Here is a 72,089-nt window from a genome sequence, read left to right as displayed (position 1 = left end):
TTCCTCCAATACTCTGTATAAGATACGCAGAACCTCAACTCGAAAGCCGTAATGTGTTGATTTTATTCACACAGGCAACATCTTAATTCATATTTGGTTCAACGACGCCAACCGTAGGTCTCGCGGATTATTGGACCACCAAAAGCATTCGCGATGGTGTCGTTTGCGTCAGTTTAAGTGCCACACAAAACAATAGTGCAAAACATAACATACAATTGTGTCACAATTCACACATCTAAAAACACCTATTTGAAAATCAGTGACCTGAACTAATGCAATAAGCTTAAACAGAGGCACACACTTCAATTGTAGACAAAGCTTATACTTTAGGGCGGTATTCTTACATTTGCGGAATATTTTCATGGTAATTCAACTGTCAATCTGTAGACCAATCTATACTGTTGCTTCCCATTCGTTTACATTTCATTTTTAGTCTATGAAGCTTTATAATCACCTTTAATACAACCAGAAATTACAAATAGCGAAAAACTGATAAAGAAAAAATTGCAACGTCGTAGATCCCCAAAGTTGATCGAAAGAAAGTTATTCGTTTCTCGAATTTAAAACTGCATTCAAATACGGACAAAAGCGTATGTCCATTGTTTTACAGAAATGGAGATACCGTATAATATGATTTAGGGTGATATTAAAATTGTCCAGAAGAGATGATGATAATTTTAAGCAAAGCGCTGCAAGGAGATATTCTTTTCCTTAAATTTATCATCTAGTGAAATTCAAACGCGCCTTGATTTCATATTTATATCAGCACATTTACTTCATATCTTCGGCTTGTCCCTAAAACTGACTTACATTTCATTACTAGATCATGAATAAGGTGTCTTTCGCGCAAATATTTAGCTTAAAACCCTAAGGTTTGCCATAAAAACCCAAGATATCTTGTGCACATGCAATGCAGAAATCATGAAATCATCTCAAAGCGCTCAGCAGAGAAGTACTGAAATCTAACAGTCATTAACATGCCTGCTAAGATATATTATGAGTTGTTTAAGCGTGTAACTTTGTATATCTGCGACGATTTATTATGCTATATAATTATCGTTGCATAATTTGTGGGCTGAGTAATAGAAGAGTTTCATGATACACAACTGTTTCAGAGGACTCTCGCCGAACCCCTGAAACAGCTCCACCGAACCCCAGGGTTTCGACCGAACCCAGGGTAAGAAACACTGGTTTAAAAAGTGATTTATTATCTTAAAGAACAAGCTCAGCAGAAATATCTTACAATTTATGAAATGTCCTAGTTCAAATTTAGGACTCTGTAGCCAACCAAAATAAAAATTCCCTGTAGGATAGGATTTACATATTTATCCCGGGAAAATTCGACTTAATCGTATGGCGCACTACGGCCTCCCTCAGGGTTACTATTCCATATCGCGTATGGGATTAGTTAGCCAGTTATTTGTTTTTGAAAGCATGGATTTGATGGTGGAGGAAGCCGTTATCGACTAGCGGTTACGTGAACCACCCTACGGCAGCGAGGAGTCCAGCAATCCTCTCGCACATGACCATCCCCGCATGGGATTCGAATCTGCGAGCCCAAGTAGGGTAATTAAGGATGTTGTGGAGAGCGTAATTCTAACTCTTAGCACGATGCGCCACACCGCCTAAACAATAAGATTGTAGTGACGTGTATAATTATAATACTGCTGAATAATAAGTCTGCTGAGTATTACAGAAGCGTCATTAAATTAATCTCAAGTAAGTTTCAGTGTTTATTATGCCTGAATCATCTTGTGTTTGTAAGAAGTAAAAGATTGGTGCACTGTGGATGCAGTGTGGTACGAAAAAGTGCAAGACATCGTGGTGGCATGTGGAGTGTGCTGATTTACAAGGTATCACAGAATATTGTATCAAATAAATAAATACAGATGCCCGAGTTGTGTTGTAGAATCATTGGGATTGTTGACACCTGCAAAATCGAGCAAAAATTTAAGCGAAGCAGTGCAAGATGAAATAAAAAAAAAAGTTTTCCTGACATCATTAAGACTGTTGTAGGAGAGGTGTCATCAGCAACCACCAAACGTTTTGCCAACAACTATTGCGTCGACATAAACATATATATAACATCTAAATATGAGTTTTTTACGTATTAAAAATGTAGGATTGGCGGAGTTTACCAGATTCGGAGAAAGTGTTAAAAGGGTTTACCATTAAAAAAAGGTTGACGAGCACTGATTTAAAGTAACTAAACTGGTAGTATTTTGATCACCTATGGGGTTTCCTGACTGCGGCCCGCAAGGCATTTTGATCAACTATTGTTTACTTTCTAATCCCAAGCGATCAAAGTATCGGATTTGGAGAAAATTGTACAACAAACACTGAAGTTTGTGCAGTGATGTAACATACCTGGCTTGGGAACAGTGGCGTGCCTAGGGTGGGGCGAAGGGGGCAGTCGCCCCGGGCAGCACGTTGTGGGGGGCAGCAAAACGAAGCTGCAGAGATAACGTTATAACATGTGTTTTTCTTGATGTGTTTTTATTTAATTAAAATCATTAGGTTATAGTTTAGGCTGACATTAGGTTATAGTTTTGTGTAAGTTATTGTGGTGATGGTGAGTCAACAATGGATGTTTTCCCGACCCTTGACTCCAGAAAAATTCTCCACCTGATCTTTTGCCATGACGACAGTTTCGCGAGCGCGCATTACTGCATGCGAGGCTGAAAAGTTTATGTTTGATTTAATTTGCCGAACACGACGATTGGTTTTACTTATTCTTCGGTTTTCTTTTTATGTAATTTGATATCACCAAATTTGATCCACGGATGAAGCGAATACAACCAAGCGGGGCTCAATATCGTCGCAAGAAAAGACGCAGGGAAGCAGAAGTTAATGTCCTGAGAGGCTCTTTAGATGCGTGGGTGAAAAAGCTATACGTGGCGAAAAATCAATTGGGTGATGAAAATCATGAGTCCGTGACTGTCGTCCAAGATGATGTCAGTATTCCAGTTAACACACATCTTGACATTGTTCGTGGCAATCAGTCGCACAATTCGATTCCGGGTGACGCTGATGATTTTGATGAGGTGAGTGCTAATGCTGAGGCGAATGCTGTCATTTTGAACGATGACGCTGAAGGTAACAATTACGATGGAAATTTTATCGAATTATTTTGTGACCACGACCTTGGGCGTTTAAGGAAACCGATATCTACACATTTAGTGAAATTCTTAGTTCAGCAAGGACCAGAAAAATTTCAACACAACGAAGGTCCTTTTGCTAAAAGAGAAGGAAGATCTCTTTCTAAGCATTGGTTCGAAACTTTGTCAAGTAATGGAGAGTGTTTTCAGAGAAAATGGCTGATATATTCGCCATGCAAACAGGCAGCCTTTTGCTTTGTCTGTTTTTTATTTTCAAAATGTGAATCAAGTTTTTGTAACGAAAAAGGATTTCGCAGCTGGAGAAAATTGAATCCTCGAATTTATAAGCATGAAAAAAGTCCGGGTCACAGAAATGCAAAGCGTGAATATTTGGATTTTGAAGCACGACTTGAAAAATTACGTGTAATTGATTATGAACTCCAAAGGCATATTTCAAGTGAGAAAAAGAAATGGCGACTTATTGTTGAACGAATTGGCGATGTTGTTTACCTTCTGTCAAGACAGAATATTGCGTTTCGAAGTCACAGAAATGAAGGAGTTTCAAAGTTGGTCAACGAAAATGCTTACGAAAACAATTCTGGAAACTTTTTGGAAATAATCGAACTATTGGCAGATTATGACGTTGTTTTGTTTGAACATTTACAGAATGCGAGGAAAAAACCCAACAAAGTCGACTATCTTTCGAATAAAAGTCAAAATAAAATAATCAATCTTATTGCCGGTATAATTAAGAAGAAGATTAGTTCTAAAGTAAAGAAAGCCAAATACTACACTCTGATGTTAGATTCTACTCCAGATATATCACGTGAGAATCAAATTGCCGAGATCTTGAGATACGTTCACATCAGTGAGAATAAGGATGTCGAAATTAAAGAGGTTTTTCTTGGGTTTTTTCAAGTTTCTGAGAAAAACGCGGCAAGCTTAGTGGAAACGGGGATTGAGAAATTGAATGATGATGGAATTGACATAAATGATTGTCGAGGACAAGCATACGATAACGCTGCTGTTATGAGTGGTGTACGAACTGGAGTACGGAAACGAATTTTGGAAATCAATCCAGAGGCCCAGTTTGTCAATTGCGAAAACCACAGCTTAAATTTAGCATGTGTTCATGTAGCTGAAGTTCATCCAACAGTGGTTACATTTTTTGGTATTATGGACAAAATTTTCGTTTTTTTTTCATCTTCAACAACACGTTAGGAAGTTCTGAAGTCAAAGGTTGAGAAAACTGTCAAGAAGCATTGTGAGACGAGATGGAGTTCGTACTACAACGCAGTTGAAGTCATCCATGAAAATTTTCACGAAATTATATATTGTCTCGAGTATTTTGAAGATGACAAATTTTCAAGTGAGACCAAATCTGATGCTTGTTTACTTCGCCATTCGTTGCAGCAATTTACATTCGTTTCTCTCTTGAAATTTTGGTGCCCTGTTTTGTCATCCGTTCAGAGAGTGACAAAACGCTTACAAGATCCAAAGATCGATTTAATTCAGGCAAGTGATGATCTTGATGGGCTTAATAGAATTATTGATCTGAAATCTGAGGACATTATTAAGAATGCAGACAGATCGGCATCCGAATACTGCGAGGAGTGGAATGTACCATTGACAAGAGTCAGGCAAAGAAAAATGATGCCTGGAGAAAGTGTGAAAGACTGTGGCTTATCAGCAATTGAGGAAATGCAAAGAATTATGAATGAAATCGCAAACAGACTGAAAACCGAACTTTCAGAACGCTCAGGCCGCGTTAGTAGACTCGCTGAGAAGTTTTCCTTCTTATTAAAGTTGGACTCAATTGATGTTAAAAATATTGAACATTTGAAAACCTTGAAACGACAGTGCGAGATTTTTTCTAACTATTTTGAGACTGACGTAATTTCATCCTCCCTCTACGAAGAAATCGTTGATTGCATTACGCTTTTCCGAAGTGGAAACAGAAATTTTCCAAAAAATGCTAAAGATTTTCTTGCCTCATTGGTTGGGCTTGGCTGTGATGTTTTTCCAACTTTGTGCATTGGATATCGTTTATTACTCACAATTGGCTACTCAATTGCTAGTTGTGAACGATCTTTCTCAAAGTTGAAACAGAAAAAAACATATTTGAGGTCTTCAATGTCAAATCAGCGCCTGTCGAGTTTATGTTTGATAAGCATCGAAGAAATATTCCTGACAAGTGAGGTGAAAGAGGCTGTCGTTCAGACGTTTGTTGACAGCAAAGTAGCGATTGGACATAGAAATAAATAAGTGACTTGCTTTTATGTTATGTTTGTTGTTTAGCTTGACGATTTATTTAATAAAACAAACGTTTTTATCTTACTTGATCTTTATTTTATTTATTCTCATGTATAACGACATCTATAAGCTGTTTAACTCCCGAATTATTTATGAAGTTAGCTATAAGGGGCAGCATTTTATAAACTCGCCCCGGGCAGCAGAAGAGTTTGGCACGCCCCTGCTTGGGAATATTTATATTTCTCTGTCAAAATAAACATGGATGTTTGGCAAAGTTTTTTGAGAAAATATCAACACTTACGACTAAAAATTAGGCAAGCCGTAGATCCGAATTGTATGGTGTGAATAAATCATAAATTAAAGATGAAACATTTACTCAGGGTACAATTACATATTCAAATTAAATGGAAAAGGAAAAAATACAATGTTTAGTGGCGATATCATTAAGAATGCGCACGCAGAGCCGAGCTTATTGGCCGCGGTGGAATGTTTTGTATGCGTGTGTGCAGTTATCTGCATATTCAGTAATCATTTATTTTTGTGTATGACCTTATCACCAATCAGTCGATCGCGTGCTATTATAAGAATTTTAGTTTAATTTTTCGAGAATTGACGCTTTTTCAAAAATCTATGTGGCAGGCAATTTTTAGAAATAAAATTAAGATTCTTTGCACTAATCAACGGGCCAGAGACCTAATGTTATTCTCCTCTAACAATCAATTTGTAAGCGATATTTAAAATTGTAGGCATATACTTTAGCAAAAATCAAGTAATTATAACTTTGGAAAGCAATACTCGCTATAACTAAAATATATAACATTGGTGAAAACAGGCACAAGGGGCTAGAAATAGACATTGGGAGTTTCTGCGTAATATGAGTAAAGATAAGGGTATTGGATGGGTTTGCGAACGGGGATTTTAGGAAATGACAGCAAATGAGAACAGGTAGGGATGAGAGATAGTTTTCGACATTGGGATTTTTAGTAAGAATAAAAAATGGGTTTAGACATGGAGAGTTCAGAAGGATTTGTGGGTTCAGTTTAGACATGGCGTGGACAATGTAGTAGAGAGATTAGAAGCGTATCGGGCGCAGAGATGATTTGAGCTGAAAGCGTGATTTGAGTTGATAAATGTATAATCATTATGAATGAAGCGTATTGCAAACTTGTCCAAGAGCTATTGTTATAAAAAATTTAGACTGAGTTTGCCAAAGGTTGAGTAGAAATATAACTTTATATATATATGCCTATTTGCTTTTGTGAATATTAGTTATATTTTACGAGATCTTTGAGTTGGGGGACGGTGGGCCACGGTGAGACATAGAGCACAGTGGAACCAGCTCTCGCACTCGTACTATATTTGGAATCAGGGCAGCGTTTCGTGTTTTGATTCCGCCCTTCGATGAGTTACAACGCCCCCGCAAACGGACAACGGCCGTGCAGAGCGACGCAAGCTAAGAGATAAAATTGGTTTTGGCGGGTTTAAACTAGAATTTCACACTTTCATTTTTTCCCTTTTTTACTCCTTCTCAGCATGACAAATCCCCGTCTGACATTTTTTACCTTTAGTTCACTGTAAAATATTCATAACGTTGGCGAGTTGAAGTACCTTCCTAATCTCAACATGAAAAACAGACGGAAAAAAATTTTCTTCTAAGGGGAACAATGGACCGGGGTTCATTGAGACATGTTCCACTGGGTACAATTCGACAGTGTTTGATTCATTGAGTGCTCTAGAGACTTAGAAATGCGTTATTTTTTTGTATTTTTGGGATATTTTTGGCTCATGGCCCAATATGAAATATATTCTAAATTCAAAAATATTTTTTAGATTCATATTCAGAAAATAAATAACTTTTCTTAGGCGGGAATTAGACATTTTACTTGTTAATATGTAAATGTTGGTTTTGTTTTAATGGACGCAGTGAACAGTTTAGTGACTGAAAAAATTACACCGTCGTTTTTTGTTATAGTTGAACAGCACTCAAACTTCGTATTCGATGTTTAAGGCCTTTTTATCACTGCCGTCGACGAGAATGGAAATTTCAGAACTCATTTTAAATTGATTAAAATTAGACATAATTCAAAGTAAAACAATGTATTTCTTTCAATTTTATTAATAGAAATCTCAAGTATTCAACAAATAAGTCTACAATGCAGAACCTTCATATACAAATGGCTCCAAGGGAGTTTCATGTTGCCAATGCAGAAAATTTGTTTCGGAAATTTTTCGGGAAAACATCTGAAATATTTTGATTGAACATTGATTTCAAAAGCATTACATCTTCAAATTTAAATTTCCCTCCTTCTTTAGAAGATAATGCTAATCCTTTGAATATTTCAAAGGCAGAATTTTTAACAGAATGCCACATTTTACCCCAAGGACTGTACGAATGTGCCCCATTAGTGGGGTACAGTAGTACACTTGACAATCGTTTTTTGAAACATTTTGTTGGTAAGATGTGTGTTGCTAGAGAATTTTTTAGTTTCCGATTAAAAACTACATTTACTCCTTTCTGCTTTAGCCCCGCAAAGTGAAATAAATCTTCAGAATATACGGCTTAAAATGTAAAAAAGTGGCCCGACCACACAGTTTATCGTACATATATACACTTACATTGTATAAAAGCAGTAAGGCGTCAGAGAATAACGTCATCTAACTCTGATAACATGTCGCTCGCTAATTTGTTGATGTCTCGCGCGTCGCATTCGGCTGCGTTGAATTTAAATTTTAAGGGCTGGCACTTCTGCTTGACTCCTCGAGCTTTTGTTCAACTTTAAGTTAAGTTGTTTTTCTGAATTAATCCGTCGTTTTGTATGTCTGATTTTATTGTATTTAAGTCGTTCTGACTGGACAATATTTATACATAGACTGAGCAAGATTATTACTCGTTTTTTTCAGAGACTTTGCATACTTTTGAGAAAGCTCAGCGCTGGCTCGCACCATAGTCCTGAGAGAAAATCTAATACTCTTTGAAAGCTGCTTCCAATTGTTGTGGTGGAGTTTCCAGTAACGTGAACTTGGAAGGCGGTCAAAAAAACACGACCTTGTGACCCGAGGACGAATGATCCGCGTCCCTTCCTCACTGGTTCGCCAGTTGTAAATAAACATTTTGGCTTAAGATCAGTATATATGTTAATTCGCCCAAGAAAGGTAAGATATATGTTGTTACCTGATGCATGCACAGGTCTATATTGGTCAAAAACGAAAATGTAAGGCTCCCACACATTGTGATAACCAAAAAAATAAAATAAATTATTTACGGTCTCTCATAATGACAGTTAGACCACATGGCGAAGTGATGCCTATGGTGGGTTACAATGATGGAGGCTAAGTATTTATTGGACACGTAGTGGACATAACGATCGTTTCAATATTATGTTGTTCTTGTTCTTGTTGTTATTTGACACAGAATAACACACCTAGTGGAAATATTAAAAAACCGCTTTTCTCTTCGAATACTGGACCAATTGCTTTGAAATTTTCAGTGGTTGAAGATAAAATTTTTCCCCAGAAGGCTATTACTTTTATTCATTTTAAATAATATACCTGTTATCTCTGTGAGATTTGTTTTTGTTTGCTATGACGTCATTAAACGTTCTGCGGACATCGGACGCCATTTTGTGTCCTACTGTACTGCTTCGCTTGGTGTGAATATATTTGTAGACTGTGATCTGACGGTACGGAACACCGTACTGTACTGCGAACAGACGTGTCCATATATTTGGGCGTAGCTCTCTTGTTTTCAATGTAGTATGTTCTGTGTAAATATATTTGAGTGATTTAAATTAAGAGTTTCAAATTTAAACGAGAACAACGGCTGCAGGATCATTTTCATCATTATCCATTCCAAGACATGAATTTTTCAAGGTCATTACTGGAGATTCAAGTCCGTTGTCATACAAAACATCCGAGTTTAATTAAAATTGATCAGAAGTGATCTGAGAAGTTCTTGCATTTACATAACCAGTCCAACCTGCACAATAAATAAATCAATAATAAAATTTGATATTACGAGACTTAAGCAAACATCGAGCCTAGAAAAGTATAAAGCAAGGAAATAAACAGCGGCATTTCTTTCGAGTTGAAAGAGTGATTGGTGCAAGGAGCGAAGTTATGATATAAAAGAAATAGGACAAAATGCTATCTACCTGCGTTGGATTTCAATATCAAAATGAAGAAATTATCATAGTCGGTTAAAAAGAAAGTACCGTTTAAAGATAAATCTTCGGGATCTGCATATAAACAATTAATGACATGTTAGCGAAGAAGACCGATCATGAATTTAAAATGTTTATAAGATTACTTTTGCATGATTGCAGATATTACAAATTGTGGCGACCCTTGTTTTGCCTCTTAAATGACGTCATGTGATATCGTTTTAATATTTGGTATTCTATCAGTGAGGACACTGGGGGCGCTGTGACACTGTCAGCCTTTTTTTGCGGCATGGTCTGCACCGTGGGTTGACGAGGGGCAGTCGTCTGAGTGTTTCGGTTGGAATTTTCATGGAATTGCTTTGGAATTTTCAGTGGTTCAAGATTGATTTTTTTGCCAGAAGGCTATTACTTTCATTTATTCCTGAATTTTCTATGAATCTTATGAGATCTAATATTTCATCCAAAATTGCGCTGTATTAATTTTTAATTATGGGAACACGGTTTTTAATCCGCCAAGCGTGACGGCTGACTGTGAAAATTCTTGCGACTGAAAACCCGGAACTTTTCGAGGGTACGGTACCGGTAACGTCAAAGGTAAACCCTGCTTCGCTCTAGTCCACGTGTCCATATATTTGAGCCTTGCTCTCTTGTTGTTTGAGTACAGTGCCATTACAGTTCATTTACCGTAGTGTAGTATTTTCAGTTTTATCATGAAATTGGCTTTTATCAGTACTATTCAAATGTTGTGTACCTATAGAATTGTTCGTCGTCTTTTAAAAATGCCTGTTATGAGTTATTTTCGGCCTGTTCTGCAAATGGTAGTAGCTAGTTTATTGTACTAGATTCTAGGGGTCATTTAGTTTCTATTGAAAGTCTCTTCGATTTCAGGGTTTGTCAGTGTTTTTATGATGTATATGGTCTTTCTTGCCTTTTTACTGCCTGGTATCTGTTATTTTTATTTCATGCTTTTCGTTCCTTTGGAGTGTTTGGTTGTTTTGGATCGTTCACTGTTCGAGTTGTTAAATAAATGACATAAAACAGCGTAAAGACTTGGACTATTGAGAGGGAAACTAGAGGTCAGATCATATTAGAAGATATTCTGAACCTGAGTAGTTATTTCATACATTGCCGGTACGCTACAAAATTATACAATACAATGATAAAGATAGTACACAAACCTTGGCAAAACGTGCTTTGCTTTTTCTCCGAACCTACAAATATATTAAAAACCTCGGCTATGTCATTCTCTGCAAAATATAAGGAAACATTTTAATTTTTGTGTTAGAATAAATGCATTAAGAGAATCTGAATTCACCCACATGCAATAACTCTACAATATATTGACATATATTTCTAAATCAACCAATTGAATAATCAAACTTTTATTCATGAACACAAAATATTAATGAGATAATAAACGGTAATAATACTTTAATTTGTGTAGCAAGAGTCGCGAGACAACACGAAAGTTCTTTAAGCTGTGAGTTCTTGCATTGTATGGTTCACTGATATATTCAAAATAATTGAATGGATATAAGCTTTTTATCTGTGTACGTAGCCTAATGCTGGTGAACAAATTTTCTTGTACGAACATTGAGTACAACGTTCCAAAAACAGCAAAGACAAAACTTTTGTTATGAAAAATAGAAAAGACTTTTCGAATCTTTATTCGGAAAGGTGACATAAAATTATATATTGTGGGATAAAATGTCTTAAACACGGCGTATATACTAAGTCAAAATTAAAGCTTTCACTGCGAGATGGTCGGTTTACTTACGTTTAAAGTGGTAAGTTCCTTTTTTCCGACCTCGAATTATCTTTATCTGATGATTGAACTTTCAATGCTGCGCATAAAAAATAAGATTTTCTATATTTGCTTTTCTACTTTCCACAATTAAAGTAATTTTATTAATGTAATACCTGGAACCGACCAAGCGATCACTGGATTTCCCCAATATTTAAGACTTGATATTGAGTTGGTAATTGTTATCACAAATTCAATTGAAAATCCTGAAAAATTCCAGTGATGTTATCGAGTAGCAGAGTAACTTCAATATGCTTTTGAGAGACCTCGTAAGATGCGTTGCATTTTAATCAAGGTTCAACATTTAGGTCCAAGGTCCTATTTGATGTACGGAGTAATACAAAATAAAACGGAACCCGTAATTTAATAATTACTTCTGATGAAGTATATTGTTTAATATTTTATATTCGTGGACTTCCATGTGTTTATCACTCTGAAGTTTCAGAAATCTAGGACAAATTCCAAAGGGAACATGACTTTTGTACAAAACGTTCTAGGTTTCCTAAACCTGTGGGGTATAATCATACACAAACCTGAGTTAAAGTGCAAACAAAATTAAATATTTTTTTTCCAATTTCATAGAAGTAATTAGGAAATATATGTGATCCATTTTATTGAACTCCATATTTGGTGTTTATTTTTTATTTGCCTTCCGTAACTGAAGTTATCTGCGGTTATAACGACAATGTTCCCTCCATTTTTGAAATTATTGAACCTTCAACATCCAACAGGTTCCTGAGGGCGTGGAATGTCAAAAACATCATACCATGAAGCTTTCGATTGAACCTGGGACAAAAATTCACGAACAATATAAACACGAATACTACTACAGCATGATTGGTAAAATATACAACTCATCAAAATAGTTCATAATTTATTGCATACATATATATCCTATGCTGATTTTCAATGAAAAAGTATTAGAAATATAATAGGCCTCAAACAAGAATATACTCCAAAATGTTTAATATTGTAATAAAGGCAGTTCGTTTTTATCAAATAAGCAATTTAATAAAACTGATTTTCGGGAAAATAAAACTATGTACAGCAAATTTATAACCAATCGAACTATTATTGTCGTTGAACAACTGACAAGCCTTATAAAATTATAACATATATTAAAGTAAAAAAAAATAAGCATTGTCATTAAAATATTGTTAAACAATGAGCAGAATGGGAAACATAAGCATTGCTTCACTTTAAAGCATGTTTTAAAATAAGATTCACGGATAATCTGAATTCAGTATTCATTAAAAAGTATCTATAGTTTTCATCATTATCCAATTGTAGCAAAAAAATTACTATAAACATTAATAAGGAGGGTGTGTGTATATTTTCACGCAGAGAAAATTTGGGAATATATTTAGTTTAATCAAATAAATATTTATATACCAGAACGAGCGGACCAACATCTCGCCTCTGGTGCACGTGTCATAGAATGACCAGATATGTCAATACAGTTGTACATTTGCCACTATGAATAGTAATTATTGGTGGAGCAGGAAATAACGTATTAGAGTAGAAGTCGGATTTTATTTGTTTTTATGCTGAAAGCAGATATATTAGTGCTCAGTTTTGGATAGGAAGGGCCTCTTAATAATTGGGTTAGGTTTTGAGTGGGGGGAGGGGTAAAGTCTGTTGATAAATACTAATGGGCCGTCGTCATCGCGACTTGCATATCATTATTTTGTGGTACTCTGTACCCTGTTACTACTTGGATCAAAAGAACTCTGACCGCCATATTCATACAAGGTCTTAGGTTTGTGTACAATTTCATTTTAACTCATTTAACTTTTTATTCCACAGACGTTTTAAATGGATTTAGGGTTATGCCACGAAATTACAAAAATTACTTCTTGAAGTAGTTTTCATGAAGAAGACATGAAAGTTTGTTCGTTTGGCATTGATAATAAAAAATGGTGTTTTTTAAGCTGTTCACACTTTATTGATGAATTCGTTTAGCAGTTTCTTTCTAATGGACTCTCTCACGTAAATTAAGCAATGAGTAATTACACTGTGCAACAAATTTGAAGTGAAAAAAATAACAAGACATATAAAACCTGTATCGGTGTAAGAAAAGTATGCTGATTCCAAATCTGACATTTATTTCTCTGGATTAGGTACCATTTTGATGTACTTTATTATTCCTCATTTTAAAAAAAAACACCGAATTCACTAGTTTAAACAATATTTGTCCTCTTAACCCTCTTGTGTAGAGTGTCATCATCCTTTTTTCCGGCAGTAGTCTGCCAACATACCAGTATTCCATTTTCCTTTAAATCGTTTCTCTATTAATGAAATATCCTGATGGAATCTTTCGCCATGTTTATCACTCACATTGCCAAGATTCTCAGCAAAAAAATCCAAATGAGAGTGGAGCACATGAACTTTTAGAAACATGTTACATCCCATATATATCATGAAAATGACGCACTAGATCATTCACACAACTTGCACATAGTCTTCTGAACGATGTTTTCCCAGGAAGTTATCGCAAACTTTCTTGAATGACTTAAAGGCACATTTTTCTTTTCTCGTGAGATGTGTGTCAAAAGTTTCATCAAAAACAATTTTTTCGAATTTGGGGAGCTATGAAGATACCTTCTTTTATTTTAGCTTGGCTTAAAGAAGGAAACTTTTCTGCAATATATGCAAATGCAAAAGAATTCTTGTTCAGTGCTTTCACAAACTGTTTGAACAAACCGAGTATAATATGCAGAAATGGTTTGTGTTTAATGTTTTGTTTCCCTTGCTCAATTTCACCTCTAGTGGGCCAGTGCTTGCGTACATAGTGTTCAACTCTTGCTCTAGAGTCCCATAAGCACAAGAAGCAACAAAATTCAGTATAGCCTGACTGAAGGCCATTTATAGACGTTATAATGTATACTTGTTAAAAATTATTTTTAAATTTTCATATGATTCTTTCATAGTTGTGCTGTAAGCAGCTATAGGAACAGATGACAGGGTGTTACCATTGTGAAGCAAAACAGCTTTTATGCTTTCCTTGGATGCATCTAAAAAAAGTCGCCAGGTGGTGTTATCAGATGGTATTTCCAGTTGTTCAAAAAGTCCAACAATGTCATTGCAGAAGAATAAATCATCTTTCAGAGTGAACAAAACATGCAAGTTTGTGCACGTTTTCTGTACAATGTTATTTTCACCCCTTTTCTAAGAAGCTTTCGTTTTTTAAGCCTTGGTGCAAGAAGTTCAGCTTTGGTTCCAGCTTTGGTTTTCGGCGTCTCCCTTCACCCTGAAATTCGATTTTTTTTTATAATTTCTTTTAAACAGCATGGTGAAAAAATAAATTACTGATTACTGATTACTGTCTTTGGTTAAATAAAGATCTCTGCATAGGTCATTTAGAGCATCTTGAGAAAATAGTATTGGTTTATTATTGCTTTCTGAATCGGAAAATTCTACTTTTTCCTCACTGTAATGTTCATCCCCACTGCTTGAACTCCACATCTCCTGATCAGGGGGTTTTGGTACAGGTAATTCTTTTGAGTGCTCAACTGGGCGCATTGCTGAATGCAAATTTGTGTAAACAATCTGTTTCTTTTTTTGCTGTTGTACAGCCGGTATAGTCCTGCTGACAAAAATAGCAATCATTGGAATGATCTTTCTGCTCTCGTCAAATTATTGGCACACCAACATTCATGTGAACATTCTTTTTTGCATACTATGCGCTCAATATTTTTACACATGTAAGGCAACAGGCATGGAGAGCCCATGACTCGTCTTGGTCTCCTATATGACAATGAAAGTACGCTTTGTACAATTTCTTGATATGGCTGGTAATGCTGCGCCTTTCTTTAGCAAATGTTAATTCGCCACATATGTAGCAGAATTTGCTTGGATCCTTTTTTCACTGTCTTGAAGTCATCGACAAAGGCTATACTACGTCTAAAAACATTCATCAAATACAGATTTTGAGGTATGGGTTATATTGATGCGGGCTGCACAGAGAACTCATGTGGGGCAACTCGTGAGATTCCCGCCGCTGTTGCGAATCGCTGAGGTCTGCGTATCCGGCTGATATGTCTATGCATACACAAGCAAATATAGACGAATGGTTACCAAAACACCCATTGAAGGTGAATCTGCCTTATCTAACTTTCATATTGAAAAAAGAATGTTTGTAAGAAAACTAAACTTTTTGTTCCTACTTTTTCCACCTAATAGTTTTAAGTTTCTTTTTCCTTGATATTTTTTAGCCTTCATTAAAAAATATAATAAATATAATATGTGACCGCAAAGATGGCAGTAACCCATTTTTATCGTTTTTACTGAAATTCACGACTGTGGAAATTTTGCAAAAACTATACCTAATTCAACAAACAGAAAGTCAGAAATAAATTTTCTACGTTACTAAGTATACAAAAATTGCTGCAGATACCCTGTACTTTTTTCAGTGTTGCACAGTGTTATTATTTGTATATGGAACAATTGAAATAAAAAACATAAGTTGTCCTTCCACAGTTTATTTATAGAACATGCGCATATACCTGGAAAGAGCCGTGGCGGCATTGATTGCAGACATTAATATTTCATATTTTGCAGAACGGAACCATGCATCTCGTGGGACGCACAGATTAGAGTCTCGAATCTGTGTTACATTAATACTAGAGATGTACCGATGTATCGGTATCGGGTATCGGCAATATCGGCCATTTTTCCGGTATCGGCCATGTATCGGTATCGGTTAAATTAAGGCCGATATTTTCGATATATTTATCTTTTTGATATGGTCCAGAATGTTTTAAAAGATAAGTTGGAATACTACTTTTTAATTTATTTTTTGTCTGGAGAGATCGTGAGCTATGAGCCATACATACATGTTCCCACCCCCGCGAGAGAATAGGATTCACGTGTTTTTAGCTATTCATCAGCCAAACTAGCTCAACTAATTTGGCTATTTTTGCTGTCAAATTTTAATATTGACATTTTTAATATTACATAGTAATTATGAAGAAATATATCAACACAGAACATAACAAAAAGCAACTAGGCGCCCAGTTTCAAATCATACAGTGGAATTGGGGTCCTTATTAACGGCACATGGACTTTTGTCACGGGTATAAATTCTGACTGTTTGTCGTCAAGTACGAGTGTGATTTAGGCCGTCGACATCGATAAACTAAAGTCCGAAATTCAAAATATATGATAGCAATTGTAAAATATTTTATATTATAAAATATTAAAGTAAAAAAACATCCTCGACGGTTATAGGTAGGCCTTCTTTTTGTCGGTGCTGATTGATACTCTTTCATTTTGGCTTTGACTTATTGCGTCGACGATTACGATTAGCCACAAAATAAAATATTTGTAAAATGCTTTTAATTTGAACGTAGGACGGCGGCGCTAGAATGTGTGGGTGATATTCGATATTCTTTTAAACACGAATAACGATATTCGAAAGTCGCGATATTCATATTAAGTTCAAATTGGACATCGGGCTTATGAGTTTTCTAATTGAACACCGAGATTACTAGCGTTACTGTACAATGTATCTTAATCAGTTGAAGCAAACACCAAACATTAATTTCATGTAATGTGATATATATATATATATATCTTTTTTTTTGATCTGAAATAATGTGTACTATGAACAACGCTCAAAGACCATTGTTTTAACCCGTCTGCCCTACACAGCACACCTAATTAAGTAATAATTACATAGTATCGGTATCGGAATATCGGCATTTTTGTAGTATCGGCGTATCGGTATCGGTATTGGCGTTTTTAGCTGATATCGGATCGGTATCGGTATCGGCGACAAAAGTGGTATCGGTACATCTCTAATTAATACCCTACTGCTGTCAAGTACCATGTCCCGGTTCTCCTACAATTTGCCATGAAAACTCGTAACATTCAGTCCCCACTCACAGTCTTTAACTCCTAGGACCCCAACACGTATACAAAAAACTTCTGGGTTATGATCAGTAAATATATATATGTTAGAGTTATTTTAAATAAAATGTTTTGACTAAAGGTTGTTCTTCAACGTAGCGAATATTACTGATTACAAACTATATTGGGAGAGTCTGAATTCATCCACATGCAATAACTTTACAGGATTTGAGTAAAATAACTGAAGCAATTTGCTCATATTTATATATATTTTTAAATCAACCAATAGATTAAACAAACTTTCATTCGTGAACACAAAGTATAAATGATAAAATAACGAAAACAGGAATTAAATGCACTAATAATTTTATTTGTGTGACAAGAGTCGTGAGTCATCCCAAAATTGCTTCAAGGCTGTGACAACTGCAATTAACACATGGTATGGTTGACTGATATATATAATAATAATAATTGAATGAATATAAAGTTTTTATCTGTGTACAGCTAGCTTAATGCTAGTAAACAGCGAAGGCAAAATATTTGTTATGAAAAATCGAAAAGACAGCTCGTATTTTTATTCTGGAAAGTGACATAAAATTATATATCATAAAATAAAATATATCAAAACTTTCACCACGAGATGGACATTTTACTTACGTTTAAAGTGGTAAATTCCTCTTTCCCGACCTCGAATCATCCTCAATTGATGGATTGTATTCTCAACGCTGCAGATAAAAGGAGATGATTCTACTTTCCACAAGTAATTTTATAAATGTAAAACTTGGGCCCAAACACTGATCCTACCAAGCGATGACTGAAATCCCCTAATATTTATGACTTGATATGGAGTTGGTAATTGTTATTGCAAATTCAATTAAAAACCCTGAAAAATTTCAGTGATATTATCGAGTTGCAGAATACCTTCAATTTGCTTTTCTACGGTCTTTGCGTGATGCGTTGCGTGATAATCTAAGTCTAACATATATATCCTATTAGATGTACGGAGTAACACAAAATATAACGAAACCTTTAATTTATTAATTACTACTAATGGAGTAATTTATTCAATATTTTATACACTCGAATTTCTGTTTGTTCATGATTACACATCGAATTTCCAGAAATCTCAAACGTTTTGCGCAAAAGTATTAAACTCTTCCTCGGCACCATCAAGTGAGTGATAAACAATTTTGCGCAACGGATGCGAGCCTGTCTCTAATTCCAAAAACACAATTCAAACATATTGTAAGTAAAACATAAAATCGTCTTAAATTTCTAAAACGTCTGTGGTATATTCATACAAAAACAGAAGTTGAAGCGCAAACAAAATTAATATGTTTTTTTTTCATTTTTATAGAAGTAATTATGAAGTTTGTGAGTTTCGTTTCATTGAACCCTTTTCTTGATGTTTAATCTTTACTTGCCTCCCGTAACTGAAGTTTTCTGTGGTCATAACGACAACGTCTCCTTCATCCGTGAAATTATTAAACTTCCAACATCCAACAGGTTCCTGAGGGCGTGGAATGTCGATAACATCATACCATGGAGTTTTCGATTGAACCTGTGACAAACATTTATGAACTGTATAAACACTACAACACATGATTTGTAAAGTATACAACTCATAACAATAATTCATAATTGCCTATTTACATATATACAATATGCTGTATTTTAAATAAAAGGGTTAAAAATATCCTTGGCCACAAACAAGAATATACCCAAAATGTTTAATATTGTAAAAAAGACCATTCGTTTTTTTCAATTAAGCATTTTATGAAATACTAAGTTTCGAAAAAATTAAACAGTGTACAACAAAATTAGAACCAATCGAACTATTATTGTCGTTGAACATCTGACAAGCCTTAAAAAATTATGAGGTATACAGAAGGGATAAAATTAACATTGTCATTGAAATATTGTTAAGCAATAAGCAGTATTTAGAAAAATTAGCAATAGTATAATCTGAAATTTATTAAAAAAAAATTTTTGTAATGTTTTAATTACTGATAACCCTAATATAAACGCTATGTCAATTGAAAACAATGTGATACATTAACTAGTAGTTTTCATCTGAATTTCAAGTTTTACCTTTTTCCAGTCTATATCATGAATTCCAGAGGAAATAGAACGTGATGTACAACTTGCTTTTGTCAGGGCAACTGAACAAAGCAGACTCACAAGTGATAGTTGATTAATTTTTATTGGGCTTAACATTTTGACAATTACGCAACCAATGGTTTATTCTGCTATTTGCTATAGATTTAAGATCATTGAATTTAGTGAGCTTTAATCATATGCGCTAACAAAAATAATATCATGTTAGATAATATTTAATTTATTTTAAATAATCAAAGAAATGAAACAACGCTAATGTTCTTGTATCAATTAACTTCAAAAAATAGGCAAACCTTTGAAGTTGGCGGGGTAATTGTGTAGGAATTATGACTTCTCTCGGTATAACTGCACTATTGATCGTTGGTATTGCCTTTATTATTTGCGAGCATTCTCATTCAGCTGCCGTGGCTACATGGCTTGGAAGTCCGAAACTATCTCAAAATATGTTGGGCTAGGCATGGAATAAGCATAAGAAATAATATTCTCTTTTTACAAATCTATCATTTCCTAAATTAAACGAAGTTCCCAATTTCATCAAGAAATGTGATATTTATTCATCCCTGTGTACTCATTCCTTTTAAAACACGAACATTTTTAAGCAGATCTCACAACCTTGACAAGATGTTCTCTGTGACAATATATCGCTTATATGCAAGCCCGACCCTTACACGTGAAGAAAGGAGTGAGCATCCCATTGCTCATTGTAATATTTTGCAGAACGATATCGTGATCGTCTGGCATCGTAATTAAAAACAAACGCAAATCTTACAACAATTTCATAGATTATATGACTTCGGCCGAGGAGTAATCGTTTATGCTTCTGCATGGGGATCAATTTTACATTTGCCAAGCTTTAGAATGAAAAAAGATAAATTTACACTTTTATGTCAGCTACACACCTCATTATCTTAAATCCCAAATTTTACCAATGCAAAAGTTTGTTCACGCTCTTTTGAAAATTGCCCTGTTATGGCATTCACGGGTTAAGACGAACATACTATTCAATATGCAGAAAAAGTGTTCCGTTTGCAGGGGCGTGCCAAACTTTCCTGCTGCCCGGGGCGAGTTTCTGATGATGATGCATCTTATTCCAAATGCCTGAATGACAGTATCCTCCAACGCGATCGTCAGCAGCTCGTTCTATTCGATGTGATGCTGATCAAAGATAAATTTGACATCGAAGACCTCAAATATGTTTCAAATTTGAGAAAGATTATTCGCAACTAACAATTGAGTATCTAATTTTGAGTAATAAACAATATGCAGTGCAAAAGTGACAGATTTTTTGGCATGATTGTAAACATTACCTCGTTTACGAGCAGGCCTACTATTTGTTGGAATACTCAGCTCTAGAAGACTCTTTTTATCAGTCGTTCTGTCTGTCTGTTTAGAATAGATGTAGCGTCTAAACGGCTGTATGAAATATTTCCACTTGGATTGTCCTGTCACCCTAGTAATCAAAGAAAGTCCGGATTGAAATTTCGTTTCCATGGCATCAATTAAAAAACGCGGCGATCAATATAAAATTCCCAAATTTTCCCAGCTTGTTTCTGCTGCCCCCTACAACGGGCTGCCCGGGACGGCCGCCCCATTTGCCCCCATCTAGGCACGCTACTGTCCGTTTCAATTGAATTGTAAAGGGCCTAATCCTAATACGTCTAAGCGTTGATAAAAATCTGTTGAGACAACATTAGGTTTACTTTGCTGTATCCATCTTTCCCACAAAATGTCGAACTTACCCCAAATCATTTTAGATGAAAACCGCGCTCTACTTTCTATTCGTTGTCATAGCAACGAAGTGCAAATGTGGCAGGATAGCTGAGGTGTGAGTGCACAAATCACACGTAAAACGAATTCACCTGCGGTATTATGTCAAGAGTTATTCAAAATAACTTGTTAAGGTGTTCTCGACCTATATATACTATGATAATTTTCAAATTTACATTATTTGTCTTGGACGTGGAATTGTTTAGAAAAACAAATGAAGTCATGGTGCACCTCGTATAATTTTGCAGAACGGTATCATGCTCGCCTGACACCACGGTAGAGGTAAGATCGGGCCCAAAAATTTCAGCTTGGCCCAACCCAAGCCCGTGGATAATAAACCCGACCCAGCCCGAGCCCGACTAATTAACTGGATTTGAGGGCCCGTGCCCGAAGCAAACCCGAAATTTCATATTTTTTTAGGAGTTCTTTGATTTGTCATTGCAAGAGTTTAGTACAGTATGTGTCGTGTTGATGAGGCAACTCCTGTTTTTTTTTTTCCGCAGGCCACGGTCTCTGGTGACGAAAACACGGCCGAAACGCCTCAGCGCACTGTGATGGGAGGAAGAGAGAGAGAGCGCGCAAGCAAGCAGCGGGCACTACACTGCTGGATTATTTGAATTATGAGGTGACAATTTCGCTCACAGGCTATCGCCACGGTGACAGCCAACTGTGAACCATGCATAACACCATAATTATGTTGCAGGTGTTTACTTTTTGGTGAAGCCCATATCATAATCTTAATCAAGCAATATTAATAACGGCCAGAAAAAGAGAACGGACGGAACTGTAGTCCGTATGAGTGATTTTTGTTCTAAAGAGACTATTTTTAACATCCCTGATGATCTGATTCAATCACAGTGTTTCTGGCGCATCATGGGCCACGCTACTAGCTCTGACTCTGACAGGGCATCACGCACTCATATGCGAATTTTCTTGATTACGGGAGAAATGCTGCGGCCCACTAAGCATAAAATAGAATTTATTTTATAACAAGTATTACTTAGTTTATTATCCACACATACATAGTTTTAGTATATATTTTTTATAAACATATATTTATTTAAAAAAAGTCAGCGATAAAAAAGCCTGGCCCGACCCGACCCGAACGTAATAATCGACATTTCAGGCCCGACTCGGCCCGAATTTCGGTTCGGGTCGGGCTCGGTCTTCAGATCTTAGCTCTACACCACAGTTACAAACGTACATTATCCGACACGACATGGCAGTGAGCGCTACATTGCTTATGCTTCTGAAGATCAATCGTATAAAAAATACGGAAAAAAGCAACTAAAATAAAAACACAGAAGCCAGTCAAAGTCAAAGATGCATAACACAATTCTTGGTAAATTTCCACGGAATATAAAAGTATTAATTTACCAAGTTGTAATGGACTCTGACATTTGATGCAAGAAAGAATACTGGTTTTCCAGACACATCCCCACTTTCATCTTGGGCACAGACTAATTTTTTATTTTGAAAAATGAGAATTTGGCATGAGCAGCCTTCACTCTGATACATTTTCCATTTGGATATTGCAACTGCAACCTAAACTAAATTGTACTAACTGCCGAATGTCAATTTCAATTTTTCCAATTTTTCAAAATGTAAGCAGATACCTTAACTGACAAAGTTATTACAAAATGTGCAGCATGAAATTTTCGCTTGTTTTTCACCGAGAACTTCTATAATATTATGGACTTATGGATAAGATAACAATTGACATAAATGTTCGTGATACTATAATTTAAAATTTGAGATAATTCATCTTACGTTTCCAAATTTCTTCCTTTTGGAAAAGAGAACAATGACAATATTTATAGAGTTCCAGTCCAATGTATATCCATTGAAAATGTTTTTTATGTAATTTTGAAAATGTTACCTAAACGAAGCTCGGTGAAAAAAGTGTTTCAGGCTTCGTTAGTTTATCATATAGCTCACTCACTATTAAAAATTATAAATCATGCTATCTCGCAAAATATAACAATTTAGTCAGCCCTGGTTGGCATATCTTTAACTAAAAGATCATACTGACGATTGTCTGCAGTAAACAATGGTAGGATTAGCACGCTGACGAAAAATTGTGATCTATTCAAAATACATCAGAAAAGGGTCACATATTCAAATTTGGACGAACATTGAGAAGTTACAAAAGAGTTACAATACTTTATTCTAAGACAGATACAATAGAATTTTTTAGATTGAAGACATTTCTTAGGCGATGGAATTTTGTGTATTCGTGTGTGCAAATAGATATCTGCATATTCAGTACTAGTTCGTTTTTGTGTATGACTTTATTACCGCCGATCAATCGATCGTGAGCTATTTTGAAGATTTCAGTAAACCGCGGTTGAAAGCAGGTTGGCCACCCCTGTGCTAAGCAATTTAGTCGTGCTTGTATGATAATAATGGTATAAATATTGTACATGCTGAAAGGCTTTTTTGGAATTAATTTTTTTAAAATCATTACCGATTACCTTCCCGTCTGAATGAGGACGGATACGGATCTTCAATAATGAAGGTAAAAATTTGATGCCTCTGAGTGAATAAAGGTTTTCCAGCCATTATACTTGTACACTTTCAAGACTTCGTAATTGTATTATAGGAATCGCCATTCCACATGACATACTACACCTGTGCAATGCGATATAAGAAAATAAACTAACATTTTATGATTATAGATATTTTGAAATTATCAAACTCACTTTGTTTCGGCACAGCGTACACGATTTATCACACATTAGAGGTGGCTATAAGTAACGCCAAAAAAGTTAAGCCCAACGGGCAAACTGCGATGCTTATTGCTGAACTTTCAATATATTACTCAACAAACCTTTTAATATAATATTTATTGACTACTGAAATTACGCCGAATAATTGCTGAATAAAATTAAAAGTAGGGCTATGAAGGCGGCTTATGAACAATTTACCGGCATCGCAGACTTTATTTACCGACCGTATAAAACGTATTTACAAAGCATTTTGCCCAGTGTCTAAGGCGTCGTATTCCAATTTGTATAAACAATGTACATTGGTTGCATTGACCTGGTTAATGAAATACTATTTCATCGGATATACGAGTATTCTCGTACGCATTCTGAAAATGGTGGAACATTTCGGCGAACAATGTTAATCAATGCGCTTTTTGGTGTATAACATTTATATTAAATTCAGCTAATAAGGACAACAATGGGGATATGAAGTAGCTAGACATTGTCGCAGGACTCGTTGATAGTGTTATAATTTCCTATTGGCCGAATTATTGATCTACTGCTATTGGTTTTCATAGGTTAGGACTAAAATCCATTTTCTAGTATATTGTGGTAACAAGTATAGGTTTTGTTGTCGTTCATGAAATTAATCTTTTGGTTGATCATAGTGCAGGCAGTAATTTTAGATGATCACAGTTTATTATTTATGCATTTCCATATATATTCCAGTAATGACGGTGTTACCAAAATTATGAATATTTTGATTAGCCTAAACATGCCGTGAGTCATTGTACACATGCGTGATTTTAACAGTCTTTAAACAGTGTGTCGCAAGGAAAGTGTATGGTTTATTTGTGTCGAGGTTTTTACCTATTTTCATGTGGAATTGGAATTCGTGAGCAATGAGTGTATTGAATATACTGTCTGCTACGGATACCACCTGTCATACACATATGACGCTCGATAGCTGTACCGCACGTAATATTATTGTATGCTGCCGATAGCGTGAATATTGATCGAATATTAACCATTGAAAAGGTCATAAAAATTAACATCCTCATAAGAAAACGAATCATTGACACAGTAATACATATTCTTCAAATTATAATTCAGTTTTTATATTAGTTTAACTACTATGTACAGGTTGTATCTAGTTATCAAATTAGAAATGTCGAAGATACGTAAAGCACAACCGATGTATAGCAAAACGATTTAACTTGACGACGTTTCAAATTTCTATTCAGAAAAACTTCCTCGGGGCATGATATGAATAGTGCACTATTATATTAGAAGGTAAAAATTAACACGGCGTGAAAAATTGAAAAATGGGACAATATGATACTAGATCCGAGTGAATTAGCGCAAGCTCAAAATAATAGAACGCAAGTAGAAATGTGCCGCTTAGTTGTTATTGAGATAGATAGGTATTTTAGTTTAGTGTTTAGGCCAGTGTTTCCCAACCCGAGTCCGCGGTCTCAAATGAGTCCGCGGAGCGTTTGAATGAGTTCGCGACGAGCCAGAAATTCACTGCGGGTCGCAAACGTTTTAGCGAATCTTAACTATCGGCCAAGTGACGATTTATGTTAGAAATTACATAAAGGCAAGTTTATTCGCATAACATTAATCAAGAGTCAATAATTCTTGGTGGTTTCTCGCGAGTTTGAACAACGAGGAATAAATTTTTTCCTGGTAGATGTCAATGGTGGCCACTCTAATTTTTTCAATTGATAAAGTTGAAGCAACCCATTTCAAAAATGCGCATATCGGCCATGGATTGAATATTTTATACCACAGAAAAAAATCCTTGAAAAGTCGGCTCTTTTAACGAGTGACGTTTCAAGGCGAGTATGTATTTTTGATTTACTAATATACTTTATATATATTTTCAAGTAATAAATCAAGTTGTACTTTCTGGAAATTTATAGCAGATAGTAAGATTTTTAACGAACACGTAATTGCGGCGGAGTTGCAATTTTAAAAATTCGTTAAAATTCTGTTGTGTTTGGTTTTATTGCTTCTTCACACAGAGTCCGTTTGCAATAAACGCACCTTGAGTCCGCAAAGGTTTTCGCCAAGGAGAAAATAGTCCGCGACCAGAAAACGTTGGGAAACGCTGGTTTAGGCTGTTAGTATGTCTTGTATTAGTGCACTTTTAAGTTCGGCTCATGTCCACAATTTCGTCTAGGAAGTCGAAATAAAGTAAGCTGGATCGGTCATAAATCATACTTATAGATCTTCCAGTTTCAGAAGATTTAAGGTTTGGGCTCTGTTCTGGTTTGCATATTTATTACATATATTTTCATAAATTTACCAAGCATTTCATATATAAAAATTCTACAAAATTAAAATAAAGTTGTAGATAAGGTCGTCCGCTTTATATGAAACAAACTTGATAAATGCCTCTTATTAGATTTATTTTAAAATTTATGGTATGATATATGGAACATGCTGGAAACTTCTTGGTACGCCAATGCGAAGAGATGACAAGCATTGCTGAGTATTGAATCTGTATTTAGTAGGTTGTTTCGTTACTGCGAGTCATCAAATTTCAATTATTTAAATCTCGTTTGCGCCTAGAAGACTGTCAGTTACAAAAGAACACGATGCTGGTACATGATGCTTCCTTTTGATGGATTTAGAATATTTCTTGCATAGTATATTGGCCAGCAAGAAAAAAATATTGTTCCAGGATTGAGTTAGTGTTTTCAATGCTCAATATAGTTTAAATCGATACGTCGAAAAGATTTGTTGGGGCTGTAGAAATTATGCATAGTATTTCGATCCTAGACTTTGTAATACTTAACTTACTGTTGTTTGTCATTAACGTCAGGCTAGCGAAACGTAAACACCGAAATGGCAAAATTTTGAAAGAAATTTCAGATTTCATAGGATTCCTAGAAAATTCAGAAATGAACTAAGTAATAGATACAATCTTTCACCGCTGAAAATTCCAAAGCAATTGGGCCACTAGTAAATGAGATATTCATAACAACCTGAATAAAAATACTTTCAATATCAACAACAACTAAATGACAAAACGATACACAGGTCCACTTTGTGTCCAGAATTTGCACAGATGAAGGTCACTTGTACGGACTCAGAAGCAAGCAGACTCATATATGAGCAAACTATGGGCATCTGCTACTGAAATGTCAAGGGATACTGCATTTATGTAGATTTATAACGATGCGTTGCATGCCAGCAAACGGTAGTTGATTCAAGACTTAATGCAATTCAAGGCAATACGATCAGAAAAAATGCTATATGGTAATGAATTCCACGCAACTGAACTTCGTGAAAAATACGTTTAGGAGTGAAATTTCTTTGTCTGTAAGCCACAATAACAGTATACGAATAAGGGATCATATCTAAGTATGTGCTATTGATAAACTTTTTTGCAGGATCGAATACTGAAAATTCAGGAAAACTATGAGCCAATCTTATTTGATATTAATTTTTGATCTTTATACAACCAACGACCATTCTCACCACTAAATTTTTTTTTTTTGCAAAATTAATTTTTTTTTGCGTTCTACAGACATCAGATATATGATTCGGAATGTGTGAATAAACTTTTTGCCAGCGTCCCATTATTTTAATTAATTTGTGCTAAAGTTATATAAAGTTACATGCTTTTCTTCCGAAGAAGTCCTTTTGAATTCGTCATATCCCACTCATATATCAATATTGTTTTTATTTTTATATGTCGTTAGGCATAGGCGAGACGGCAGGATATGAGCTTGACAATATACTTAATTACTTAAACGTCATGAAAGGTTGCACCTATTTTGTCACGGTTAATCCGGTCGTTTGAAAGTCTCAGAATTGCGGGAATTTTCAATGATGATTGATTGGTACAGTGCGGTTGCTGTCGAGTTTGCAGGATCCAATATTTTAAAACAAGGAAGCTGCGAAATGAATCTTCTCTGCCACTGTCTAGTGCTGTTCTTAGATATCTTCAATTAAAAATTTATTTACAAAAAAGTTAGAAAGCAAGAAATTAGACAGCACTAATAGCCCAGTCTATCAAATTAGAGGCACAAAAGATTGAAATAATCTCACTTGACTTTTATGTAGACTAAATAGTCACTGCTATTATATCTAAAACGTGTAACGCACAAAAAAATTTGAATATAGTGGCTTGTGAAGTTTTGTCGCTCACAAGATATACTTGAACTTCAATTCAGAATTCATATTAACATTGTGTTTAAAGCTGCAATTATTTCGCTTAACAATTATGTAACTAATGCAAGTTAGTGTGATTAAACGTCAGTGCAGGGCCTATTCAGACAAGTGCAAGGTTTCAATCTACAGAAGTGTAATAAATCAATAAGTGATGTCTAATCGTTTGAAATTACCTTTCATTTTTAGGCATTCTTTAGTAGGAGAGTAAGGTGCCCTCCGAAAAATAAAGAATATGCGAGACAATAGATTTTAAAACTCTGTATATGCATAACTTTACTATAGCTCCATTTAGAAATGCTATTTAAAATTGCCTTCATGTCGCTTGGTCTATTTGTGGTTTAGTGTATAGTTAGTATAAAATATATTTTTACCAACACAAATTATGTATACATGTAATAGCTGTCACAATATTTACATTTTAGATATGAAGCTTTTACCATTTAAACTAAAATATGGAAGCGAGTGAATCACGATTTAAGGCAGGATTTGACAAATTTCGACACTCCAATCGCCTGGCAGTATTTATAGTTTACGCGACTTTGATGGTGGATAACATGCTTCTGACTTGTGTAGGTGAGTATTAAATTTAAACTACATATTTGGAATCAAGTGAATTCAAATTTAGCCGTCTAACTCCCGATTTAATGGCATTTAATAAGTTTTCTTTTCTCTATATTGCAATTAGATTTCGTTGTTAAGCAATATAAAGTCTTTTAGCACTACGGTGAAAAATATTACGCCTCGTCGGGTATAATTGTGTAAAGTTCCAACATTGACAATGCCGTGTATTATTGTATATTTCATTCTACATAATGTATAATCTGATGCCACTGGGAATTACAATTTCCTACAGTCATTGAAGTCATTGAGTCATTTTGCTGAATATTTTTCATTATTATTAAATATTATTTTTCAGTTCCAATATTGCCCGAATATTTCTTCCATGAGGAAGCTAAAGAATTCTCCTCCTTAACCGGTATACATGAAGTAAGTACTCGTTCTTTAGAAAAACAAACCACGGAGGGACAAACAACAGAGACAACTCATGGTAAATGGGCCCTATATTTGTAAATTGCTTAAAGAACATTTTATTTATTATTTTATTATTTGTTAGTTACATTCTCATCTCAAATCAGTACTTGCACAAAAAGACCTTTAAAATCCTACGATTTAAATCCACTAGCAAACATAATCTGATTTGTTGTCGAATTGATCATTATCTTAAGTTGGCTTGGACGCTAGTGGCACCATGCCAAGATCCACTCGAATTATTTAACAATCTATTCAATTATAACCCTGTACATTGTTCATGGAAGCTGTGACTATGACTATTCACACAACTTATGTATTTGCAGTTTCTAGAAACGGTACAGGAAGCGAATGTCTGGAAAGTCGTAACAAGCAGTTCTTAGCAGCCGAAAATCTATTTCTCGCATTCCTTCTTGCCTCGAAACCGTTTATTCAAGCAATAGCAAATATTGCGGTTGGCCCTCTGACTGACCGATTTGGTTACGACGTACCGATGTTCTCAGGATACATAGTTTTGGTAGTATCTTCGCTAAGTAAGTCACATTCTAGTTAAAAGAGTTTGCAGACTATTTGTTCAATTTTAAATGAATAACTGTGAAAAATTTCATTCTATAGTTTTTGCTTTCGGAAAGACGTATCCCGTTCTATTTTTTGCTCGTGCATTACAAGGCATTGGATCAGCGTGTGCCTCAACAGCTGGACTGGCAATGCTTGCAAGCAGATTTCCAGATGACGAAGAAAGAGGAAAAATGATGGGAATCGCACTAGGAGGCCTGGCAATGGGGGTTCTAAGTAATTTCGTATTTATTTGTAGTATGAAAATAGGATAAACGTATTTTTTGCAAAAAAATAAACGAACTTATTTGTGTAATGTTTACCCAACTGTAGCACGCATATGTGATATTGAATTACTTTATTTTTTCAGTCGGCCCAAGTTTCGGTAGCGTCACTTACGAACTGGCAGGAAAAGAAACACCATTTCTGGTGCTCGCTGCTGCTTCATTTATCATAGGATCACTTCAGTTAAGTTCAAGGCAATTACAGCTTTCGAATTCTGGTCAGGTAATAGCTGATTATTGCCACGTGTTAATTTATTTAACGCATTACACATATTGACTTTGGCTTGTGTACAATTATAACAAAATTAGACCTATGGATTTCCCGAATTGAAGGACTAAGTGAAATTTCACACAAATTCATTCATCCAATTCCACTAAATAAACGAGTACCCCAACTAAACAAATAACCGAAATGATAATCAGTGCGACTCTTGTAGATTTAGGCGTTGAAGTCATCAAATAAAAAATGATACCACTATTCTAACGAATACAATAATTTTTCACATGCTACCGAATACAGTTAAATTTCCCAGTCTTGTTTGTTATGAAGTCCAGAAATTACGTCTGTTGTGCGGTTTATGTAATTTTATGCTTTCTAAAAAATGCTTGAAAATTGAATCTACAATTGACGTTCATAAAAAAAATTTAATTCTATTGCGACATCTTGGTGCGCATACTTCAGGAGCACCGCGACATTATTACTAGATATATTTGCCTCGGTGTTTGATGTATTGATTTTTTTTTTCGTTTTGAATGTTTTATCGCTATTACGAATTGTACGAAGCAAACAATAGGAAATCAACACGATATGTGTTTTGTTGAAATTATCATTCAATACCAGAAAGATGCTCAGAAATAAGAATTCGGTTAATGTAATTGGATGTAGTATCTTTCTGGAGATGAACATGCTGAACAACTAAAGACTAATTTGCCCTTTTTCAAGCTGTGCTTTGATTTAAACACTTTTTTCAAAATTATTTCGGAAAATTTTTACAATAAGATTTAACGCTGTATTCAACTAAAGTATACAAATGTTGGAATTAAACTCTACAGAATCTTGTCCAACCCTACTTTCGTTAGCTTACAAATAGCTTACATTTCAAAAGTGCATATATTTTATAAGAGCACATGATACTACATTTTCTCAATACGTTTGTTTATATTTCAGCAAGGCCCGTTGTCGTTTTCTATATTTAAAATGCTTAAAGACCCGTTCATTTTACTGGGAGCATCGGCCCTGATGTTGGGAAATTTAGGAATTGGTTGCATGGAAACGGGTCTTCCAATCTGGATGATGACGACTATGTGCGCTGAGAAGTGGATGCTCGGTAAAAACACTAGGTGTCAGAGCAGCTTTAAGCAAACTAATAAGGCATTATCATTTGAATGACAAATAGAAATTTGGCGAACGACACATCCAATCATGGAACATTATTGGTCTGTAAACTTGCACATGGTTGGTCATCAAACAGATCTGAAAATTTGAAAATAGTACAAAACTACTCACCGGAATTTTAGTTTTTGGCTTGAATATTAGAACTTGAAACCAGTATTTAAGTTCCAAAATTTAGCATGACAGTGTCGAACTCGATAAATCAATTTTTTTCTGAATTATTGATTTTACTATATGCCAGAATAATCAGAATAATTATTTTATCGGATACAGAATATTTAAAACCCCAAAATGTTTTCATTTCAGGAGTTGCCACTCTTCCTGTGAGCATTTCATACCTGATAATGACAGTCGTTACACCAAGAATAGGTAGTGTTAGACATAGATGGATTATTTGTCTTATTTCTTATTTCGTCGCAGCCGTTGGGTGTGTGACTTTTCCGCAATCGAAAACGTAAGTACCGAATAGTTTGACGTTTTTACAATAGATTGTTCGTTAATCGCAAATACAGTTAGGACGACAAAATCGTCATATTTCTTGATATGTTACTGTAGATACGATTATCGTTATAGGGTTAGAAAAAGAGATGTAACTTCAAAACTCTATCCACTCGTTACGATGGCATGTGCTGTACCGTTGCATTATCATACCCCAGAATCTATAGTTAACAAATTAGCAAAGTAAAAAGAGGATATAAAAATCTTGCTCATTTACAAAAACATAACCAGAATACAAACATTTATCTGGTGTATTTTATGGATATTCATACGAGTCAATCTTATTTTTTATATCAACTTAACATCTCCAAAGTCAAAACACATATATAAAACCACTATTCAGTTCGAGTAAAAAGATCTTATGATCAATGCCGCACTAATAAATTTTATTGGTTAGCGAAGCTAACGTAAAATTGAAGGCGCTGTATGTCTAATAAAGGTTGTGTGGTGCGATAGTACCACACAACCTTTATTAGACATACAGCACCTTCAATTTTACGAATCTTTCGTTTGAAATCAACATAAATACTGCAGGACGTTCTTCCGGATCTACTTAACATCTGGTAGCTCGAAAAATGTTTTTATTTTTGGTGTGAGTTTTCACCTTTTGGTTTTGGCTACTGTATATCTCGAAGGACTCCAGTATATCTTCCGATTCATTGATTAACTATGTAATTCTTACGAAATTTGCTGTTATAGAAAACACCGTTCATTTTGCAGATTTTTTCAATTATTCGGGCCCGGCATATTACTCGGAATTGCTGTGGGAATGGTTGATGCAACTATACTTCCTATAATGGGAAATTTGGCAGATATCAGACACGCGTCTATTTACGGAAGCGTTTACGCAATTGCAGACGCTTCTTTTTGTTTTGCATTTATAATAGGTAATAAAATTACAGTGTGTGTGGAACTCATTTGATTATAAAAAATAGATTTATTTGTACACAAAATGATATTAAAAGCCGTCTATTACCAATTGGTTACTGCTAAATCGAATTTTACTTTTTCAGAACGACAATATATTATAATAAAATTTATACTGTACCCCAATTTTCCTTTCACCAGTTTCATTGGACCTATCACTATGGTATACAACAAAATATACTTATTTCAGGTCCTCTACTAGCTGGTTCAGTAATTCGGTTCATTGGTTTTGCTTGGCTAATGTATTTGGTCGCTATACTGAATGTCATATTTGCACCTTTCGTCATTTTTCTGCGAAATCCACCTTCACTTGATGATGAGAAACAGGTAAGTTACAGTAAAATGGTTTTTTCTTTGTATTGTTTGAATTTAACATCGATTCACTACTATCAACAGGATTTGTAATTTTTGTTATGATAATTTAAAATTCTAATATTTCTTGTTATTATATTTGCTGCAAGAAATTTGACGTTATCGATATTGAAACAGCATGATTTGAAATGGTTCAATTACAGCAACAGCAACCAATCTTGAAATTATTTATTTCCAAATACCAAAATACTAATAAATATTAAATATATTAAATATAAATATATTAAATATTTTTGCAGGCTATAATAAACAGTGAAAATGGAGATGATACTGTTTCATACGACCCCCAACTATCTTCAGTTGGAAGAGTTATGGATATGGAAAAATAAGAATTTTTGAAATGAAAAAAAAATCTGAAAATTGAAAATCTGAAAATTGATAAAATCGAGTTAAGAAGCTTAAAATGAAGTATTTCAAATAAATATCCAATTATGCAGCATCAAATAGAATTTCTAATATGTTAGCTGGTAAAATTTGATTTCAATCTTTTTTTTTTGCGACAGCTGATCTAATTATATCGGTACGAGCTCGTTATAATACTAGACTCAGTTATTTCACAATCACAAGTGTTCTCCTTCTATGTGTTGGTGATTGATTATTTTACCAGTGCTATAATTCTATTTATAACACGCGAAGGCGGAAAAGTTTGATACTATTCTTTGCATTATATTGTTATTAATATGTATGCATTTGCTCGAATGAATAAGAGGAATTAATAAATGGATATTCCGTATGTTGATTAGGAGTTTTGGATCAGATTCAAGTTTTACTCTAGGATTATTGCATATGTAGTGCATGCTCGCTCTTTTTAGTTACCCTTTCTGATGATCCTTGTTTGTTTTCGTGAATCTCATACTTTTGTCATTTTTGTTTTGCAAAGCACATCATATAAAAACTATTTATGCATTATAATCGTTACTTCAATATTCAAATCAGTGTAAAGCGAGGTCGCAGGCTAATTAACAATGAGATGATATGCGTACTGCTAGATCTTAGCATGTTGCACCTACCATTCAGACAAGATATATATGCCTGTATGCAGACAAACATGTAGCATAAAAAATAATTCAGACACACATGATATATTTAAGCAAAAAACGTTCTTATTGCATTGCATATATTATTGCATATAATTGCATTCAGCTTTTAATGAGTTCAACGTAAACAGACATGCTTCAAAACTGTCTGAAAAATTCGCACAATTCGACCCTAATTTCAAGAATCTTGATGACAGCATCTCATATTAGGCAAGGGAATTTGTCGTCGCTAATTTTTTTTTGTATTCTAGACCGGTTTCAGGAGTCATCGCCCATCGTTATATTATCTTGTTCCCATTGACGCTTAGAACTATATATACTGTCATTTCGTGGTATTGGGCAAAGTGTACATATGGATTGTTCTGTTATTATGTTGTTACTAGAATTCTTTTTTCATTTTTGGCTTTTTTTTATCAACTCCTGGACCAATTGCTTTGAAATTTAGGCGGTTAAAAATGTATTTTTAGATAGGAGGCTATTACTTTTAATCATTTCCAAGATTTCTGTGGGGTCTATTGGATTCGTTATTTTTTCTTGCGATGACGTCATCAATATTGGTGGTCAGGCGGAGTTATGAAGACTGCGATACCGTTAGTCTACTGTGACAGATTACATACCCGTACTGTTTCGTTTTGGTCTTCGGGGCCATATATTTGAGTATAGCTCTCTTGTTTCTATATAACATTATTTCATAAATTATCGATGCACAAATTTCGTATTTGGTGCAAGACAGATGGTTTCCCAGGAATTGTATTAGATTCTGTTTTCTGCTCCAGTTAAGAATTCCATGTCTTCGGTTCATAGTTCAAAGTTACCAGAGTAATAGGATTCAGTATTGGTTGAAGGGAGTTCAAAGAAATACTGCTCAAACTGTAGAAAATATTATCCCGAATGAAAGGGAAACCGTTGGGAGTGCTTACTACGTTTAAATTTCTGAGAAAAAATGTTTGATAAAGTTATAAATATGCTTTCTTGTAGATCATGTAAAATATTGCGTTAGATGTTGATAATGTAAAGTTCAGGTTTTCATAAATTAGATTTAATTATGGCTTATTTGTGAATATGCATGTGCATTTTGGTAGTTCAGTATGGTAGTATACTTCAATTTTGTCTATAACCTATAACTAATTTATTTGTAGAAGGGAATGGTAAAAATATCAATAAAAAGCGAAAAGATATAAAGAGGATTGAAAAGTATACTAAATCAGCAACATTCATGTGTGAATGAGCGTGCTTCTAAAGTGAAAGTTGTCACTCTCTTTCAAAGTCTTAGCTTTCCAAATTCTTTTCAGATTAGCAGCCAAGTAACCGGTTTTGTCTCGCCGTTCCAATACAATAGAACTTTCTTTTGGCAAAAACAGTCGTCGTTGAGCCGTAATTCTCCCGTAATTATTCATCACGAAAGATCAAAAAGTAACTAATACAAACAAATACACAAGAACTTTAGGTTTTAGACGAATAAACATTAGTACTAATTTGAAATCAACTAAAGCGCTGTTCTGAGAACGAATATAAATTTATTGCTTCTCGGTGCATATTTTGAAGAGTCACATGAGGTATTGCTGCGAAATGCTTGCGTATATGGCGGGAGAACCATTGGGGATTAAGACGGTATTCAAGCACAGATTAAGATTCAATTACGTTAATTCTTATGCTTATGGATGAGCATACATACATCCGCTGTAACCAGAAACTGACACCACTTAGGTGTTCATTTTCGTAGATTATGAACTCCAGTTTAAGTGGGATCACGAGACACAGAACGTTTCTGGAAATGAATGAGCTAGTCTAGAGCAATACTTTTCTAATATATATTTTTTTTTGGGGGGGGGAGGGGGGTTTGATGCAGGGATTTCGATAAATGTCAAATACTTTGTGATTTCATATTTTTCTAGCTCGTTGTTTTCTTAATTAATTAATGACAGATTTCGAAACTCCAATGGACTTGCCGTCTTCATTGTGTACGCAACATTGGTAGTGGATAATACACTTGTCACTTGTGTAGGTAAAACAGTGTAAAAACTCGTGTTTTGTTTTCAAAAAGTTCTTCAGTAATCCCTAATCAGTAGTAATCAGTAGTTTATTTTTCACCACACATGAAATACACTAAATGCATACAGAATGTAAAAGGAAGCAAAAACGGATAATTCGAGGTGAAAGGAGTCGCCAAAACCAAAATTGGTTATCGAGCGGCGACACCTGAGCTAAAGTCTAATAAATGAATCATAAAACAATGAAAAAAATCAAACAATGAATAAAAGAATATAAAGAAGTGAAAAATCGAGACGACCTGAATCCAAGAGACGCTCGAAACACAGAAAAGTAAAACGAAAAACGACTCCAAGCACATATGTGCGAGTAACTATGGGAACGGCAGCAGGAATGTACAGTGCGATGACAGGATACCGAACTGATATCTCAGCGTTATGGAATTGATAGTTATTTAAACAGATTTTAAATATATCCCGGTAGGGATATTATGCCGATAACACGGCGTAATCATAGTTATAAATGTTTGCCAAGAGTTCGAATAAGATTGCATGAAGATTGCAAGTGCTGGGGTGCAAGAAGATTGCAAGTGCTGGGGTAAGTCGAATCGTCATTAAATTTTGTTTTAATAATTTATTATGCAGTACAGTTGTTTGTTTAATGGTATTGCGTGAGAAAGAATACCTAGTCTCTTCCGTTGCAAAGGTCCCAATTCAGTTCAATAGATGTCCAATCAAGTTATATTAAAAAAGTATAAGTGTATATAAATAAAATTTTAGAATTGAGAGTTCCTTCATATTTTATGTATTGTAGTTAATTGCGGAAAGCATTGTTACTCCATGAACATATTTCACCAGTGTTCAGTTCTGAACCAACACAACTCCCACAATATGCGAATGTCCTTCCGGTATTTCAATAAACATTATTGGCATACAAACAATTATTAACGTATCTGAGATGAATATATCAGGTAGATTAAATTACTCAACCATTTTTATTAGCTTTTGCATTTGGAAATACGTAATGTGTTTTGTTCTTTGCTCCTGCATTACAAGGCGTTGGGTTTGCATGTACTTCAACGGCAGGACTGGCGTTGCTTGCAAGTAAATTTCCAGATGAGGAAGAAAGAGGAAAAAATCTTGGAACTGCTTTGGGTGGATTGGCTATGGGTATCTTGGGTAAGGCTATATTAGTTATTGCTTATGTTCGTATTGTCAAATTGCTCAACTATCATATTTCAGAATATTTCAGAATATCTTACAACGCGAACCTAAAAATCGCTTTGTTTATTTTTTAGTTGGTCCAAGCTTTGGCAGCATAACGTATGAATTTGCTGGAAAATCGACTTCATTTATTGTTTTGGCTTGTGCATATTTTTTGATAGGTACTCTTCAGTTATTCCCTCGTCAGCTGCAGATCAAAGATAATAGAAAGGTTATTGAGTGTAAGCCCGAGTTAGAGAAACACAGTTTGAAGTACCCAAATTGTGAACTCAAACTCGACTTCTAAGTCCACAACTAGGTATAAAATGAAGTCATATTTCACGCTTGCGACAAGTTTTAAGATGCATAGCTTTATAGCAAAATATGTTACCGTATTAACTCCGAAATATGTTCTATTTTAGCTGACATATTTGATAAAAATTTTGAGAAATGTTTCTTTTTCTTGTTCTTTTTTCTTGGCGATGTTTCTTTTCGCGCATATAATATATACTGAATATTCTAAAATTTGAAAGGAATGTGACGTTTGCACGAGAAGACTGAGCGGGGGATGTGTGTTTGTGTGAACAAATGGTCTTTCGCTGATTCGCAATATTTTCGAATGAAGTCACCTTTTTACGGCCATACCCATCATACTGCGAGTCCTTTTTAATTTCTGGGTCGTGGTCTAATATTTCATGGTATGTGATTTATTAGGGAAATGTTTGTCTCACTCACTGAAACCCTAAAAACTGTCCAACACAATATTCATATGAGCAAACGGATACTTGAAACTTCATGTGCAATTTACTTGGAATGATTCTCAGTGAAAACATTGAACTGTAAGTATGGAAAAATTGGAGAATTCTATATATATATATATATATACAGTATAGATATAGTAGGGTGGGGAAGCTGGACATACGGGAGAAGATAAACACTTTTTTTGAAGCCGCCGGTTTGCGACACCATTCGGTGCAGGATTCCGCAAATGCCGTTGGTGATCACGTTGCTGAGGAGAGAATTCGCTTTAGCCAATTCGTCGAGATGCTTGGCCACGTTCGTCAATTGTGATGTATTCTTCGTCGCTTGTTATTTTTGAAGAGTAGAAAAATAACACTGCATTTAGTAAGAAAGCGTTTTTCTTGATGATACCGTCTACTTCCATTTTCAATGGAGAAACTCGGAATCGCGCGTTCGCTGGTAAGCTTGTAGGGCCTTCTTATGCACTATGATTTAGCATGATCTATCTGTGAGACTGGCCCAGCCAACAGCTCACAATAGAATTCTGCAAGGGAGTCGTAAATTTCGTGCGTTTTTCTGCTTCGCACACGCTCTGACCATTCAAGCCGGTCTTTCGTGAATAGTATACCGGAAAGTCTTTTCTAATATTTTGTTATCGATTTATCTGCCAAAACATTTCTTCAAGATTTTCAATAATATTGTAAAATTGTGGGAGGTGGCCGTCTTATCCTTCTGTACTATCATATTTTCCAGACGCAGTTTTTGGATGCATGGAAAATGAAAATAAATTGGCTTGTTAATTTTTTGAATTTTGGAAATCTAAGCTCAAGGGTTAAAAATGATAATGCCAAGCCATCGGATTAAATTTGTAGCAATGTATATTTTTGTAGCAAATGTGGATTGCAACTATGGACTTTAATGTCATTTTACCCCTTTGTAATAATCGTATGTAAATTCAATGAATAGTTCAGTGCCCTATTTCTAGTTATGATTTATCGCGACAAGCGACAAATCTTAGCAATGCTTCTTTGTTATCGATCGATTTGTAACATGTTTCCGGCTTTCGTCCAAGGGTTAAAATATTATAGGATTTTTCATGTTTTGTGAGAATTACTGATTTTGCTTTCAACCGTATAACTGTATTAAAGGTTTTGGTGTAGATTTCAATAGATCTGTTATTTGGATTCGATTTGTTTTTGCAACTTATACATACATGGTGTGCTTATTGAATTCAGGAATTCAGATCGGGGTTACACTCTGTTAACGTGTGTTCAATTCAATACCACGAGACTGTGGACACGCAGATAGGGCCAATCTATCCTCTATATTAACTAATACACTGAAAGTTCGAAGTGATTTCAGTAGATATAACTCTTTTGAGTTTTGTAATACACATGACAAAAAGCAAATGCTGCAACTCAGAAAGTGGAATGTAAACTAGAAAATGAAGTTTTTAAAGTTCAAGCAAAATTTTCCCACAATAAGATCCTAATTAAAGGATAACTCAGAATATACATTGTGTCTTTATATCCAATTATAAATATTGTCAAGTACCATCAGTGTTGCTTTCATTTTAGTGGTCGTAGCTCTTCCTCAAAGTATTTCGTATGTTTTAACGACTGTAATTGTCCCAAGGATCGGTGGTGTTAATAAAAGATGGCTCATTCGTTTTGTTACGTACTTTCTGGCAGCGCTGGGTTCATGTTCTATATCCGTAATGCAAAACGTAGCACAGTTTAGCACAATTAGTTGATATGCTATTGAACATACAGTATCTCAAATATCAGTTTAAACATTTATCATTTATATTCCCTCCAATTAAATTTTTTTTAACCACTCTCTATTTTATACAAATTTACTGTGTAGATGTAAAAAAAAGTCATTAACAATGATAAATAATTTAATATTCTGCGATACTTCAATATGTTTTCCAGGTTCCTTCATTTATTTGGACCAGGAATTTTAATTGGCATAGTATAATGGCATAATAGGTATAGTTGGCGTAACATTTCTACCTATAATGGCGACACTTGCTGACACAAGACATGCATCAACGTATGGAAGCGTTCACTCAATATCGAATGCTTCATTTTGCTTAGCTTTTTTGTTTGGTGTGAAAACTTCAAAATATTTTAAAGAAAGAAAATTCCTGTTTTGCAATTCAGTTTGCTCAATCATTATCCATCCTTTTATTATCCAAGATCATTGAAAAGGCCGAACAATCCGTTCCTTTCAGGTCCAATTCTCATGTACGAAGTGCGGCTAAAATAATTGCGATATTGTGTCAAAACAGCTGTTAAACAAAGAACACATACTACGCCACACTGTAAAAGTGCTGATTACCGGTGGTAAATCATGTTGCGCAATCTGTGACGTCAGTCCCGTTTCTTTTTAGCCTTTCCTCGTATATCGTAGTCAATGTCGTTTGTTTTTGACATTTCACGTTGCACGATATCACATATGTATGACTCATCTCAACAGTTAAAGGTTTTTAAAATTTATAAGCCAATATTGCTGTATTATTGCTCAATATCATGAACATCTCAATAAATTTACGCTTGTGAACGTTGGATGTCGGAGACATTAATTTTCAAAAGCATGAAAGCAGAAAATTGTATTTAGTCAATGAATTCGAGGTAGACGCCATACTCGTAGTGGCATCGGTTGTTTAAGTTTTCACAAGTTCAAAAGAGTGAACCGAAAATAACTCTCAATCTAGCTGTTTTAGGTCTGATTTATACTACGGAGAAGTTTTGCGAGAGGATAGTACAAAATGAATGAGCCTGGTGTAATTTTCAAAACAGTATTTTTCTCAATTTAACTAAATTTTGAATATTAAATTGTTTGCCTAGTTTGCACGGCATTGCAGTATAGAATGGCGTCGTATTGCATCAGTGACGTCCATAAATAAGCTTTATCAGGTATATTCTAGTGAAATATCAAGTTCCAGAAATTCCAAACAAGGGCAATATGATGTATTGCATTTATTCCTGAGCAACTGAAAGCTGAAGAATACAATGAATAATGTGTTTTCTCATAACGAAATTATAACAATATTGCGGATGTCGATATATTTATTAAAAATCTTTGATTTCATTTTTTCAAAAAGGAACATTCAGGGTATTTGAGTATTAATTCTGCTGTCAAAAATGTTTTCTATCTTAGTTACATGCAAATCGGTCATCAAGGTATTTGCAATTTGAAATTGCAAAAAAACAACATGAGCGACCTGAGGGAAGGGAAAGTGCTTCTGCATCGTAATTTGTGTTATTGTGATGTTTATGTAAAGGTGCAGCATGTCGTTTTAATGAATCATCATTTGTGATTTTAAATTCAAATAAAAAACAGAAGCAGCACTCATTATGCAGAAAATTTTCAGTTTTAGTGAGTTATTCTAAATGCGACAGTGTGACCATAGTGTTTAAGTTTGGGGTTCGTTTGTATTAATAATTAGAACAGTGGTTCTCAAACTTTTTAAGCCGCGTCCCTTTTTTTAGAATTTGTCTTGCGCCCCATCTGAAAAATAACCCAGCTAACAATAAGCTACAAATAACAGATAGTAAGGCGAAAGTATGTTTAATTTACACGTTGAAAACACGTGGATGAAATCTCAATCTCTAAATAATAAAGAAATGTACATGTTCAAAGTAAGGCGGGCGAGATCAAATCTAAAAAAAATTTTCAATTAGACTCACGTCCCGTCGAAAAAGTGTCTACGTCCCCTTGTGGGGAGCGCCCCACCGTTTGCGAACCACTGACTTATAATAGTATCGTTATTATAAAAGGAAGTACCAATTTGGGATGGAGTTGGAAGGGAAATAGTGGAGTCCGCTATTTGCATTATGAATTCCATTCATAAGAATATACCCCATGCGTTCCACGAATATCTCTGCAGCATCATTTTTAAAATTATTTTTATATTTTATGAATAAATTACATGCATCCTCATTATATTAGAGTACTGGTTATCACCTCGAAAGGTAAAGTGGTATATAAATAAAGATATTTATATATTTATCTATTATTAGAGGAGAAATAAGATGAATGAGCGAAAGGTAATATCAATAAAGCTTCGGAACAGTAGGTCATGTGTTTTTAAGTCGGTGTACTTGAGAGGATCATCCAACCATATAAAATAATACGATTTTCACCCATTTTAAACAAAACAAAAAATAAGCATCTTCAAGCGTGTTATTCATTCAGTGAAGCTTGACACTTTTACATATACTTTACAATCGAGTTCGGAATGGATGCCGTAAATTTCGATTACATTCGGCATAATTGGTTCAAACGATTAGACGAAGTTAGCTGTAGAGGAACAAACCTATGTATCGACAAGGATAGAAATAGTTAATAGCAATGTGGGTTTGAACCCTTCAGCGATAGCATTCAACATCGGTTGCTTCTGTAACTAATGACAGGTGTATATCAAACCCAAAGTTGAATAGTTGAGCTGGTTTAGTCCGATACCACATTTTGATGATTTAGTTTTGATCTTTTGTAGAACCAAAGGTAATTTGGTTAATTTTATCAACACAGGTCTTTTGAGAAAATTGTCTGATTCCTAAAAGTAATTCAAAACAGGAGATTACGAAGAAGAACTTTTGATATGTTCATATTTATTTATAATGTTAAAATGCGCGTTCGGCCACGAAATTACTGAAGCACAAGATCGTGGGCCGATGAGTTGAGCTGGTATATCACTGCAGTTTTGATATAGTGATTATTTTTCATCAGAGACATTGTAAGTTGTCGCGGGTATATATTTATGTTTGGTCATGGACTGATAGAAATTTGTCAATTCCTTAACAATATATCGGCATCATATGTTATCGTCAATTAGGCTTAACAGCAAATTATTTTATATGAAATTGAAGCTCAAATTATGGAACTTATCACACTTCTACTCTACAGACCAATTACACAGGAATTAAATAAAAAGACTGGCGTACCTGTTTAGCATTAAAGGTGCTATCGGCAACTGTATTGATTTATACCGAAGTAATTTGTTTCCACAATTTCTTTTTAGGTAGTCTGAGGAACTTATCTATAGACTATCGCTTATACTTTATAAAATAACTTTTGTGTTGATATTCTTGCTAGTCTAAAGTTACAAGTTTTATTTGTCAAAAGTGTAGATTTTGAAAGTATAAAACATGGAACATCATGGACTGAAAACAAGAATGAAAGAATCATTTGACAAGTTTCGACATTCCAATCGACTTGCTGTTTTTATAGTGCATGCCACATTGATGATAGATTATATACTGTTGACGTGTGTAGGTGAGAAGATTTTCATCTAAGTTATAGGTGGCCAATCTGTACTACACGATAGTCAATAACAGGCCTCAATCAAAGTTGAATTTTAGAGATTGGAATAAATCTTTTTTGGGAATTCTTTTCCGGTTTATGTTTAAACTCCAATAAAATTTTCGTGATCAGTAAACGTTTCCTAGATATGAAAGATTCGGTTCCATTACATTTGAACCCACGTACATTTGAACCCATGACAATTGCACCTGTATGCTATTGCACCTATGGAATTTTTTTTGTTTCACGGATAGTTAAACCCATACTAACCCTAACCCATGGGTTTTAGCACCCGCATATAGATTGAACCCGTGGATATACGCATGGGTTCAAATGTACATGGGTTCAAATGTACGGTCATGTGTAACTATTCAGAAATCTTACATAAATTATCTAATGTTTATTATTTATATTATAATCATTCAATTCAGTTCCCATACTTCCGGAGTACCTCTTTCATGAAAATACAGACGTACATTTGCCGAATGGTGAAATTGATTCAACTACTTCTCCAGATGATGTACGCCCAACAGAATCTCACTCAACGCAAACCAGAATTGGTAATGATATACTTCATTAAGTATGATTTATCTCCAATTTTTACATTAGTTTAAACGACTGATTTAACTAAGGATTTACGTAAATTTATTTTCTTAGTTATCATTTTGTCCACCAAAAGAATATTTTTATGCATAAATTTAATTCATTATGCCACATATGCTTCTGAAGAAGATCAATGTCTTTTCATTTGTGAAGTATTTCACTTTTAGATCTATTCCGAAGTCGTAAGCTAACATTGTTTGTTGATGGTGATTAAGACTGGTTTCAGTGCCCAAAAATAAGCTCCAATCTAAAGCTCCAATCTAAACTATTACGGTTTGAAAAGTTCATGAAAAATATTTATTGTTTTAAAACTAGAGGGTAATAAATGGCCAAGAAGGCCGAAATGGGGTAGTATCACATTTTTCGCAACAATAACAAGAATACTAACAACAACAATTTAACAAAACAATACATATCTCCACTTCGTGTCTAAGAATTATAATTTCAGTGTGGGGATAAATAAAAAAAGGAAGATTAATAACCTTATATTCAGAGTTTTGTTCAAATTTCCAACACGCAAATCAATAACCCGCTTTTATTAAGTGAGCATATTCGATATTACTGATTTTCAGATTTTGGAAACTATACTAAAACGCTTGGATGTCGAGAGAGTCGTAGTAAAGATATTTTAGTAAAGGAAAATCTCTTTCTTGGATTTCTCCTGGCGTCGAAACCTTTCACTGAAGCGATCGCAAATGTTGCTGTGGGTCCTCTAACTGATAGAATCGGATATGACGTTCCGATGTTTGCAGGATACATCATTTATATTTTCTCATCAATAAGTTAGTATATTTTCAAATGTTTTATACCCCTGTTTAAATTCTTTTATATTTGCATACAGCTTTTGTGACATTTTTTCATGACAACCACAGGGTTGAGGTTGCCTGAGATTAAAATTCATTCTTGTAACATTGAAAAAAAAAAGAACTTGGATATTGTGTATTGAACTGCAGGCCCTTTCTCCTTGATTACTTTCTACTTCGGATCCGTATGTGGCACTCACCACAAGGATGCTTGAACGAGATAGTATTAAAGTAAAAATAACATGATCTCTTTCAACGAAATAGTAAGTATATTTGTGAGCTTTCGTTAGACCATGGTCTAACTTCTTCAAACAATACAAGATATAACTGTAAATATAAAAGATCATATAAATTTAGTCTATTATTGAGTTTCCTATAACTGGATATGGATGCTATCGTATCATCTTAGGATAGCCGGTCTAACTGATGTGGTTGGGTTGGCGTTCGTCTATTTGTGTAGTTTCCTTTGTTTGTTTTTGAACCTTATTTGTTTGTATTGTTGTTGTTGTTTTGATAGTACTGTTTGACTTTTGGTTTTATATTTGCGTTAAGACCACTTCTCCGTTTGAGTTTTAATCATTTCTATTGATTCCCTGTGGTTGCCGAGTTAATCCAGAAATGCTCTTCGTTTTTCCTGTAAAGTTCGTCGTGGGTTAGTGAGTCAATTCCTAGGATACTGAAATCGTCTATATTGTGCCCTTCCCTGTTGAAATGGTTGGCAACTGGTGTTGGGGTCCTTTTTCGAATGTCCCTAAGGTGGTCTGCCGTACGAGACTTTAATTTTCTTCCGGTTTCTCCAATGTACTGTGCCTGGCATTTTTTAAAGGTTATTAGCTATATTACATTTCTCGTGTTGCAGCTGATTTGTTTGAAGATTTGGAACTGTTTGCCGGTCGATGTGCTTCTGAATGTTGAGATTTCAGATAAATGTTGGCAGGTCGTGCACCCTTTTCTGTTGCATTTTTCAAATTCCTTTTGGTCGGCTTTTTTGTGTGTTCACTTTTAATTTTGCTCGCACTAATAAAGCCCTCAGTGTTGGACATTTTCTGTAGCCTATAATGGGGGGTTTGGGAATATTTTCTGCAGGGCGTCGCGGTGTAGGATTTATTGGTACTTTTGATATATTTTTCTTATTGGTGGGAGGAGTAGGTGGTACGTCGTGACCAGAGGTGTGTCGGCTTTTCGTTTTGTCGGCTTTTTTGGTGTCAGTATCGTGGTTCTATCCGTATTTCTTGCTCGCTCTATGGCTTTGTTTAACAGGTGCTCGGGGTAATTCCTCTTTTTAAGATGCTGCTTGAGGATGTCACTGTGTTTGTTAAAAAATTCGGTGGTTGAGCATATTCTTCTAATTCTTATTGCTAGTCCATGGGGTATGTTCCGGTGTACATATCTTGGGTGGCAGGATAACGGTAAAAGATATTGGTGGGTGTCCGTTGGTTTGGAGTAGAGTTCCGTTTCTAGTCTATTATCAATGAAGTGGACCATAAAAATACATGATTATTGTATATTGATCAGATTTCATTTTGCTTTGTTTATAAACTTATCTAGTTTTTCATTTATTTTTTCTCATCCAAGTGCTAGACCAGTCTGAACTTTCTTTTGCGTATCTGAATTTGTACTTTCAACAGCTTTCGCTTTTGGGACGACGTACGCTGTTTTATTCTTTGCCCGTGCTTTGCAAGGAGTTGGGTCTGCGTTGGCGACAACATCAGGACTGGCAATGCTTGCAAGCAGATTTCCGAATGATGAAGAAAGAGGCAAAATGATTGGAATTGCTTTGGGAGGGTTGGCATTGGGCGTTTTGAGTAAGTTTGTTTGATTATTCATTACCAAAAATTGTTTTTCTTCAAGTAAATTATTGTGAACATTGCAATTTACAATTTGCTTTTTGATGTCTTAGCATGAATATCCATTTGCTTTTAAATGAGAAATTTTTGTTTCAGTTGGTCCAAGTTTTGGTAGCCTAACCTATGAAATGGCAGGAAAATCCACGCCATTTCTTGTTCTTGCTGCAGCATCATTCTTGATAGATTTTCTTCAATTATGTTCTCGCCAGTTGCAGATTCAAAATGCGACTCAGGTAACTAATCAAAGTATTGGAGGTTTCAACCATTCTAATGATAATTCGAAATAATTAAATGAGGAGGGAAAGTGGGAATATTGTAATCTTTTAAAATCTCAACCATGATACTTTTTCCACCATTTCTCGTTTCGTTTTTTGCCATTCACTCGTTGTTGTACATTGTGTAGAATAATTCTGGTGCCAGATTATTTGAAGAGTAGTGAGAAAACACCGAGGCGTTTTAATGTTTTTATCAGAATTAGAAAATTTTATTGTCATGCACTTCTAATAAAGGATTAGAATTTTCCGATGGCTATTCCCCAAATGAAGCAAATGAATTTTAATATAATAAAAAATCGATTATCAAATAATATTCAATATTCGTAAGAGAGATGTATGAAAAGAGTTGTTATCCACGAGTATAACCACAATCAGTTTCATATATTTTTCTTTTATTGCGCAATATTTTAGGTACTCGTACATTAGTATATGTGGCATAATATAACTTCGGATTAGGGTTAGGCCATAATTGTATTCCAATTTTCTCGAGCCTTCCGGTTGAATTGAGAATCTTATAGTTCTATTACGGGTTCGGGGACTGTCTGTGTTAGCTGTCTGTGAATATACCGCCTGTCCATAGGTTTCTGTCTCTTTATACAACTTGATGCAATTCAAGCAAACAAAATTAGTTACCTCCATATTGATACATACACTTTTGGAGCGATATTTTAAACTATTAAATATTTTTATTAATTATGCAGCAGGTCAATTAACTTTTCCTATTACAGCATAAAGCACTAGATTTGTGTAATTCAAAAACACTGAAAGATCCATATATCTTGTTGGCTGCATCAGCAATCGTGTTTGGAAACTTATCAATTGCTGTTATAGAAACTGGGCTACCTACTTGGATGATGACGACTATGTGTGCTAAAAAGTGGATGCTTGGTATGTTTCATGTATCAAGTCGGCATTCATTACCTAAAATTAAAATTAGTAGTAGTTGGGTTATCTGATATTTCTTTTTCATATTTCCTCGTATAATCTGTTTATTTTGTTTATCATTTTCTATACGTTTCTTTAAGTTGGGTTGCGCGAGACAAACTCCCCTATCCTTCCTCTATCTTTTCTGAAGCCGAAAAATAAAACGTTTGTTATTGTCCCACCATCATTTGTTCTATTTTCTTTATTCATATAGAATTAAATAGTTTGTTTGCATTTCAGGCGTGGCCGCTCTTCCATCAAGCATTTCGTATTTATTAACAACTACAATTGTTCCGAGAGTCTTCGGTGTTGATAAAAGATGGCTTATTTGTTTTGTTGGTTATTTTTTAGCAGCGCTTGGATCTGTATTATATCCGCAATCTAAGACGTATGAACAATCATAAATTTATTGTACGAAATTTTTCTGAAGAAAGCTACGAAATTGCCAAAATTTTATGCAGATTATCAATAGAAGCTAGGTCGAGATAGTTAATCACCTACTGAAAGAACGAAAAAAAGTTACAGATTATTACCAGATATTAGTGTGTGCATAAAATGCTAGCATTTTGAAATTTTTAAACCAAATTTTCGTTTCCAAAAATGACTCGCATACGATTTTTGTGATTGCGTAAGTGTTTTCGTGAACTAAAACAAAATACCACAGTTTTAGGTGGCATAACCGATTCAATAAAAGTGAGAGTAAGTTTGGAAAACGAATAAAAGTAATAGTCTTCAAGCAATGTATCCCATTTTCAAATATTAAATTTTGAAATCGGTTGTTTATAGTTGCTAAGAAATGCGAATTCTCCCAAAAACAGCATTCATTTTAACAACAATTTAATCAAAACGCTCAAATTATGTATATATTGAGTCTACATACGTTTACGGCATGCAAAGCTACATAGTTATTCATCGATTAATCATAAAAAGACCGTTCTTTAACGTACCGGTAATCCTAGCTTCTTGTTGTAAATGTTTCAGGTTTTTCCACTTATTTGGACCAGCAACTTTAATCGGAACTTCAGTTGGAATGGTGGATGTAACCATATTGCCAATAATGGGAACTTTAGCCGACATGAGACACGCGTCAACCTACGGAGTCGTTTATTCCATTGATAAACTGGTTTTTGTATGGCATTTATCATAGGTATAAGATATTTTTGTATAAAATCACGTGTATCTTGATTTGTGTTCCTTTGCTTAGCAATCTAATTATTTGAATCATAGGCAAAGCAAACCAGAGAAACTGATAACTATCTCGTTTTACAGGTCCCGTTGTAGCTGGCACAGTAATACGCCTTATTGGGTTTACTTGGTTAATGTATATTGTTGCAATATTAAATATCGCATTTGCTCCTTTTGTATGTTTACTGCGAAAGCCCTCGCAATTGGAAGAGGAGCACCAGGTTCGATTTTGAATGTCATACTCTATATTCCGAATATCGCCTAATATAGCTCAAACTTTAAGCCAAATATATGTACTCTCACCAGGTTATTTTTTAAATGTCATACTCTATATTCCGAATATCGCCTAATATAGCTCAAACTTTAAGCCAAATATATGTCATGCGCCATAATTATGGGCCAAAATTAAAGGTTGCGAATCATTGGCGGGCCGCACGTATTTATAGAAAGTTAAAAACCGAACGGATCGCCGATGAATCACATGTTTCCACACAGGCCAGAAGTTAAATTTTAAGCAGCGTGCGAAGATTGAATATTTTCTGCGCCATTAAACCATTTGCACGTAACATCAGCTTTTCTGCGTTTTATTGCCATTTGTCTAATTATAATTAAATTATAGGATCATTAAACGAGTAATTGTGAATTATTTACTTGTTAGATAAATTAGTCTATACACGTGTCTCACAATAAATTCTGTTACGTAAAGACTATAATCGTAAAAACAGCTGTTTTGTTACTATAACTCAGCGAAGCGTCGCGGGCCGGATTATATTGCTCCGGCCCGCGGGTCGTAGGTTGCCGACCCCTGGTTTACATATTTCCAATATGTACATATCAAACCTAACTTGCTAAATTTGTTTTTTTGACTACGAATAAATACGAAAATGTGTTTGCAGCCTATAATAGGCAGAGAAATACCAAGCGACAATGAGCCACATCAAGCTCAGTTATCAACGGCTGAGCGATGAACAGATGGAAACCATTGGAATAATGCAAAAGAAAAACAATTGTTCTGTGAAAAAATACACTTGGGATACGAGGTGAACAATCAGGAATTGCAATTTATGAATCGATATTTTCCCATTTGTGTTAAACCGTTGTGTCCGTTATTTATTTTCATTTTGTAGTCTTTGCCGGGCGGACAGGCTTGCCCCAGATGCGGGCAAGTTGTGGCTTGCATTCGTTACCCTAAGAATATACGTTTCAAGTTATTTAAGTATGCGAATAAATTTACAATTGTATTCTAACAAAATTTTTATAATTTGATCAGTTTTTTATTGTTTACTGCAAATTAATACCGAGTAATTATACTATGGTTATAATCGGATATGGCAGAACTCTGGATTGTATTATCAACGTGCAAGACTCGTCGAATTTTTTATTACGTTTGGACTGTTATGTTCTATCCAAGTTATCTCTACACATTTCGAAAAAACTAGTACTATGCTCCGGTCAACCCTGAAATTTGAAGTTTGAATCATGTGCAGTGGGATCAATGGGATTTTCATTAGGAAATTAAAAGGTAGGCAATTAAGTTCGCTAATTTACAAATAACAGTTCAATATACGCACGCATGCCGATTAAGCGTTACGCCCTTAAGCGTGATACGTTTATTTCCCCGTGCTAAACAAAACAATATGACGCAGGAATTTGCGTCTGTTTCTGCGTACCTCGTGATTTCCTCTGAAACATTGCAATCGATATGTATGATGATTTCAGAATAACACTGTAGATACACAAAACAGCGCAGGTCTCTTGTAAGATGTTAAGATGCAATTTGAAAAGCTACTACTAGAGATACATCTCATTGACTATCGCTGTCTTCACTCATTTCTTTAGTGTTATATAGTTTAAATTCATTGTCAACAATTATATGCAAATTCCATCTGTCTCGTCAACTAGCCCATTTTCATATTTTATTTGGAGTAGCGGTAACCTAAGATAAAATCTTTTTAATTAATGAACATCACCGAAGCTTGAGTATTCTATATACTTAATTGGAATATTTCCACTCAATGGCCAGTTCACGTTGAAACTTCAACGTAACACACAATTTATTCATTTTTCGTATTTTTTATTGAGTTTTTATCAGCAGAAAAATTAAAAACGCAAAATGTATACGTCAAAATTCATGAACGTAATTCCGAGTCCAATGGTCCTACACCCAGTCGTATTTATTCTGAGAAATTGTCATACGGAGGTAACACTAAAGTATAAGCTCCAATTACTTTGTATTCTATATATCTGGTATTTTATCGTGCATACAGTTTTCTAATCAAAAGAGCAATATGCGCAAATATCAAGAACGCAATGTGCTTATCGAAAAGGGCGGTGTCAAAACGACTAACCAATTTTAAGAAAGTATTTTCAATTGACCACAATTTAAATATATTAATTTAAGAGTTTTTTTTCCGTATAAAAAATTCGCAAAAACTTGTAGACTGGGGTTTCTTCTTTTAGTAGTAGAATATATCTATTTCTTGAATGGCCATGAACAGAGAATACGTTCATATCTTGTTTCCCTGTATCCGAAATTCGACAGAAAACTTCTTTTCACAGTTTCATGAGCTCTTATAATCATGTTATCTCCCAACGTGAGCTCTGATGGCTCTTTGCCCCAGTAGGAATCTGATAGCTCGGTTCCATCATAGCCGTATGTTGTTTTGGTCTGTTTGGAGGAAAATTGAAATTTATCAATTAGTACCATAATTTCTGATAAAACTCAACACAGATAGTACTTTAGCTGTGCCACAGACTGTTCAAGAAAAGTAGAATCTATGACACAATTTGAAAATTCAATCCCAAGTTACAAACTCTGTTCATTTAAACTGTACATCGACCGAAGTGATAAAGCAATGTGAAGGTATATTTTAAACTAAATTCAGTAGGGTCATGCATTCGTATAAACTTGTATGAAAGTTAAAATTAAAGTATTGAACTGATGTGTTTTTTTGCAAAAATCTCGACAAACAACAATTTTTTCATTTGAGCCTAGTTTTTTTTTATGCCAAATGTTAGGGATACTATAATGAAAACTTGATAAGAAAACATGAGGCTCTGATAGAATTCACATTCCATGATTCTGAAACTGGTTAATATCACATTTTAATCTGAAAAATGCATATAATACCTATAGCTTTTGCAAAATCGTGGAAAAATTCTCATGGTATGTAAGACCGCACATTTCTAACTATTAATATGCAAAGAAAAAGACGTGACGAAAACCTACATGGGACATTCACTAAAAATAAATTATGTACATACCTTTTTATTATAAGTCATCCCCAAAAGTACTTTGGGGTCTCTTGCTTTGGTAACTGTGCTTGTTTCGATCATGTAACATCTGGTATCAAGAAATTCTTGTTTATTGTGAATATCAGCCAGATGAGCACCATCGCCGTATGTTTCTTTGCAATACCTGTCTCCTTCCAGCCTTGTGAAAGCCGAACCGAAGTCTGCAGTTTTCATCTTAATGCATCTTTTACGTCCGACATTTCCGAATTGCAACGGGCAATTAGTAGGGTAAAATTCTGTTGATACAAATTATGGGATAAAAAATATGTGTGAAGAATATACAGAAAATATTAAATTTCAAATGTGTTATTTATTACAACTATGAGAAAATTATATTTCAAAAATTTGATTAGAGCCACTTTTAAACGTTGAATTTAAAAAAGGACACTTCGAATCGAAGAGTGTTATATAAATGTATAACTAAATGAGGGAAAAAGTAACTTACTGGAAGTACATCCTTCGGATAAACTGCTGCCCATTTCCACGCTGACCATAAGAAGAACTATTGTTATAATTATAGACATTTTACCAGGATAATTGTTACTTTTAACTTCGCTCAAAACTGTCAAGAATGAGAAGGAAATTGAAAGTTACACGTGCAAATTTTATCAAAATATAATTATTTTTACAGTGCCGAAAGATTCACAACATATATAAGATTTAGATTATGAATATTTAAATGCATATTAAATGAACGCCCCACGATATCCCAACTAGTAGTTTGCATAATCGATAAAATGAATTAAAATAACGCCTTATGTCAATCAGTGGTTAGTCGTGGATAAATAAATATATTCTATCCGGACAAGTTTAACCAATTCTTTTGGAATAACGAATGAAGCATCCACAAAAATTTCAGAACAAGTCAGTCGGAGTAACTGATTTCAACAGCGTTGGTCTGCTGCTTATATTTTAGACGTCGGATGTTTCAAGGCGGAACACTTGGATTTGATAAACTGGAAGGGTAAACAATGCCCGGACGTGTCGCACGTAACACCGCTTGCACGCTTAGCGTCAAGCGCTGAGGTAGCGTCGCGTTGGTGGGAAACAAGACGGCGTGGACTCCGTGAAATCCGGTTAAGATGTTTCAAGTTAGACTCGTTGTCTGCAAATAGAATTGATGAATTTTTAGCTCTTATGACCTTTTTATCAAGAGTATAAGTTATCAAGTTATTATTACGAGTGGTAAAATTATAACCCATAGGAAAATATTTCTTTAAGACCTATTTTATTTAATATTAACCTATATTTAACGAGTGATCCGGACTCGTTAATAGTAGAGAAAACGATGGCAAAAAATATATAGTCTGTTTTAACAAATTTCTTTATCGCCTCTTTGAATATGTTATATGTCATTTCCAAGAAACCAAATATAAATTATTATCTGAAACTTACGATGCTTCTTTAATATGAATCCTCGAATATAAGTCCGCAAATTACGAACAAATTATAATGCAAGTATTATTGAAAAAGTTGTATAGAATTTCTATATATTTCAGCCTATTAAATCGGAATCTGCGCCTGTAATTGACTAAGAAGCTAACGATAAAATGGAAAAACTACCCCGAAATTTCGAATATAAAACAGAAGCCTTTCCAAATGCAAATAAAATCACGTTTGAACTGATGCTACACGGCGGTCGTTTTATGAAATTCGCCAGGAAGTAAATGTAGGTCGTTTGTTTCTGAAGGATTTTCTGAGGGCTAGTATTATAGAAAGCAATGAGTGATAGAATTGAGAACTCGTTTCCTGTTGTTGCGTCCATTCGGTAAACTCATTGGCGAGTGAAAATGCGAACCATTTCCCTTAGTTCATGTTTTATTAGTTTTATTATAATTTAATTTTCCATTACTTATTGAATTGATTGTGGTTTGAATTGGTGTGAACTCTAGTAATCCCAATTTTATAGAACTCGCCTGATCGACCTAAATTTTTTGAGTGAAACCAATTCCAATGCATGATTTCTCTAATTTTGACGTATTCCGTGAGTTCACACTCAAAAACAAATGCAAACACTATTTAGTAATCTCGAATATTACCTCAATCCAAAGCGGCAAGAAACGCATTTTCAACAGCACATTACCAATTAAGCAATTTATGGATTCTGAAGGACGGTCTGCACTAGCCTGACATAGCTGAAAGCTCTTAGTAAGTGAAATCAACGCCAGTATGGCAAATCGAGTGTAACCAACGTGTTGAGGTTAACTACCTCGCCAAGCAACCATTCCAGAATTGTTTCAGGTTGTTTACTTATTTAAATTAATTCAAATCTGTTCCGATTATTGCTACAGATAACTAAACCCTAATCAGGTAACACTAATGTGCAAGCGTATGATCGGTGTGAAGACATCTCAACAATCCGTGCTATTTTTATTGCATGATTATGTTTATTTATTATTTTTAAATACGCATTAAAAATCATGTCACATTACCTTATCGATGTGTGTAAACATATAAGCAGCATGATCTCCAAACATGAAATAATGAGTATGTTATGAGCTTTCATTCGACCGTGGTCTGAGTTTCCTGTTTCGTCATTCACTTTCTAACGCTTTCATTAGTTCAGTGGTTCCAAAACTTTTTAAAAAGATTCCATGACGGACCCCTTTCAATTTTTCTAATGATTCGCGGCCTTGTGCACTAAAATAAAATATTAAAATGTCACAAAAAAAAATAAATGCGCCATACGGCATAGTGAAAACATATCTCCACCTACGTTTATCACGATGAACCCTAACTTTACATACGATTCGTCGCATCACATTGAATTTTAGAAGACATCATGAAATTAATATTACAGAGCTGAAAACTTAACAATATATGCACCCATTATGCATGAGAAAACCACGCATAAAACATCTTATATACATAAAAAACTAAAGCTAGTGATGAGAATGTTTTTTCGCATAACGCAATAACTGGCTGAAAATACGGACAACAGTTTGATTGCCCGATTACTTAGCGATGGGTATTCGTTATTAGGAGATATCCAAAATTGTAACTGTGATTCTTTTTTAAATCTGGTCATGTAAAGTAGAATCACAATTTTAATCAAGCTTCTTCTTTTACATCATTGATTAAAATTGTGATTCAAGTTTAAAGTCCAGATTTAAAATAGAATCACTGACACAATTTTTTGGATATCTCTTGATAACGAATACCCATTGCTAAGTAACCGAGCAATCAAACTGTTGTCCGTATTTTTAACCAGTTACTTATGCATTATGCGAAAAAATCATTTTCATCACTTGCTTTAATTGAAACGATCCAAAGAAATCGGCTGCACGCCACTGCAGATCTACGTGTTGCATAAACTTCTTCGAGGTCTCGTTTGCAGTCCTATATTGGAAACGAAACAGCAGCAAAATTCTCACTAGAGTTAATTGTGTTTGTAAATGATTTGGCATGTAAATTTTTTTATGTGGAATGTTTTATGTGTTTTTTTCTACGCACAATGAGCGCCCAGCACTGCATTTCATTACGCAAATATATGGTATTATTTTATGTGTCACCCGTTCCAATTTTTGGCCGGCACATTATTTGATAGTTTTCATTCGTGTGAAATGTTTTTAAGTGTGCCTTTCTTGTCTAGAAGCATATAGAGTCTAGAGTGCCTGACATTGCATTATATTGCGCAAATACAGGAAGTCCTCGACTTACGACGTTGTTCCGTTCTTGACACGCGGTGTAACCCGAATTTCAGTGTAAGTCGGAACAATCAAAATGGCGTACAGTATCACTGAAACTGTGTACCATGTGACTCAAGCTTAGTGATTATTTGTTCATAATCGTAATAGTTCGCAATTGTCCACGTCATTTATGATGTAAATGACAAAAACCAATGAGCCCAAATCACTGATTTTCTTGATCGCAATGATCCAGTTTAAGGGCTTAGATATTACAGCACAGTACTATCTTTTATATTTTTATGGAGTGCGTTCGTAACCTCGAAACAGGCAAGTCGCGACCTTCGTAACACGAGGACTCCCTGTATATGTTATTCTTTTCTGGTTTCAATTTTTTGCCGGTCCGCAAGTACATTAAATTTAATTTTACCATCCGCCAGGGTAGAAAGGTTGGGAACCACTGGTTTAGATAGTACATGTATACTTTATGAAGAATTTTCAACACTTACGATCAAAAATTTGGCAGGCCTAATTGAATTATATGATTTGAAAAAGTTTCAAATAAATGATGAAACATTTACTCCGGGTACAATTACATTTTCAAATTAACGAACTAAATGAAACATAAAACAATACAAATTTTTGTGGCAATTTTATCAGTAGCCTAATGAGCCCAACGAGCAGACCTTTTTGACAGCGGTAGAATTTTTTGTAAGCGTGTGTATAGTTATCTGCACATATTCAGTATCCATTTGCTTTTGTGCAGTATAGGACTTTATTGCCGATAAGTCGATCGCGTGCTATTTTAGTCGATCGGCGTCCAAAGCACGTTGGCCACCCCTGCTGTATGTCAAAAGCTAATTTTGACAGCTAAAAACTAAAACTTAGTGCCTCTCTGGCTACGCTCTAATTACCGCTATCGGATCTGGTATAGTTAAGTACCACATGCACTTCTAGTTGGCCTGGCTCAATTTTTGCATATGTCAATCCTAACCCCCACCTGACTACGCCACCGTAAAATTACGTCATTTTGACGCCACAGTTGCGAAATAAGGCCTACCAAAGTATTGGGATAGTCGTCCAAAACGCGCAGACGATCATCCGAAATCGATCAAGGTATTTCTCTCGTTTTCTTGTCACAACGATCACGATAGGAGAGGGATCGCCGGCTTTAGCGAGTTCGTTATCGGCGGCGCAGATGCCAATTCGGGCGATCGTAAAATATAATTCGGCAAGTCCTATGACGTGTTGGTGACGTCGTAGTGACGTAATTTTTGGATGGCATAGTCAGGTGATGGTTAGGAATACCATATGCAAAATTCGTTATGCTACCCCGACTGGAAGTACTTGTGGTACTGAACTATACTAGACCCACGCAATCTATCTTTCAATATAAAAACGTAAAACAGTATTTAGAAGCGAACTGACATACTTTATAAACTGCTTGCTGTGACTCCCTCCATACCAACAAGTGTGCAAAAAAGCAGCGTCAGCTACACCTCTGCAGTCAGTTGACTTGTAATGGCATCGATTGAACTTTCTCTGTGCCCACAGCTCTGAGACATCACAATTGGGCTGCTTGATCGAAACAAAAAGTAAAGAATCAGTGTTCCCAGCAGTGATTGTAAAACAGAAAAAGACGACAAATGTGTATTCACAAATTCAAGAACCTACTTTTTGTATCATCAAACTATGAGTCTTATAACAGATTCTTTTGGCAGACCCTCCAAAGGTGCTTCACGAACCCCAGCTTGGGAACCAACCATTGCATTAGATAGTAATTTTTCATTTTGGTAGTGGCAAAAAGTTATCCATAGTGTTAGAGTTTCATTGAAACTGAATATTTATTACTTTGAGATCGTAAAATCTTTGTTGAAAAAGCCGATGCAAGAATACAATGACTAAATAAATAAGGCTTTGTAAATTTTATTATTATCAAAAATGATTTATTTTATAGATTCCGATTTTATTTCTCATTTAGTCAATAAATAGCAAGCAGTCCCAACTGCACTCGATAATCGATATTTATTTCAATCTCCGATACTGATTACAAAGTTAATTTTGAAACCAAAGTGTTTGACATGGTGAATTCATTTTAAATAATATCCCTTTTCCAAAAAACATTTTCATCCTGTCATTTTAGTTACCTACTGCGCTCTCTTTCAAACGTTTTGACTTTAAACAAGGCGCACGAATATATATTTTGACTCAAGAATCTGCGGCTGCGGCTCAAGAAGGCTGCGTCACTCATGAAGTTTAAGCAGAAAAACTTATACCTTATTAGATTTACAAAACCAATGATATCAAAGGGTGAAATTGCTGTTAAGTCTAACTTGATTAATAGGTCAAAGTTATGTTGGTTTATTACGCAATTTCTCCTCCACCGTCATATTGGTGTTTGATAAGTGCGGTATTAATGGCCAGGGGACGTCTTGGCCCTGAGTAATCACTTTTTTCTTTTTCGGTTCCGATTCATCGTGAAAGCGCTCCGTCAAATCTCGCAAGATTCAGAAACCTGGGAATCAGCATGCGTGCCTTTTCCGCTCTGCATGCTTTTTTTGATTAATCCAAATCCATCCAAATAAAAGGTTATGAATATTTCTTTGTTTAAACCAGAATGTATCAAGATAGACAGTATAATATTCCAGAGCATTACCATGAGCATATAATAAAGATTGGATACCGAAGAATTTTTTGTAATCATCCGGCCCGCCGAGTACTTCATTTTCCCACATCTGGCCCGCCGACTAGAGAAGTTGCCCACCCCTGATCTAGGAACTACTGGGACAAATGGATGCGACCTCTCCAACCGACAACAAGTGAGATTTAACTACGCGTCTACAAAGATAGAGTACTACAAATTTTGTCAAAAAAAGTATCCAACAGGATCTAAAGTCGTCTTCAAGTCCATATTGTTTGGGATTTGAACCATCTATCCGATCACAAAATAATATATGTAAGAGCACTGTATGAAAAGGTAGGTACCGACATTTCCATTACATGTCTAGCAAAAAATGCCAAACAAATCCGAGAACATGCGCTAAATACTAAGAATGAAAACAAATGTAGTCTGTATCAGATCAACACACATCAAATTGCCATAATTAGCATCCGTTTTATTTTATGCCCATAAAAACAACAAAGTAAAAATATAATTTCATGATGTCATGTTCGGTCCGACAGTCAAACATCTTGGAGAATCTAGATTAGATTATTCAAAGCTAGCGATGTCTTCCTTATCGTCATCAAATAGATGTTTCGCAGGATCATCAACATCTTCTGTAAATAAGCAGAAAATATGTGTCACTTTTGCAAGGCTAGTTATTCATAGTATAAAATATAGTGCTAAGGCAGCAGTTGTGATGCAAGAACACAGCTTACGCTATTCCAATTAAAATAGTCAATATACAACTCATACCTTCTTTTGCCTTGTATTGTGCTAAGAAGTCTGTAAACATTTTCTGGGCTTGAATTTCGCCATACTCATCAGCAAGCATGTCCATAAAATCACTGGCGTCCTCGAGTTCCTGAATAAGTTTATATTATATTCATATTTATACAGTAAACAATACGTGAGGTTAACATGCAAAAAAATTTGAAACATGTCAAGGCTGAAACTTTCTGAAAAATTTACGAGGAGTGAAGGAACGGTCACGTACACAACTCTCATTGAATATAATGAGTATGAAAAATTCGATGAATAAATTTCACTAGGAACGTGAATTTTTTGTTTCGTTACAAGGCTTTCAATATTTATTCATTTTCTTCTACTCAAGCCAATCATATCAAATGTTTAATCTAGTTTTATATACTTAATTTGCGTGAAAAGATTTCTTGCCTGTTCGCTAATTTCATTGTCTCCTCTGGATCTTCTTCTACGTCGTCTTCTGCCCTGGTATGCACGACGTCGACGACGGCTGTAATGTTGCAGAAAGAATATATATGAATTTTAAATACATTTGTGTAAAGTGTAACCTTTGTCGCCTTACAAGAACAAATGACATTTTATGCTTTACTTTTTTTTGGTCGATTTATGTTTTGATAAAATTGCATTTGATTTTTCATCAAATCCATGAAAATTGTACAGTTTGTTCGACTGTTTTTCTCAGTAATAGATCCTTTGAAAAGTTGGGTCTCAGCTGTCTTTACATTTCATGTTTGGATTGGTTCTACGTCACAGTTACCGATTTTAGTACAAAATTGACCCTATTATATAGTCGTGATATCATCAACCTTCAATTAAATGAGTTTGAGGTTTCAACATATTATACCCTCTGTTATAGGAGCGTTGCTGATATTCTTCGCCTCCACCTCCACCACACTCGTTTGGGCCATTTTGCATTCCATTGCCCCTCAACATTGGTGACACAGTCCTCTTGATACTTCTAAATATTCTCCCAAATCTCCATGCTTCAGATTCGTTGAAAACTAGGACTGACAACAATGCAATCAGAAGAAAAGTTTTCGTTCCCATCTCGACAACTACCTAATAAAAATATATTGAAGCGTTTCATATATTTATAAATAAAAAAAATCAACATATTATGAACTTGCACGAAACCCAAATATATTTTTCCTACATTGTACATACATATTTTACACAGTTCATGATATTATTCAATATATTTGTGATTGTTAGTCACAAATTATGCATATGGATCGTTCAGTAAAATCTGTTATTTGGGGCAAATCTTGTTGTCCCGTCGGGCCGATATATTTGGGTATTAGAGATGGAAATTATGGGCAATCATCGTGATCAGATAATGGTACACAATATGTAGGTACGGTATTATCACGACATGTTATAGGTCGCACCTTACCAATACTCACTCACCTTTTAAAAAGATAGCTTTCAGTACATGAAATTGACACGCTATGGTGACTTATATAACCATCTACACATATGGTCGGAAAAAACAACGGATTGACCATTCACTGCTTCCGAAATTTTCTCCGTGGGAAATATAGGAGAAACGTATCAACGAAATCAATCGGGTTAGTTTTATACGTACTTCATGCTTGAAACGAGGACAAACTATTTCCGGGAATTTCCTGTGGATATTAAATGAAAATTAGACAAATTTTTCATTCTTTGCAATTCAATCAATCTTCCATATGTGCAAAATTATAGGTAAATATAGTGATTGTGGACGTGGAAATTTCCAATTTATTGCATAATATGAAAATCCGCATTTGCGCATAAGCAAATTTTGTAATTGAATGCGAAAAAAATTTCATATAGATTAAAACGCAATAGTGAATCTAAAAGAATGAAACGAATATGTACAATATGTTTATAGCTTTGTATAAATAATTCGCATACAGTTGCTTTTATTATGGTAATAATACAATGCTGTCAAGACTGAAACTTTCCGTGCGTGATTCAATACATAAACTATATTCTAGTTTACATATATTCAAATATCATATATATTCAGCACAGATGAGAGTTAAACACAGCATACAACATTTCATCTATCGCTAGAATTTCCACTATCGTAAAATAGCGATAAAAATTTACATGACAAATTTTCTTTTGCAATTTTAATATATAACCTTGCCATAAAACACTCTAAGAGCGTTTCCCAACCTTTTTTGGTCGCGGACTATTTTCTCATCGGCGAAAACCTTTGCGGACTCAACGTGCGTTTATTGCAAATGTACTCGGTGTGAAAAAGTAATAAAACTAAACACAACAGAATTTTAACGATTTCCAAAATTGGAAATTCGCCGCAATTGCGCGTTTGTTAAAAGAGTCGAATTTTTAGTGTATAAATGGCCTTTTCTGTCGCACAATATTCAATCCATGACAACGACGAGAATTTAAAATTTCTTTCTATTTTATTTTAATTGTGTTCATGCTCACTCGCGGTCGCGTCGACTCATGACAAGATGAGAGCATTACTTCTTTAAAATGCCACGTCTCTTTGCGAACATAATAATATGAGAATATATTGCCGGATTATATTTCGTTTTGATACATATTTTTTATATTTAGTTTTGATACATCTTGCGAATTTGTTATCGCCGTTACAAAATTTCTACTACCTGCTATGAATTCCCAGAAAGTACAACTTGATTTAGTATTTTTTTTAAAATATAATCAAAGTATATATATTAGTAAATCAAAAAAAAATTATTCATCGCCTTGCTTTAATATTAATTTAATTGTGATCATTTTAATCTGCGGCTATGTTGACGAAATAAAAGCAATACTACTCAGGAAATATGACAATCCGTGGACACAAAAATGCGTGGTGAAGTGCAGGATTGTATTTTGTTTTGATTCGTATTTTTGTAAATTCAACAAATCTGAGCTGTTCGTACAACACTAACGGCGCTCCAGTACTGTACTGGCAGGAATACATTTTATTTATTACATTTCGTTCTTTGTTATTCTAATATTATGTTTTCCTGATGTCCTTATTTTTGGGTTCATGTCGATGGCAGCCCTGAATATAGCTAAGTTTAGCTTTGTCCATCACAGCATTTGTGAGATTCAATTTCGATTACTGCAACTAAAGTAAAGGTCCGCGGAAGTCATAATGACAATTAAGTTAATTAATTCACAATTATTTTCTTGAAATACAACTAAAAAATATCACTCAAAACTACAAAAACGAGGCATTGTTTGCAACCATGCTTGAATATCTGTTTGAGCGACAAAAGTGTCTGATGGGCTGGGTGCAGAAATTGCGATTGTTACGAGTTGCGTCATTATTGACTTTTTGCTGATTGGTTATAGTTACTAAAAAACAAGGAAACTGATGCTTGGGGAAACCTTCATAAACGCTGTTCCGCAAATACATACAGTAAGGAAGATAAAGCGTCGTCGGCATATTTTATCCAACTGAAAGGTTAATTGTTGCAATAATTAAAATCTGCTCGCGTACCACTTGAAAAGCTCCCGCGTACCACACGTTGAGAACCACTGTTCTGTAGTGATAGTTCCCAATTCAATCAATTTCCTCCATACGCGAAACTATCATTTGAATTTCAAACAATGATTTATCAAAAGCATGCATTGTTTCATTCTTGATAACAATGGCATATCAAAACAATTTTTTGAAGGAATTTTTTTTTGATACAGTCCGTAATGATTAAATTTGAATTTTGGAATATTTCATTGTTTTAACAATGTATCTGTATCATCTATTTACGTAGAATGAGACTAAACATAAATTAATTTTGAATTTTGTTTTTAAGATTACTCTGTTACAAAAACGTACGATATTTGCATTAATTTTACGTATATATTTGGTTTATTCTTGAGGATAATGCGTGCACAACGTATTTTAATATATCAAGCAAAACACACTTGACTGTTGGTTGTTAAAAGCATTGAACCTAAGAAAACTTCAATCTGTGATTTTCAACCCATAATAAATTTTGAATATGTAATGCATTCCATTAGTGTTCGCTCCCACCCATGTATATACGGCGAGTTACGTAGAACACATTGCTTTGTGGTATCTAATGCAGAACCTAAGACGAAACAGGAGATTTACCGAGACTCGCAATAATAAAAAGAAAGAAACCATGAAATGTAAAAAATTGAAATGTCGAATATGGTCGGAGAACTCCCAAACGATCGCCAAAGGTCATTTGGTGGTGGAAGAATTGTAGCGAATGTTTTCCATCTTCAAGTTTATTAGAAATCATTGTTTCATTGTTTTACAGTTGTCTCCTGTAAATGCCACCCTTTTTTTTTCAAAAGCATCATTTTTTCTAAGATGTCTTTCATATAAGTGGCAATTGTGTCGGCAGTGTCGTTTGCCTTGTTTGTAAACTCAATCAATTTTGATTGCAAACCACCTTTCCTCAGGTCAAAATATTGAATAATTGTAGGAAATAATTTCAGTTCATTGTGATTGCTGCCATCTGTTGCAACGACAAAATACGCAATATCTTTGTCTTCAAAACTTTTCAGAACAGCATCAATAGAATATAGCGCAAGTACGCTAGAAACCACTTTTTCTGTCTTTGTGCGGCCACTACTTAACTTCTTCGCTACATTAGAATCAGGGAAAATCTTTTTGGGTGAAACAGATGTACAGTCCATGGACAAAAAGCTATGATGATACTTAACAGCGTGAAATGCAAGAGTGCCTTCTGCGGCAATGATTTTATTTTCGCATTTGCTTCCTGCTGCACACAATAATTTGTCATTTTCGGTCATGCAACAGCCCCTTTTACTGCTTTGCGATGTTTTTCCGATTGCAGATGTGTGTTTAAATCACCATTACCATTGTGCACGACAGATATAAAGGTTCTTGATTTACAAACCAAGCATTCTGCTTCATAACCATTCCAGCCTTTTCTGAAACATGGATGTTTTTCTTGCATCTCGTGAATGTGTACTTTTGTTTAGAAATAGCCATTTGAAATACTATCTTTTTATATTAACAATAAATACAACCCAACTAAAAATGCATACTCTAAAAAACAAGGTAATTTACCACCAGACTAGCTGAACTAAAAGGCTTCAGAGACTAGCACTTTCGATCCCGAATTCTTGACTAGCTTCTTATTCAAATAGAAAAATCCACAAGTAAAGCTCAGTGGTATAAAACTTCTGTATTCAGCTAACTTAACAAGGAACTAGCTGCTATCAAATACACTTGCAGCTGCTCGACGAAACGGGTAAAACAGTCAGCGAATAATAATCAGAAATTTCTAAGTGGTAAACATCATTGATAATGAAAACGTGCTGTTACATCATAATTCCACACAACCTCGTAATATTAGCATTGTGCACATTACGATGGGGATGCAGTAAAATTCCGGACATTTGAGCATTTTTTTAAATTCTTCCCGGAGGCAAAATTTAACCCTGAATTCCGGAATTTTCCGGACGGTATGGCAACCCTATTAACGCTTTTGGCAAACCTAGTTTAATGGACCTTTCCCCGACCTTTGACCCCCGGAAAACTCTTCACATACCGTATCATTGCAAAATTTTCGGGGCTATTTTAGGACCCGTGTGAAGTTAGCGAAATTCTGGCGAAATTTTTTACCCACAATTCCAAGCAATGTTCCCTTTCAAAATCGTACATTGAAGGACCATTACCGCGACATATAAAAATGTACATTGCTGGGAATCAGATTTTATCCAAGAAAATTAAATGCGATATTATGATATATCCCACATTAGAAGTGGAAATATTTTTATTTTACATTTCAGAGAATCGCATATGAATACGCCGAAACGCCGTTTTATACATTTTTTGCTAATTATCGACATTGTTTGCTTTATATCTTTCGAACTAATATGAATGCATGTCACTTTTGGGACCCGGAAATGATAAGTCGATTTGCCAGACTCGTTTTATTGAAAGTATTCAAAACGGTTGACTAAAATACAAATGAAATAATTAGCACCAAATAAATCAAAGACAAATGATACAGAATATTAAACTAATACTTACACAAAACAACTCCATATAACAGCATAGTCCCAAAACGACAGATATACAACCAAGGTAAAACAGTAACTATAAATGCAATACCATACGAGCTGTAGACATGCAAATATCATAATGTTATATCGAACGATTCGAAATACAGTATAAAAGAAGACTATTGAATGAATTCAAACTTCAACGTTATAAAGGCGATGTAATCTTAAACTGCCATAACAAGAAATGAAATCCTAAACTGCTACCACCAGAAATGCAATCTTAAACATCTTGCTGAGCTTAGGGGACGATAATAAAATAAATACGTAACACGATAACACGTGAAAAAGAAAAATGCGACACGTCGAATACGAGAAAACAACACAGTAATGATGACGACGACGAGATAGCGATAATCATCACGATGACGATGTACAACTGAAGGAATCCTAACTAAACTAAACTTTAGGACCACACGGACTGCCGACAAAGCCACCCCATGACTATCCGCAGGAAGTCATTCTTCTAGGAGGCAGATTTTCGATGCGGGTCGAATATGTATGCCATTTATAGTTTTAACCGCGACAGTTCGGACTCGTCCGTCAGAACCAGGGTAAATTTGAATAACACGACCAAGTTGCCAACGTCCTCTCGGTGCAACGGGGTCAGAAACGAGCACCAGATTTCCTTCTTGTAAGTTTTGTTGTTCCTTCCGCCACTTACATCGTGTCATCAAATTCGGTAGGTAATCTTTTCGCCATCTTCTCCAAAACTGATTACAAATAGCTTCGGTTTGCCTCCATCGTTTTCTGTAGCATAATTTCATCACGTCTGAATCCAGTGGAAACACTTCGGCCGAATGCCCTTTCAACAAACAATTTGGTGTAATGGCACTAAAGTCGGTTGGTTCGTCGCTCACTGTTGTAATGGGTCTACTATTCATGATGTCGGTAACCCTCGCAAACGCGGTCTTCAAGACTTCGTCGGTTACACGCACATTCCCCAGAACTGCTTTCAAAGCACGCTTTGCGGACTTTACTAATCTTTCCCAAACGCCACCAAAATGGGGAGCGTAAGGTGGAGTGAAATGCCATTCAATATTGTGTTTTAAGCACAGTTCTGCCACGCGAGATTCATCTATCGAGTTAAGGACGGTTTTCAGCTCTCGGGAACCACCAACTATATTTGATCCGTTGTCCGACCATATTTGGGATACAGGTCCTCGTATCGCAATGAAAGACAAAAGTACACATATGAAGGAATCAGTATCCATAGTCCATGCCATCTCAATGTGTACAGCTCTCATTGAAAGACAACAAAACAAACACCCCCATCGTTTCTCTAAGACCCTGCCTCTCTTTGTTTGGATCGGGCCGAAGAAATCCAGCCCGACATTTTCGAACGGTCTTGCTTCAGTAACACGAACTTTGGGCAGATTCGACATCAGTGGGGTTCTGCAACTTGCTCGACGTCTTTTACATTCCCAACAATTATCAATTATTCGTTTGACAAGTTTTCTCCCTTTTATATGCCAGTAGCGCTGTCTTAATGCGCTAAGCGTGGCCTCTGGACCGGCATGTGCGAGTCGAATATGAGCAGCTTTCATTATCAACCATGAAATTCGACATGGGCAGTTCGAATCACATTTCAAACTTGAATACGGCAGTATAATAGGATGTTTCGAACGCAGTGGGATATTGGCATTTTCAAGACGGCCCCCGACGCGGATCACTTGTCCATCGAAAAATGGCGTCAGATTAAGTAACGTTGATTTTGATGATAAATCTTCTCCGTTAGTTATGCATTTGCGCTCCACGCGGAAATGCTTGTTTTGAGCAGAAACTATCCAATACCGGCCCGCGAGTTCCAACTGTTTAGGAGTCACAAGTTGAGCTGGCAGCGGGCTATACGTCGGACATTTCACAGAAAGATTCTTAAAATAACGAGCTGCCAACAAAACCACGGCAGTTCGTTTGCATAAGGAAAACCACGAATCAAAACGTTCGACATCGACGACCTTTTCGATTTCCGAATCAAGTACTCCATCGCTGTTATCCGTAGTTATAAAACAATCTGCTAGTATGCATGTTTGATATTTAATCTCTTGGTCGTGGTCGTCAACTGCACGTAACGCTATCTGGCTTGGCCAATCACTTTCAGGCATGAGCAAAAACTCTGGTCCATGTAGCCATCGATCAGAATTTTCTAGAAATTTGGAAACCGTCATTCCCCTAGTGCAGTAATCAGCGGGATTCTGTGCTGAGTCGACGTACTTCCATTGGTGTGACCGAGTGTGATCGAGTATTTCGCGAACGCGATTGGCTACAAATGTTTTAAATCTTCGAGTTTTATTTTTTAAATATCTCAATACACAAGTCGAGTCGGACCACATATGTACGTCGCCTAGTGGAAGGGATAGTTCTTTTCGGAGAAAATTTAACAATCGCACGGCCAAGAGAGCACCTTGCAATTCTAAACGAGGCACGGTCATACCTTTCATAGGTGCGACTCTTGCTTTAGCCGCGATAAGACTACACTGAAAATTCTCCCGGGAATGCTTCGATATTATGTATGCTACCGCACCATATGCCACTTCTGATGCATCACAGAATATATGAATTTCATACGAGGAACTTTCACATTTAACACCTTTAAATTGACGTGGAATCGAAAAACTCTTTAAACATTTCAGCGAATTTATCCAATTTTCCCAACACTTCAATCTCTTATTATCAAATACTTCGTCCCAAGCTAAGTTGTCACGCCAACATTCCCGCAGTAATAATTTGGCATACAAAATGATTGGTGCTACAAATCCTAATGGATCGAATATTGAACTGGTTACACTAAGGGCCTTTCTTTTCGTGGTAAATTCAGTAAATTTCTGGTGGTCGAATATAAAGCAATCCTTCTCGATGTCCCAATGCAAGCCCAGAGCTTTTCTAACAGGTAATCTGTCCAGATCTAAGTCAACATTAGTGACGACACGTCCACTGGATATTTCACGTAAAACCGATTTAGAATTCGAAACCCACTTGGTCAAGTTGAATCCTTTATCGTGTAACATCTTAATCATATCTTTAGCTGTCGATACCGCGGAATCAACATTCCATTTCGAAGTAAGTAAATCATCGACATAAAAGTCTCTATCGGTAGTTAATATTACGTCTCTAGGAAACTTGTTTCTACTATCGTACGCAGCTCTCTTCAAACAAAAGTTTGCGACATAAGGTGAATCCACAGCTCCAAAAATACGAACTAAGAATTTATACACATCTGGCCGTTTGGTTGAAAAAAGGTCTTCCGACCAGAGAAAACGTGCAGAATCCGTATCATCTTCCGGCAATCGAATCATATGAAACATGGCTTCTATATCGGCGCTTATAGCGATTGGTCTTTCCCGAAAACGTAAAAGCACCCCGACTAGATTATTGATCAAATCGCGCCCGGACATCAATCGACTGTTCAGACTGACGCCGCAGCAAGTAGATGCCGCGTCAAAAACAATTCTTAGTTTATTTGGCTTGTTGGGATTTTCAACGCCATGATGAGGCAGAAACCAAGTTCGAGGACCGCGAAACGCCTTTTCATCTGAAGTTAGCTTACGCACCCAACCCCTTTCAATATTCTTTGCCATTTCTTTACAATATAAGTTTCGCAAACGTTCGTTTCCTTGGAGTCGTTTTCTGAGATTTTCGAACCTGTTAAGCGCTACGTGTTCGTTTGGCGGCATTTCGCAATTTTCATTTCTCCACATAAACCCAACCTCGTAATGACCGTCGATAAATCTAATTTTTCTTTCCATCAAATTATCAGTTTGTCTATCTTCAATCGACTCGCTACGGGTCAAATTGTACGCCGTGCCTACAGCTTCAGTGGACCAAAATCGCTCAACTTGTTCTTGCAGCATGTTATACTGGTCACGCAAATCACAACACAGCATATTTGAAACAGTTTCATCTTCATTAGTCGGGCCTGAAGACCCGATCAAAGTCCAACCGAGAGGAGTTTTAATACCCACTGGTTCATGTTGCTGGCCGACTCTACGTTCAAGCTGGAAATGCGCCAAGGGATTATCGGCTCCGATTAAAATCATGGCTTTATTCGCTTCAATGTCGGTTAACGGAATATCCTGCAGGTGAGTCATATTGTGATCGTTCTTAAGGATTCTAGCTGGATGTGGTATGCGTGACTCGACCACAAACACGTTGCTTAACATCAGAATTTGACCACTCTCGTCGTGAGCAGATCGCACCGACAATTTCACCACCTCCGTATTTTGCGAAACGCCCTTATTGCATAAGGTGTTAATGGTTAGACACCTAGGACTTCCTTTCAAACCAAGTTTTTGTTTTAATTTGGGATGTATTATTGAGATTTGACTGGCAGAATCTAGAACAGCGATAGCATATTCAGAGGATCCCAATGGGCCTTTTACTACGACTGGCAAAAGCTGAAACTGAACACCATTAACGCCTGAAACATGAGAATTGGCAACGCCGCTCATATGAGGAGGGAGATCAGGCTGATTGTTATCACTCAATCTATTAGGAACGACTCTCAAACCATGGATGGCTGAATGATGCTTACCGGGACAAACACGACACATATTGCGGAACCGGCACGAAATAGCTAAATGTCCAGGTTCGAGACAGTTAAAGCACAGGCGTGAATTTAGTAGAAATCTTCTTTTCGTGTCATTGGCACTAAACCTGAAGCTATCGCAGTTACTTAAAGAATGAAAACCATTGCAATAGAAACATTGCATTCGCGGTTGTTCGAGCGGCTGATTTGAATGACCCGATAAAGGGTATACCACATTCTTCTTAGGAAATGCCTGTCTGCGATCGTCACGATCTATTTTAGTACTGAAAAGATTTGGTGAAAAAGGATTTCCTAATTCCTCGCATCGTTCCCACAACCACTGCTCGAAGTCCAGTAAACTCGGCATTTCGTCGGCACGAATCATATCAGTCACAAACTTATTCCAACTCGAGGTCAGTTCTGCCGGAATTCGCATTGCTGTCTTTCTAACATTTTCAATACTATACAAATCTGCAAGCAATCGCATTTTCTTCAAATTTATCACAATGTCGCGAACTTCAGAATGAAAATCGGATATTTTTCGGATACTGAATTCTGTTACTCGTCTACCATCTACAACCTTCTCGAGAAAGGCCCGAGCAATCGTCACCCGTTGGCCGAATATATGTTTCAATTCACTCAACGCGACAATATAATTACTTCCCACCGTGCCTAAGCCATCGACATGTCGTTTAGCCACCCCCGTCAAAGACGCGACTAAGCGAACCATACGCGAACCGTCGTCGTCAAGAGAACTGTGTACATTATCAAAAAATAACTCAATAAAGTTTGGCCATTCTAGGGGCGTTCCGCTAAAACTAGGAATCGTAATCGGCGATAAATGGTGCTGGGACAATATTCTAGAATTCAACTGTAATGATAACATAGTTTGTTCCTCTACTGACATATTAAAAGAATTAACAGAAAATTTACCAGACTGGTTAGGTTCCAAGTGGTCAATCCACGCGTCGACTGCTTCTTGTGGTATGAGCATTCTGTTTGCAGGAGACGGGCGTTTGTAAGTTCGTGCTGTCGGGAAATGCAATTCTTTGGTCTTTTCTGAATTTGTTGCCACTCGACTCTTCGTCGGAACAAAAAAGTTCGCTGCACTTCGTCTGCGTGTTGACTCTAACGGATATTCAATATTGACGCCACGGAAGTTATCTTTAGGCATCTTTTTGGTAGCCAATTCAGTCTTTTCTTGTTCAATTTCACGCATAAGTTCGTCAGCTTGGCGACGTGTTAGATCTGCCATTCGTTCTTTTTCGTTTATGTCTCGACGTTTGGTATCAAGGCGACGCTCTAGTGCTGATATTTTATTGCGAATGGTATCTTCTTCTGTGAGAAAGTCTCGTTTAGCCATACGTACAAGAGAATCGGCTCTTTCTACCTCTCGTTCTTGCTCAAGTTGCAATCGCTTCAGTGATTCAACACTGCATTTGCTTGTATTGGATTCGACAGACCCGTGATCAGAAACGATCTCCTCGTCAAGGTAAGAATTAATTCTGCTTTCAATTTGATCGATTTTCGATAACATCATTTGCCTTCCAGTTTCATATTTCTTCAAAACATTTGGATTACGGGTAGTCGGAATGAGTTTATCCATCACTTGGTCATAAGCAAATCGTTTAACATGAAGTTTAATTTTAAGATCAGTAACGATAGAATTTTGAGCATTTTCAGTAATCGATTTTGAAATTCTGTCGCACAAACCATTTAGTTCATTTTGTAGTCGGACTCTTTCGTGGCATAATACATTGCGTCCAATAGTTTCAGAGTTACCGCCGTCTGTTTCCGCGAGAGGAACTGCAGGCGAAGAAGAAGCTTCTCGTCTATTCAAATCTTGTGTAATTGATTCATCTGCTTCGTTCATCGTCGTCGCAAGGAGATTTGTTCAACTTTGTCACTTTTGGGACCCGGAAATGATAAGTCGATTTGCCAGACTCGTTTTATTGAAAGTATTCAAAACGGTTGACTAAAATACAAATGAAATAATTAGCACCAAATAAATCAAAGACAAATGATACAGAATATTAAACTAATACTTACACAAAACAACTCCATATAACAGCATAGTCCCAAAACGACAGATATACAACCAAGGTAAAACAGTAACTATAAATGCAATACCATACGAGCTGTAGACATGCAAATATCATAATGTTATATCGAACGATTCGAAATACAGTATAAAAGAAGACTATTGAATGAATTCAAACTTCAACGTTATAAAGGCGATGTAATCTTAAACTGCCATAACAAGAAATGAA

The 72,089-nt window shown here is 35.5% G+C and overlaps 5 protein-coding genes and 1 pseudogene across 6 annotated transcripts; 3 read left to right on the top strand and 3 right to left on the bottom strand.

Moving 5' to 3' along the window:
- The first annotated feature begins 2,783 nt into the window (after positions 1–2,783).
- On the top strand, positions 2,784–5,363 carry LOC120338069 (zinc finger MYM-type protein 1-like). Its single transcript, XM_039406000.2, has 2 exons — positions 2,784–4,256; positions 4,320–5,363. The coding sequence occupies exons 1-2, from the start codon at positions 2,784–2,786 to the stop codon at positions 5,361–5,363; spliced, it is 2,517 nt and encodes an 838-aa protein (XP_039261934.2).
- A 22,994-nt stretch (positions 5,364–28,357) lies between these two features.
- LOC120337302 (synaptic vesicular amine transporter-like) lies at positions 28,358–33,913 on the top strand. The gene is made up of 10 exons (XM_039405058.2): positions 28,358–28,516; positions 28,860–28,991; positions 29,299–29,505; positions 29,588–29,764; positions 29,898–30,034; positions 30,980–31,139; positions 31,511–31,658; positions 32,423–32,589; positions 32,820–32,956; positions 33,241–33,913. The coding sequence occupies exons 1-10, from the start codon at positions 28,396–28,398 to the stop codon at positions 33,328–33,330; spliced, it is 1,476 nt and encodes a 491-aa protein (XP_039260992.2). The 5' UTR covers positions 28,358–28,395; the 3' UTR covers positions 33,331–33,913.
- Positions 33,914–42,228: 8,315 nt separating this feature from the next.
- Positions 42,229–51,121, top strand: LOC120337326 (synaptic vesicular amine transporter-like; annotated as a pseudogene). Its single transcript, XR_013478190.1, has 10 exons — positions 42,229–43,253; positions 43,712–43,840; positions 44,456–44,665; positions 46,315–46,491; positions 46,630–46,766; positions 47,537–47,696; positions 47,973–48,120; positions 48,714–48,879; positions 49,002–49,138; positions 49,814–51,121. The product of XR_013478190.1 is annotated as a synaptic vesicular amine transporter-like (transcript).
- Positions 50,936–52,808, bottom strand: LOC120337340 (uncharacterized). The gene is made up of 3 exons (XM_039405109.2): positions 52,657–52,808; positions 52,182–52,447; positions 50,936–51,585 (listed from the first exon to the last, which is right to left on the bottom strand). Exons 1-3 carry the CDS (start codon positions 52,733–52,735, stop codon positions 51,391–51,393), a joined length of 540 nt encoding a protein of 179 aa, XP_039261043.2. The 5' UTR covers positions 52,736–52,808; the 3' UTR covers positions 50,936–51,390.
- Positions 52,809–58,932: 6,124 nt separating this feature from the next.
- Positions 58,933–60,351, bottom strand: LOC120337346 (uncharacterized). Its single transcript, XM_039405115.2, has 4 exons — positions 60,109–60,351; positions 59,676–59,754; positions 59,256–59,364; positions 58,933–59,116 (listed from the first exon to the last, which is right to left on the bottom strand). Exons 1-4 carry the CDS (start codon positions 60,309–60,311, stop codon positions 59,049–59,051), a joined length of 459 nt encoding a protein of 152 aa, XP_039261049.2. The 5' UTR covers positions 60,312–60,351; the 3' UTR covers positions 58,933–59,048.
- Positions 60,352–65,752: 5,401 nt separating this feature from the next.
- Positions 65,753–71,425, bottom strand: LOC120339259 (uncharacterized). The gene has a single exon (XM_039407350.2). It carries the CDS (start codon positions 71,423–71,425, stop codon positions 65,753–65,755), a length of 5,673 nt encoding a protein of 1,890 aa, XP_039263284.2.
- Positions 71,426–72,089: the final 664 nt, after the last annotated feature.

Source organism: Styela clava, chromosome 10, assembly GCF_964204865.1.
Source record: "Styela clava chromosome 10, kaStyClav1.hap1.2, whole genome shotgun sequence".
NCBI classification, from domain to species: Eukaryota; Metazoa; Chordata; class Ascidiacea; order Stolidobranchia; family Styelidae; genus Styela; species Styela clava.
Note: the sequence above shows the minus strand (reverse complement) of the source record. Positions and strands in the feature narration are given on the sequence as shown.

Coding starts and splice junctions, on each gene's coding strand:
- LOC120338069 (XM_039406000.2), top strand. CDS start 2,784: ATGAAGCGAATACAACCAAGCGGGGCTCAATATCGTCGCAAGAAAAGA. Junction 4,257..4,319: donor CTGAAGTTCATCCAACAGTG/GTTACATTTTTT, acceptor ACAACACGTTAG/GAAGTTCTGAAGTCAAAGGT.
- LOC120337346 (XM_039405115.2), bottom strand. CDS start 60,311: ATGGGAACGAAAACTTTTCTTCTGATTGCATTGTTGTCAGTCCTAGTT. Junction 59,755..60,108: donor CAACGCTCCTATAACAGAGG/GTATAATATGTT, acceptor GCAACATTACAG/CCGTCGTCGACGTCGTGCAT. Junction 59,365..59,675: donor ACAATGAAATTAGCGAACAG/GCAAGAAATCTT, acceptor AAACTTATTCAG/GAACTCGAGGACGCCAGTGA.
- LOC120339259 (XM_039407350.2), bottom strand. CDS start 71,425: ATGGATAAACTCATTCCGACTACCCGTAATCCAAATGTTTTGAAGAAA.
- LOC120337302 (XM_039405058.2), top strand. CDS start 28,396: ATGGAAGCGAGTGAATCACGATTTAAGGCAGGATTTGACAAATTTCGA. Junction 31,659..32,422: donor ACTTTTCCGCAATCGAAAAC/GTAAGTACCGAA, acceptor TTCATTTTGCAG/ATTTTTTCAATTATTCGGGC. Junction 32,590..32,819: donor TTGTTTTGCATTTATAATAG/GTAATAAAATTA, acceptor TACTTATTTCAG/GTCCTCTACTAGCTGGTTCA.
- LOC120337340 (XM_039405109.2), bottom strand. CDS start 52,735: ATGTCTATAATTATAACAATAGTTCTTCTTATGGTCAGCGTGGAAATG. Junction 52,448..52,656: donor ATCCGAAGGATGTACTTCCA/GTAAGTTACTTT, acceptor TTGTATCAACAG/AATTTTACCCTACTAATTGC. Junction 51,586..52,181: donor GGATGACTTATAATAAAAAG/GTATGTACATAA, acceptor TCCTCCAAACAG/ACCAAAACAACATACGGCTA.